Raw genomic sequence first — 66,268 nt, forward strand, 5'->3', positions numbered from 1 at the left:
CAATGTCTACTCACCCTGAAACAACACATGCATTTTCCATACATCAACCATGTCACGTGCTTCACTCCCTTTCATCACAACAGAAAGAAAAAAGAACAGAGAATCCAAAAGGACTTTTACAAAGGTGTGAAAAAAGGGAAAAGTCCCCACGTGGTTGTCCTCTCTGATTTCACGCTTTCTTTGCCTTTGAACAGCACGGGTAGTTTAACTTCCTCATTTCACCGCTTTTCCTCACTGCATGAATACCGGCGGGAAATTATTTTGTTCATGGATTTGGCTTCCTTGGAAAGAAGCCAAAAAGAAATAACATTCCCTTTTATCTCCACCTGCAAAAGTTGGACTGCCAGCCTTGACGTGGATTATTATTATTATTATACAGGATTTATATAGTGCCAACAGTTTGCTCTGCGCTTTACAATATAATGGGAGACAATACAGCAACAATACAGTTCAATACAAGAGGGTTAGGAGTGCACTGCTCCTTGGAGCTTACAATCTAAGAGGGAGGGGCTAGTGGTACAAAAGGTAGTAACTGTAAGGGGTGGACTGGTAGGAAGAGTAGAAGATTCCATTATTAGCTGAGGGCAGGATAGGCTTCCCTGAAGAGACAGGTTTTCAGAGATCGCCTAAAAGTGAGCAGAGTAGGAGGTAGTCTGATAAATTGGGGTAGAGAGTTCCAGAGAATGGGGGAAGCTCTAGAGAAGTCCTGGAGACAAGCATTGCAGGAGGATACAAGGGAGCTAGAGAGCAGGAAGTTGTGTGACCAGCGGAGAGGACGGTTTGGGTGATATTTGCAGACAAGATTGGTGATGTAATTTGGGGCTGAGTTATAAATGGCTTTATATGTTATTGGTAATGTTTTGAATTTTATCCATTGGGCAATGGGAAGCCAGTGGAGGGATTGGCAGAGAGGGGTGGCAGATACGGAATGGTTAGTAAGGTGGATGAGTCTGGCAGCAGCATTCATGATGGACTAAAGAGGGGATAGCCTACGATGAGGTAGGCTTATGAGGAGGGAGTTACAATAGTCAAGGCAAGAGATAACAAGGGAGTGAATAAGTTGCTTAGTAGTTTCCGAGGTTAAAAACGACCATATCTTGGAGATGTTGCGGAGGTGAAGTCTACATGATTTAGACAGCGATTGGATTTGGGGCTGAAAGGACAGATGGGAGTCTAGGAGTACACCTAGTACCCTGGCATGAGGGGAGGGACTGATGAATGTATTATTGGTCTTGATGGAGAAGTCATGGGAGGGGGCATGGGCTGGGGGGAATACTAAGAGCTCAGTTTTGGAAAGATTGAGTTTGAGGAAGTGGAGTGACATCCATGCTGATATGTCACTTAGCGAGAATGCGAGAGGAGACTGAAGGGGTGAGGTGAGGAGTAGAAAGGTAGATTTGTGTGTCATCAGCATAGAGATTGTACTTAAAGCCATGGGAGTTTATCAAGTGTCCAAGGGAGGAGATGTAGATGAAGAAGAGAAGGGGTCCAAGGACAGAACCTTGAGGGACCCCTACAGAAAGAGGGAGTGGAGAGGAGGCCCTTTTTGGCAGCTGAGGGAATTTGGAGGACTGCTTCTGAAATTGTAATTGAGTGTTTTGTTTTACTTTGCTACATTTTGAGCACTTTTTAATAGTGTCTCTCAGCATCTTATAGAACGAGTGCTGAAAAGCGGAAGAAAACCAGCAACCTCTTTTAAATGAAAGGCCAGATTTTCTAAAGCAATTTCATATCAAGCCCAATAGAGTTGTTGAAAGCAAGAACATGTGTCCCATTGCTCAGCACTTGGACAAGACAGGGAATGAAAATAAACCAGACAGAGGAATCTAAAGAGTTTTTTAAAAAAAAAAAGAGTAAAAGAAACAGCTGGATCTTTCTGGTCCTTCTCACTTTCACCCTTTTCTCTTGGTACATGAAAAGCTGAGGCTCTTTCGATTTGCCTGCATTTCATGGTTTTCTCTCACCGCATAATAACCACTGTGTGTGTTGTTTCTTTGTAAGAATGTGAAATGATTTGTTTCTATTCTATCTCCAGCACCAAAACTGGGTCCACCAGTCTTGATATAGTGTAGGCTATTGATTATTACAGTATATTACTGTACTGTATGAGGAGCCCAGTCTGCCTGCAGTCACCATGACAAGCAGGAGACCCGGGCTCCAAACTGTGAATCTTTTCCCCATGGCACCTGAGGTGGCTACAGATGGGGGTGCTGTGGGGTTTCTATGATAATTTTTGTCAGTGCTATAGCACCCCCAAGCACCCACCTGGTACCACCCCTGTTGACCCACTGTATGTAATCAGCTTTAGTAGGCTGCAATTTCAGAGAGAGAGATAGAGCAAGTTTTATCAAGAAATACAAATTAGTGTCTATTATTTTACAGAAAATAGCTAGAAATATTGTACAGTCAATTCACAGTATTTAGTCAGCTTATGGACCCAATTTCAGAAGAAGAGATGAGGCAGATTTTATCATGAAAAATTAGGGTCTATTTCACAAACAATAGTGAGAAATATTGTAAAGTTGATGCACTATATGTAAACAGCTTTAGTAGGTTGCAATTTCAGAAGGAGAGAAAAGGCGCATTTTAAAATGAAACACAAACTTCCAGTACATTATTTCATAGTCAAAAGCCATAAATATAGTACAGTTGATGTACTGTGTGTAGACTTCAATGGGATTCACGTTCAATTCGGGTTCATCACATTTCAAACAAGATTCATAGAAACCCTAGTAAATTGAACCTGGACAAAGTCATCTATCACTATTTATCAACAATATTGAAAAGGAAGGTTGTTTCTACAAGTGAGAAGTGCTTAATGTATATTCTACTCTTCATTTTAATTGCTACTAATGCAATATTAAATTGTATTTGGCCAGGAGATGAAATTCTGGTATTAGTTATGTCACATTACTCTGCTACTGAAGCCCGGATAGCTCAGTCGGTAGAGCATCAGACTTTTAATCTGAGGGTCCAGGGTTCAAGTCCCTGTTCGGGCGTAGGATTTTTTTTTTTTTATCTGATAAACAATGCAGCTGAATAAACAAACGCTGCCCCCCAGGTGCATGAATCATACAAAAATTAAACCAGCACACAAACAGTCCTTATCAAAATATTGATGCATGCACACTTGTACTTCTATTTATAACATATTCAACTCTCAACAAATGATATGACCCTGGAAATGCATGGGTTAAATAAAGCTTGTGCTCCAAAATGACTGTGGTGTCTTCTTCCTATTTGGTGTCTTTCATCCTATCTCCAAAAATTTGTTTGCTGTATAGAGCTCTTCGCCGAATGCATCAGACGGAATCCAGAGATCGGGGGAATCACCGCACCGGGACCAGACAGACGGGAAGTGAAGTGCTCGCTCTACATGGACGACGTGACAGTGTTCTGTGCCAACCAGCGCTCCATCGACCTGCTCGTCCAGACCTGCGAGGACTTCGGCCAAGCTTCGGGGGCAAAGGTCAACTGCGGGAAGTCGGAAGTCATGCTCTTCGGAAAGTGGTTCCTGCCTTCTTCTGCATCCATGCCCTTTGGCATCAAGACAGACTTCATGAAGATTTTGGGAGTTTGGTTTGGTGCCGAGGGCGCAGCCCTGAAGTCTTGGGAGGAGAGACTGGCCAAGATGCGCCAAAAGTTTGGACTCTGGAGCCTCAGAGACCTCACCATCGAAGGGAAGACACTGGTACTCCGCAGCGAGATTCTCCCTGTGTTGCAGTACCTCGCCCAGGCCTGGCCCCCCCGGGTCAACACCTGCAAGGCCATCACCAGGGCGGTGTTTCACTTCATCTGGGGCTCCAAGATGGACAGAGTGAAGCGGGCAGTCATGTTCAAGGAACCCCTCAAGGGCGGTAAGGGCGTGCCCGACATCGCCACCCAGCTGAGGGTGTTCTTTGCTTGCAACTGCGTCCGCAGAACTTTGCCAAGACGGACTACGGACTCTGGCGGGAACGCAATGTCTCGCTTCTTCCTGTTGCCTCTCTGGAGGTCCCTGGGGTGGGACACTTGGGATAGTTCCATCCCCTACAACTGGGACACTCCTTGGTTCTACTTGGATACCTTCAAGTTCATCAGGGAGCAAGGGCTGCAGGGAGTCAAGCCGGACTTGTGGAAGCCAAAGACGATCTACAAGCTCATCCGAGCCAGCGACATTTTGGAGTCGGTTCCAGGCCTGCCTTCAGACACCTGCAAGGTGGTCTGGAGGAATGTTTCTTCCAACATCCTCACCAACAGGCACAAAGACCTGGCATGGATGGCTATCCAGGGGGGACTGCCTCTCAGGACATTTATGCATGCCAGGAACCTGAGCAGATACAGACACTGCCCCTTCTGCATCATCCATGAGGAAACGTCTTACCACGTTTTCTGGGAGTGCTCATTTGCTCAGGCCCTGTTGGGGGCCCTGGAACCTGAACTCAAGGACTTTGTGCCACAGACAGCCATCACTCACTTTGGGGTGTTGAATGGACTATTCTGTGGAACTTTTTCTTTGGAGGACATTGACGGCGCCTGGCGGGTGCTGTGCTGTTTTAAGGACGCTTTATGGTGCGCCAGAAAGCGCCTCATCCACCAGCGGGAGAGGATGTCCATTGAGGACTGTCGCAGACTGATCCTCAGTCTGCTCAGAGACTATTCCTTGTTGGACTTTAAGGAGGAAGAGGACGTCTGAAGATTTCCCCCTTCCCCCTACTCCCCCTTGCGTGTCTTTGTCCCTTCAATAAAGCTTCGGGCCTGTGTTTCCCCCTTCCCTCCCCTTCCCCCCCCCACACACCCGATGCCTATTGTTGATAGTGTTTTTCAGTTATCGTTTTCGTGCATGACATAGTGACTAGGAAATGTATATCGTATTAGGATGCTACAGTTTTCGGGGTAAGCGGCGTCATGCATGACGTGGTGATCCGGGGGTTCATCCTCTGTGCACATCACGTCAGGCATCATACCGCTGAGCGAATGTATTTATTTGCCTGAATGTATTTATCGTATGTTTGGAACTGTATTGCTATGTGGTGCGCTGCGTCGCAGTACAGGGTGAGATGTACCCCGATTACACGTAACATGTTGTTTTTGATGCTTCTGCAATAAAAGTATCTTTTCAATCTCCAAAAATGATAAGCAAAAAGCAAAAAAAAGCACATAGTTTAGTATGCTCAATATCTTAAAAATGTAAACCAACAAATTATTGTGCTCACATACTTTCATAAATGCATCTTCCAGTGCTATATTTCCTCCTCTCTGCCACGTGCTGATTTCAGCCATTTGGCTCAAAACTTAAAAATGAGATTTGCCTATCATAGTCTTCAGTGGGATTTATTCCTAAATTCGGTTTACCCAAGCAGAAATTCCAAAATTTGGATGACCAGAAGAGGTGTGTTGTCATTACCTGCTTGTAGCTGTAGCAGTCTATGTGGAGCGATTGGCTAGCACCACTATTCTGTTGTTGATGTACTCTATGTAAGCAGCTTTAGCAGGCCACAGTTCACAAGGAAAACAGTAGGCCATTTTTTTCAAGAAATCCAAATTAGAATGTATTAATTTACAGAAAATAGCTAGACATGTTGCACACATGATGCACTGTATGTAATTTGTATGCAGTTTTAGTTGACTGCAATTTCAGAAGGAGAGACTGAGCAGCTGTTATCAAGAAATAAGAATTAGGGTTTATTATGGCACAGAAAATAGCTAAGTATATTGTACAGTTGATGCTCAGTATGTAGACAGCTTTAGTAGGTCCACATTTTATGGAGAGAGATTAGGCAGGTTTCATCATGAAAAAACAGAATATATCTCACAAACAATAGCCAGAAATATTGCACAGTTGATGCACTTTGTGTAGACTTCAACAGTATTCACCTGCAAGTTCAGGTTCATCAAATTGTGAACAAGATACAAGGAATCCCAGGCAAATCGAAGCTGAACAAATACACCCATCAGTATCTATCTACCACATTAGAAAATGAAAACTGATTCTACAGTTGGAAGGTAATTAAAGCGGAACTATACTCTGCTGTCATTGGCCAGGTGGGGATGATGTCATTGAGTTCTGTCAGATTCGGCATTTAAAATTTGTCAAGTGAGCTGCGCATTCGCAGGTCACTGTAATGGGGCGGGCAGGTAGGTAAGTAAGTCTACCAATTTTTATTTTTTAGTTAAGTTCCACTTTCCAATGCAAATTGACATTCATTTCATTTTAGTTACTACTGTTCCTATATTTAGTCATATTTAACCAAGAGGTGAAGTTTTGTTGCCAGTGATGTGATAAATTTCTTCTACTGAAGCCCGGATAGCTCAGTCGGTAGAGCATCAGCCTTTTAAAATGGTTGTAAACCCAAAAAATATAATTGTAGATAATCACATTATAATAATCTGCACAGCAGGACAATGGTGTCACCACGCTCCCTCTCCTTTGATTGACAGCCTACATAATACTTCTCATGCACTAGCACGAAAAGTGTCTTTATACTCATGCACAGATCTCTCTCTCTCTCTCTCTCCCCCTCCTCCTCCTGCTGCACCTGGATTGGCAGCTCTGTCCCTCACCATTGTGGAAGGGGAGGAAGTCAGGTGGTGCAGATCCAGGTGTCTGATTGGACAGGACTCGTCAGGGGGCGTGAGCAGCACTCCTGCAGCCACTATGTCGAGGATGAGCATGGGGAGGGGATGCCGATGACATCAATACTATGCCGCACAAGCTCCAGATTGCCGCCATGCCCACAGAAAGGAACAACGTCCAAGGGCTACATCTCAAAAATGGAGTGAGAGAAAAATTATACAAAGAGGCGATCAGACACAGAGCACTCAAAGGTATTTATTGATGACATTATTCAGCATTTGGCCAACATTGTGTTTACAACTGCTTTAATCTGAGGGTCCAGGGTTCAAGTTCATTTGGGCATCTGGTTTTTACCTTAGTCTTTCAGTTGAGATTTGAAAGCCATTCTAAAGGTTCCTTTTGTTTTTTGTAAAACAAACATGTCTATACTTACCTACTGTGTGCAGTAGTTGTGCCCAGAGCAGCCCTGATCCTCCTCTTCTGTGGTCCCCCGCTGGTGCTCCTGGCCCCTCCCTCCTGTCTGTCGGGTGCCCCCACAGCAAGTAGCTTGCTATGTTGGCACCCGCTGCTCCGTGTGTCCATTCACACATGGAGTCACAGCTTGGCCCTGCCCCTCTGTCTCCTCATTGGCTAACTAGCTGTGATTGACAGCAGTGGGAGCCTTGCTGTCTCTGCCAATGATAAGGCAGAGACCTGGGACAGCTGAGGCTGTCAGTCACATTGCTGGATTGCGATCAGGTAAGTATTGAGGAGGCTGAAGGGGAGCTGCTGCACACAGGTGTTTTACCTTCATGCATAGAATGCAGGAAGGTAAAAAACCTGGAGCCTTTACTACCACTTTAACAGCAAGATTTGCCTACCATAGTCTTCAGTGGGATCCACCTCTAAGTTTGGCTTACTCAAACAGAGATTCTACGCCTGAAATATAAAGGTAAGAAGAAGCACACTGCTGATTAATAGAAATCCTATTCTAGGGACATGCGGAACACAAAAAGAGATTTTAAGGGACATGCCACTCACATTGGGGACATTCTCAAATATGCTCTACGGCATCCTTGCCAGGGAATTTTTAGGACTGCAAAGGACCTGGGACACCCATGGATAAAAGTGCGCACCCTACACCCACCATGACAATCGGTGAGTGTGGTCATATTTTTTACCAGTGGGAGGAGCTTTAAGGGACATGATCAGAAAGCACCTGTGCCTCCTCATGAGTTACATAGCAAACATAAGAACATTATTAGTGCAGTTCATAAAGATACCAGCATATAAAAATAAGAGTACATTTATAGATGTACACAGTTTAGAAATAATGCAAATTTTATATGATAAGATTAGTAATAGTATATACATTCAATATACAAACACATAACATTAACACATGGGCCCAGCACATACTCTTGGTGGAATTACATTCAAAACACACTTTTCAGGGGGGGGGGGGCTGCATTTTCCATACAAGGTGTTTGTGAGCTTTTCCTCACTATTTTTCAGATGTATTTTTCTATCAAGTCAGTTTTAACTTTGATATTTGTAAGCTCTTCTTTCCATTCCAGATTTTGCATGGAAACAACATTTTTTGCTGGAAAAAAAGTCCTGATTTCACAAAACTTCAACTTTCTTGGTCTACCTGTCAGGGATCACCGCGGCACTGGTCCCGGCGCAGGCGCAGTGCGCCGCCTTGTGCAGGGACGAGGGCACTAGGTCTGGGCCGGCCGCGGCATCCGAACTCGCGCATGCGCACTAGAGGCCACGGGCGCACGCCTGGCACCAATGACAGCGCAGGGCGCGATATTTAAACAGCCCTGAACTGTCATTGAGTACCGTCTGGTCTTTTCTGCATTCCTGTTACCTGTGAACCTGTATCCTGATTGTTGCTGACCCGGATTGTCCTTGACCACGCTGTATTCTCCTGCTCTGACCCTTGGCTTGCCTGACCTCTCTCCTGGATGCCCCCTATTGGATCTGATCTTCTGTTGCTGACCTGGCGTGTGACCCGACTATTCTCTGCCCGCTGCTTTGTACCGCACCGTCCCCACGGCTACCGACCCGGCTTGTCTGACCTCGCACCTGCTCAGCCATCCATCCATCCATCCCATCGGGGTCACCCGACCTCCTCATATCAGGCTCTCCCCTGTGGGAGCCCCTGGCGAATACCCCTACCACTGGTGGGTGTACTCAGTAGTCACGACCTGGTCTCAGAGCGCTCCAAGTCCATCCCCACCATCAGGGGCCCTGGTGAACAAGTGCTCTGGGGCTTAGATTCCATACTCTGGGGGCACCTGACCAGTGGAGTGCTAGTGGTACTGCCAGGCGGTCCGTTACATTACCTGAATTTGGCTTGGTATCGAGAGATCCCCGAACTTTCTGCTTGAATGGTGCTGGCTGGCATATTCAATCCTTTGGATATCATTTATATCCCTTTCAATCTTTATAAAGTTCCATTACCTTGTCACGTGGGGTTTTTCACAGTTCTTTTTTGCTCCCCACGGCTCAGTATCTACCCTGCTCAGTGCATCCATAAGAGAACAAACAAACTCATTGGCTATTTATACACAGACACTAATTGCAATTTAAAAAGCCACAGATGTGGGAAAATAAAGGTTAGTTGCCATTTTAACCAGTGTGTATCCCCTTGTGTGTTTGTACAAAGGTCAAATGTTCCGGGATATGTAAACTTTTGATCATGGTCATTTGGGTGATTTCTATTACCATTATGATTTAGAAAAGGAGCCGAACAACTTTTGTGATAATAAACGGCTTCATATGATCACTATCTTTAATTAAAGACAGTCTTTTGGCAAGATCAGTCATATTTTCAATATCAATGCAAAAATTTCCCAATTTCTGGCAGGATATGCATTGTTTGAGCAAATCCGTATATATTTATTGATCTCTGTTGATATTTTCATTGTTAGCTGCCACTCTTTTGATGATTTAGATCATTATTTTTGAATAAATATAATCACCATGTTGCCTATTAATGATCCTCTTTCTATAATTTTTTAAGTTGTGCAGTTGCATTCTTGGTATAGCAATACCCATACACATAGATGCTAGGATTTCTGTTTGGTAGCATCACACCTTTTAAGTGTAGGGAGCAATGCCAGCAGGAGTCTCTGTGGTGCAATCGGTTAGCGCGTTCGGCTGTTAACCGAAAGGTTGGTGGTTCAAGCCCACCCAGGGACGCTTTTCTATTGTTAAATCTGGTAAGCAATTGTTAACACATTTTCATTTTATTACAAAGCAAAACTCCTACAAATGTTCTAAGATATAGAAAAATATATCCCAAGCACAGCAACATCTGCCTGGAGTTTGCATGTTCTCCCTGTGCCTGCATGGGTTTCCTCCGGGTACTCCGGTTTCCTTCCACCCTCCAAAGACATGCTTGTAGGTTAATTGGATCCTGTCTAAATTGGCCCTAGTATATGTATGTATGAATGTGAGTTAGGGACCCTAGATTGTATGCCCCTTGAGGGTTAGGGACTGATGTGAATGTACAATATATGTAAAGCGCTGCGTAATTGTCTGCGCTATATAAGTACCTGAAATAAATAAATATATTGCATAAAGCAGATAACATAAATGTTTGAGCAAACGGGGTACATTTAGCTCTGTGATATTTTAGTTCCAGCTTTTTAGATCTTTCAGCCAACTCTCACAAAGGGGTAAAGTCATCCTAGGAGCTTTAAAATGGGTACATATGAAATATTCATATGTAATATTTAATAATTACCTGGCTAAAAATATGTTTTAAATAATATTTAGTCCTGAACATAACGAATGAAGAAAAATACTGAGAAGTAAGTAATCAAGCATTAACTCTGGGTGACCCTAAAATTGAATGGTGACAATGAACTACTATGATGACCGGATATAAAAAAAAAGTTAAAAAAAGTTGAAAAGGTTGAATTTTTTATTTTTTTTTACATACTATCAACAGGTAGTATCCCTGATCACTGCCACACCAGTCATACAATGATGCTGTACTGTACTGGTGACAGTATGTAAAAAAAATAGTGAAAAAAACAAATGTTTTTTAACCTCTGCATTTTTCAAAAAAGTTTGACAAAAGATTACAACTTCAAAAAACTCACCATGCCTCTTACTAAATGCTTTGGACTGTCTACTTTCCAAAAAGGGGTCATTTAGGGGGTATAGGACTGCAAGACCATTCACAAAAGTGCAGTGTGCTTAGCACATGTGCTGTAGGAAACCAGACTTGAAATCCCAAGATGCCGACACTTGCACCCAAAGCCGAATGAAGAATCAGCTCGAGTGAGGACATCACTGGAAGGGGCAGGTAAGTGTTCTCATATTAGAAGTTAGCAGCTACAAGATTTGTAGCTGCTGACTTTTAATATTTGGGGGGAGGGTTTCGACTCGAACATTGGCTGTATGTGTGTTCGCTGAACACACAAACGTTAAGGGTGTTCGGTGGGCTGCTCGCCCGCCGCACCCCACTATGCATTGCGTCACTGTCAGTACATTGTGTTTGGCCAAAGCAATGCACCTGACCACACCACATGATGACATCACAGTTTTTAAGAACTGTCATTGCGGTGCAGCTGTCAGACAGTGAGAGCAGATCATTTTTTTTTCCTTTTTTCGGGTCTTCGGTAGCGGCAAGCATCGTTAATGACGTTGGATCCACTTTGGGGGACATGTTTTTAATTTTTGTTTTTTTTAAGAGACTTGTCAAAGACTATTTTACAAAAGACTCCTGTCATTTTTACACTACACTTTTTTGTGTGAATGGGTAGCGGTACCATGTACCTCATACTTATTCACATGAGGAGGGGCCGTGATCTGGAGGGGCTTCCAGATTCCGATAAGCCCCCCCACAGACCCCCACAAACACCGGCCAGGGTTGTGCGGAAGAGTTCTTTGTCTCCATCAACATGGGGACAAGGTGCTTTGGAGGAGGAGCCCCCCTGCACCAAAGCATCCCCCATGTTGAGGGCATGTAGCGTGGTATGGTTCAGGAAGGGAGGGACCCTCACTCGTCCCCCCTCTTTCCTGACCTGCCTGGCTGTATGCTCGGATAAGGGTCTGGTATGGATTTTGTGGGGACCCCTGCGCCATTTTTAAAAAAAATTTGGTGTTGGGGTTCCCCTCAAAATCCATACAAGATCCAAAGGGCTTGGTATGGATGGGAGGGGGGACCCCACACCACTTTTTAAAAAAATGTAATTGTTGGGCAATGTCGACGATTCTTTTGACATTCAGCTGTCAGTGGGGAACTGCATTAAAGAATGTTTTACTACTAAAATACCGCATGACATAGTAATATAACCCATGCGGTATTTTAGTAGCTGAATGGTATCTTACTGCATAAGATACTGCTCAGTAAATTGTCTCTGTTCGAATTTTTGGTGGGTTCGAATGTTCGACCGCGAACCAAATGGGACTGTTCAGCTTATCACTACTCATCAGTTCAGAGCACCTGCTGCCATTTTTTGGCACCCGTTCCTGTGTTTTTTTGTATAATTGAGTCGCTTACATTGTTTCCACGTCAAAGGTATAGCTTTTTGGCTACAATTCTTCCATGAAGACCACTTCTGGCCAGACATCCCCATACAGTAGATGGTTCTGTGCTGACGGCACTGGTGGGCATATTCTGATGTTGAAGGGAAATAAGCATGATGTGTTTCCTACGGCATTAGATTTCCCTGGTCGACCACTGCATCTACGGTTCTCAACGTTGCCTGTGTCTTTGTGCTTCTTTAAAAGAGCTTGAGCAGCACATTTTGAAACTCTAGCCTGCTTTGAAATCTTTTCCTGGGATAGACCTTGCTGATGCAGTATAACTACCTTGTGTCTTGTTGCTATGCTCAGTTTTGCCATGGGGTATGATCTGTGACATGAAACTGTCTCCACAACCTTACCTTAGTAGCAGAGTTTGCCTGTTCCTTACCCAGTATTAAGCTTCCTATACTGCTGTGTCTGTTTCAGTTAATGACTGTGTTTCAACCTACATATGAAACTGATGATCACTAGCACCTGCTTGGTATACCTGGATAATCATACACCTGACAATAATCCTACAAAATCCCTGGCTTTCTGCAAGTGTAAGAATTGATGCTGGATTCAAGCCAAAGGGTAGTCACATCAAATATTTATTTAATGTAGATTTTTCTTTGATGCACTCACTTTGCATTTTGTAAATTGATACATTTAAACAATGAAATATATATTTTTGAAGGCATTCTAACTTTACAGCATTTCTTCACACCTGCCTAGAACTTTTGCACAGTACTGTATCTTAATTGTTATTTTACATGCATAGCTGCTAGAATGCATAGCTGTTGTCTTTATCCCATAACATAATACTTGGTGTAAGAGAGTAGTTAACTAACTTGTATAGACATTGTCATGTGAGATGGGAAAACAGCATGTGTTTTCAAAAGCAAAAACCAAGTGAATGCAAGAAGCCTTTCACATGAAAAACTAAATAAGTAGGTGCAATGATATAAAAATACATATAAAGTGACCACACTGTATTGAAAGGTATTGATAACTAATGCTAAATAATCCCCCCAAAAAATATATAAGTGCCAAGTACTGTGAGTGCAAAACAGGTCATGCGTTTGCTGACTAGATCGTGCCAAAATAAAATATATGCACAGTAAACATAATACACAATAATATTACACACTCTAACTGAAAGTGGAAAGTGCTCAGTATGGGTATGAATATAGGTTAAAAGTAAAATCCACAATAAAGTGCAAAACAGGTCATGCGTTTGCTGACTAGACCTGTTTTTTTATGTCATACATCCTGTGGTATTGGAAATAGGTGGTAGCAGCTTGCATATATTTGGGGTTGCGTTTGTTCATACCAGTGGAGCGCAGGGGGATTATATATTTTTAAATGCAAGAAGCCTGCCCCCTTCCTAGCTCCTGCATAGCTGTGACACTACCTGTAAGTGTTGGGGCTTTGCTTGTTTGATTATTATTATTATACAGTATTTATAAAATGCCAACAGTTCGCTCAGCGCTGTACATTACAATGGGAGACAATACATGCGACAGTACAATGTGATACACGAGGGGTGTGAGGGCCCTGCTCTTTTGAGCTTACAATCTAGGAGGGATAGTGGTACAGGAGGAGATAGCTGTGGGGGATGGAGTGGTAGGAAGAGTGGAGGAGGTCTGAAAATTAGCAGGGGGTGGGGTAGGCTTCCCTGAAGAGGTGGGTTTTTCAGGGTGCGCCTAAAGGAGAGGAGAGTAGGTGATAGTCTGATGGGTTGGGGTAGGGAGTTCCAGAGGATGAGAGACACCCTGGAGAAATCCTGGAGGCGGGCATGGAAGGAGGAGACCAGGGAACTAGAGAAAAGGAGGTCCTGTGAGGAGCGGAGTGTGCGTGTTGGGTGGATACCAGGTCGGTGATGTAACTTGGGGCAGTATGGTGGACAGCCTTGTACGTCAGTGTTAGGAGTTTGAATTTGATCCGTTGTGCAATCAGAAGCCAGTGGAGGGATTGGCAGAGTGGGGTGGAGGAAACGGAGCAGTTGGTAAGGTGAATGAGTCTGGCCGCCGTGTTCAGGATCGACTGAAGTGGGGAGAGCCCAAGGCGAGGCAGGCCAGTGAGGAGGGAGTTGCAGTAATCGAGTCATGATATGATGAGGGAGTGGATGAGCTGTTTAGTGGTTTCTGGGGTTAGGAACGTGCGAATTTTGGCGATGTCGCGGAAGTGGAGTCTGCATGAGTTTGTTAAAGATTGGACTTGGGGCTGGAAGTATAGGTTGGAGTCCAGAATGACACCAAGTACTCTGGTCTGCGGGTCGGGCCTGATAGTGGCATTGTTGGACGTGATGGAGAAGTCAGTGGGGGGTGGTGTGCGGGCTGGGGGGAAGACTAGGAGCTCGGTTTTGGAGAGGTTCAGTTTAAGGAAGTGGAGCGACATCCAGTCTGATATGTCGCTCAGTAGGTTTGTGATTCGGGTGGAAACTAAGGGGGTGAGGCGAGGGGTCGAGAGATAGATGTGTGTGTCGTCGGCATAGAGGTGATAGTTGAAGCCGTGAGAGTGTATGAGTTGGCCAAGGGAGGAGGTGTAGATGGAGAAAAGAAGGGGCCCAAGGACAGAGCCTTGAGGTACCCCAACATAGAGGGGGAGTGAGGGGGAGGTGGTAGCATTGTAGGTAACGCTAAAAGAGCGTTGTGACAGGTAGGATGAGAGCCAGGAGAGAGCGGAGCCTCGGAGGCCGAGGGAGTGTAGTTTTTTGAGGAGGGGGTAGTCGTCTGTGTCAAAGGCTGCAGAGAGGTCAAGGAGTAGGAGCACTGAATAGTGGGCATTAGCCTTGGCGGTTAGAAGGTCATTGGAGAGTTTGAGTAAGGTGGTTTCAGTGGAATTTAGGGGACGGAAGCCGGACTTTAGGGGATCGAGGAGGTTGTTGTCGTTGAGGTGAGAGCTTAGGCGAGTGTAGACTAAGCGCTTGAGGAGTTTGGATGTGAATGGGAGCAGGGAGATGGGTCTGAGGTTGTTCGGGTCATTGGGGTCCAGAGAGGGCTTTTTAAGTATAGGAGTGATGTGTGCATGCTTCAGAGGGGAGGGGAATGTGCCGAAAGAGAGGGAGAGATTAAAGATGTGGGTGAGGGAGCGTAGGATGGAGGGGGAGGGAGGTCGTAGGAGTTGTGAGGGGATAGGGTCGAGGGGGCAGGTTGTGAGGCGCGCATCAGAGAAGACCTTGGAGACCTCCTCAGTGCTAGTAAGGTCGAAGGTGTGGAGTGTTAAGGGGGCTTCACTGTGAGGAATGTTGGGTGGGGTGGAGGTCAGACAGTGGTGGTGCCGTGGGATGTAGTATATTGTGTTTTATTATATATATATGTATTGTAGACATTGAAACACACTGTTCATTTTTGGATAAGCCAGTGATAAGACCACTTTACACACCAAAAGGACTCCTTACTGTGTTAATGTATGCAGGAGGTAATTACCTTCCCTTTGTTGTGTGGGGTTAACCTGTTTTGGGTAAATATATGGAGTGTCAGGGGAAGTTTAAGAACAGGTTAGTTGCAAATAGATTGGGAAAAGTCTTAAATATTCATGATGTGCTTGTTTATGGTGAAGAGAGAAGATTTGACATAAACAAGACAAGTAGTATCTATTTAACTTTTTAATTAAAAGCTATGCATACAGCTATTCTAGGTCTAGACACATAAGATCAAACATGCTAATAAAAGTGGCCAATCAGAGTGCTTGCCATTGTACTGAATGGGGAAAATGTGTATATTAACACGGGACACAGAACACAAGATGGAATACAAAGATAGCAGAGCACAAGTGAGGATACCTGGGCAGAAAACAAGGGAAAATAAAAAGATAGCAGAGCACAAGTCAGGATACGTGGGACAGAACACAGGTTGCATGGAAGCTACCTAGTTGTATATAATAGATTGGACATATGCTGAATGGTGTAGTATCTCTATGCTTGATATAAAGTATCTTAAAAGGGACTTTGAGAGCTGTTGTTCATTGTAATCTTTACAAATATTAAACTGAATTTCTGTCATCTGTAACAAATATCTTTATCCGAATAAATGCATCTCTCTGGAAAAGGACTATTGGTTGCTGCGGGAATAGTACATATATAAATATACACTGGTCATCCGGAGAAGGGCTGGATCTCCATGCTTGATATGAAGTATCATTATAATAAGACAACATGGGAGAGGGGTGATGAGGGGGTAGCTGTGTGGGAGGGGGCGGGTCTGGAGGGAGTGTGAGCTGCGGTGATGTCCTTGCGAATTGTGTCAATCTTGTTCTTGAAGTGATTGGCAATCTCAAGGGCAGTGAGTGAGGTGCTGGGTGGAAGTGGAGGCGGAGAGAGTAGAGAGTTAAAGGTGGAGAAGAGTCGGCGAGGATTGGAGGAGAGGGTCTTGATGAGGGTCAGGAAGTAGGCTTGTTTGGCGGCGTGGAGGGAGGAGGTGTAGGTGTGGAAGGCAGATTTATAGCGGGTAAAGGCTAGTTGGGATCTTGACTAGACTGGGAATCTCATTTCCTACCGACTGAGCTAGGCAGGAAACATGCCTTTTTTTCACTTTGTTTTCTATGCTATATGTTCACACACTTACAGAGCTTCCCAGGTCCAAAAGTAATATTTAACAGAATTATGACAGGTCCTGCACAACGGCCCCATATTCTTATGTGGGAATTAATTGCTCACCCCTGGGATAGAGAGAGGGATCAAAACAGCCATTCCCATACCGGGAGTCGAACCCGGGCCGCCTGGGTGAAAACCAGGAATCCTAACCGCTAGACCATATGGGAGAAGTAAGAGTAGGATGTTTGTGAACAGCTTTAGAAGTCAGAAGTAATGATGAGCCAAACATATTCAAGGGGTTTGTGAAAATGCAGCTCCAAACCTGCAAGGAACCTTCACCATGCTTCACTGTTGCCTGAACACACTCAATATTGTACCTCTCTCCAACCTACAGGAGTTCCGGGGGTACCCCTCTGATGACCCTGCATGGGTCAGTCTGCCACTGCTCACCAGGTCCCTTCTTCCGGGGGGCAGTGCCGCCCTAGGCAAACACCTTGTTTGCCTCGCGATAAATACACCGCTGTTTCTCCCAGGCATCCCGAGTTTGATTACTCTTATGGAAGCAATTTATTTTTTTCAAGCAGATGCTGATTGCAAAAAATGTTTCCACTGTGATTAGACTAAATTTGCAAGTCTGTTGTTAGACTTGCTATTGCTTGAACACAGTTAATTGTGTCCAATCATTCTGTGCATTATGACAAATTCTCTTACTGCACCCCCAAAACCACTATGGTCATAATATTTTGTCACATTATGTTATGATAAAGTGCAGCTGAGCCACAAAGAACACCATACAAGTAGCATGTGAAATTCTCTGCCAGGAAAATGTCTAGAAGAAACATTATTATTAATATTATTATTATTATTATACAGTATTTATATAGCACCAGAAAGGTTTGCTCAGCGCTGTACATTATAGTGGGGGACAAAACATTAGACAATACAGTAACAAAACAAAACACGAGGGGTTCAAGGGCCCTGCTCTTTCGAGCTTACAATCTAGGAGCTGCTTATTGCTAGAGATTCCACTCCAGAAACATAATGAGAACAAACAGCATTTTTCAGGGACATCCAATCACATTGGGCATATTCCTAAGCATGTTCTACATGCATTGTCTTGCCAGGGACAGTGGAATTTTTAGGTTTGTGAAAGACCTGAGGCATCTGTGGGCTTCCTAATGTGACTAAAAATGTGGAATCCTACCCCCCCACAGTGAAAGTCCCCACAAAATATGTCTTCAAGCAGAATTCTCGGGCAACAAAATTTTTTTACCATGCAGCGGGGCTGTGCCTGCACAGCATGGGCTAACTGCTCATTTTTTGTATAGGGGTGATAAAAGCAAAGTCATATTTCCTCTGATCGTCCGAGCTCAACTGGTCCCTCCCATTTCTGCCCCCCTGCATGCTAGCGGTCTTGTGAATGGACTGTTCCTGACATCAACATGCCCATAGACCAGCTCCCTATGTGAGGATGGCAGGGACAGTCCACCTCTGAATGTGGGGGAGCGCCGTTTTCGGGCGGTTCGAAGGACAGGGTAAGTATAGCCTTTCTGGGGCCCCTGGACAAAATGAGTAGGTAACCCTTGCAGTGCGGGCACAGCCCCTCTGCATCGGACAGAACATTTTTTACATGGAGTTCTGCTTTAATTACCAGGCCACAAGACAGAATCTAATAGACATATAGGAACCTGAGAACAATAATTTTTTTAAACAATCAAATCAAACAAACAAAAATTACATATTTGTTTGCTTTTTTACACCGAAGAGTTTTATTAGAATAGCTGAGGACTAATTATCAACCAGTAACTATAGAGACAATGAATTTTGGTCATGAGCAGGGATGGGCCAAATATACCGGTGATCAGTACAAGATGGATTTGTTGAAATCTACTCAAGTTTGGGTGCTGAATTCAAACAGTATTGAATTTAATAGGAACTGAATGTTAAAAACTATTGACAGTAATGTTCTAACTAATTAGGCAAGGGATTGGCAAAAAATGGTATGGGGGCCTTGGAGCATCCTGGGAACATGTACAAAAACAGTTTTAAAATATCATTGGCACTTAACAGCAAAAATCCATAGGTGTTCATCATGTGACCCTATAGTTTTAATCTGTGGGTCCAGGGTTCAAGTCCTTGTACAGGTGATTGCTTTATCTTTTGCTACACAACAGTTTACATTTTGGCAAATTTACAGCTGCCATCTTAGCCTCTAGTGATACTAAAGTCTTTTTTTTTAATAACAAACATATTAAACTTACCTGCTCTGTGCAGTGGTTTTGCACAGAGCAGCCCGGATCCTCCTCCTCTCAGGGCCCCTAGCAGCACTCCTGGTCCCTTCTCCCTGTCGGGTACCCCACAGCAAGCAGCTTGCTATTAGGGCACCTGAGCTGGTGAGCCATTCACACACAGAGCTGTGGCTTGCCCCTGCCTCCTCCCTCTCCTCATTGGCTAAGGCAGCAGCGGGAGCCAATCAGGAGTGAGAGTCTCAGGAGAATCGAGGCTCTTGTGAACATCGCTGGATCAGTATAGGGCTCAGGTAAGTATTGAGGGGGCTGCGACAAACAAAAGGTTGTTTACCTTCATGCATAGAATGCATGAAGATAAAAAACCTGGAGCCTTTAGAAACAAGGTATCAGCTATTTTATGGTTTAACAGTTCAGTTGAGAGCCAACATAAGCAAGTAACCATGGCAGTTGAATGTTACTGTCTTGGAAAACAATTAAATTGATAGATTTAATTTCACTTTATAGACTTGTGAATTAAGCCGGTTTGAAATTTTTTTGCATTCAGCAACAGCTTAAAGTTATGTTAGAGAAAAAAAATCAAAATGCTACTAACAGTTATCATTCAAGGCAAGGCTTGAATGCAAATATTTTGGGAAGCATTTGGATCGGTGTGTTTAAAGGAAATTTTTTTTGCAATCTGCTTAAATAAACAAAACTTTTCATTCCCATACCGGGAGTCGAACCCGGGCCGCCTGGGTGAAAACCAGGAATCCTAACCGCTAGACCATATGGGAGAATTGAAAGCTTATCTGCTGGAACTAAACTCTGTAAATCAAAACCCTATATGTTAGAGATGGTTTGCTTTAAATGGAAGGGGTCTGCTGTGCTGGGGGAGAGGTTGATGGGAAGGCTGGAGGAGTATTTAACCTCCCTGGAGGTATTCCCGAGTGTAGCTCGGGGTAAAGTTTCAGCACCAAAAGCGGTAACCCCGAGCTACACTCGGGAATACCCTGCAGCAGGGGCGGACTGACCATTCGAGCACTCGGGCACTGCCCGAGGGCCTGGGGTCAGTAGGGGGCCCCATGAGATGCCCCTGGTACCTTTCATTGGCTTTTTTCATAGGCTTTTTTGGGTATAGGTGAGGACACAGGGGCCCCATGATCCCCTATTGCCCGGGGGCCCCATTAGTTGTCAGTCCACCCCTGTCCTGCAGCGTTGCTCCAGGAGCCCTTCTGCACTTACCTTGTCCTTCGTTCCCACGATGTCCCCCCTGCAGCGTCCCCAGCAGGGGCGGACTGACCATTTGGAAACTCGGGCACTGTACGAGGACCCGGGGTCAGCAGGGGGCCCCATGAGATGCCCCCGGTACCTTTTTCATAGGCTTTTTTGAGCTTAGGCAAGGATACAGGGGCCCCATGATCCCCTATTGAGGGCCCGGGGTCAGTAGGGGGCCCCATGAGATGCCCCTGGTACCTTTTTAATAGGCTTTTTGAGTTTTGACAAGGACAGAGGGGCCTCATGATCCCCTATTGCCCGGGGGGCCCATGAGTTGTCAGTCCGCCCCTGGTCCCCGGCCATCTCCTCTGGCCGATGCCAGCATCTGTCTTCCGGGTTCTGTTCCCTGCGACGTCGGGACATACAGGAAACGGAACCAGTGGGAAATTTAAAAATGACAAAAAGTGACATTCACTAAATACACTAAAATCTGATAGTATAACATTACTGTATCAAACCATTTCACATACATTTTGTCCCGAGTGCTTTGTCCGGCGCCCTGTCTGCATTTTTACTGTTCTTTCTGCCTGGAAACTGAGAAACATCCATGGCGTCCAAAAAGCGTCCCTTTAGGTCAAAAGCGGTTTTAGATCAGCTAGAGAACAGCGATAGTAAACCAGAACTACTTGCAGAATTGAGTGATAATGATTTGTGGGGAAATTCATCATCAGACACTGAAAACGATTCTGCGACTTTGCTCAGTGATGTGCGAACTTGGTGCTCTATTTCAAATTTCAGTGTTTTTGATTTGATCACATTATTGAATTAAATTTATTATTATTATATTATTATTTTTTATGATTATTTATTAAATTATAATTTATGATTTCGTGTTTCAAATTTTATCATACCCGGGATGTTTACTAGACTCTTGTTCGGACAGATTTCAGTGAGTTATTCCTAAAAATTACAGGTCTACATTAAAAAATGACATATTTCCATGCAAAAAAAGTACCGCTTTGAGCACAGAAATACTGACATAATCAGACCGCTAGGGAGGTTAAACTAGGATCGAGGGGGGAGGGAGAATTATATTATAACGGGGCAGACAGATCAGACAGGGGTCAGTACTTATTGGTGTCTGGAATGGGGAAAGATGGGGGAAGACTATGGCAGATGATAAGAAGGTTCCCATGTTACAAACAACCAGTGGAATTGGTACCATTTGTATGAAAATAAAAAATATGCAAAATACGTGTGCAAAAGGTGTCAATGAATTAAAGTGTTTGTTCACCAATGCTAGAAGTCTGCCAAGCAAAATAGGTGAGTTGGAAGTTTGGTGCACGAAGAGAACTATGATTTAATTGTTATTGCTGAATCTTGGCTTCATTCTTCACATGACTGGGCCATTAATATTCCTGGCTATGTTCTCTTTCAGAGAGACGGGGGAAATAGGAAAGGTGGTGGTGTCTCTCTATGTGAGAAGTGATCTCAGAGCGAGTGTGAAAGAGGACCTAGTTGATGGAGAGTGTGATGAGGCTAAAGTATTATGGGTGGAACTTCACATGGGGGTGCGTACTACAAATTTATCATTGAAGTTGGTCATAGGCCACCCAGTGTTAATGAGGAGATGGAAACTCAGCTCCTTGCACAGATCAAAAAGGGCTGCAAGGGCTGGGACAGTGATAATAATGGGGGATTTTAACTACCCGGAAATTAACTGGAGTAATGGCACTGCAGGAACAGTTAAAGGGCAAAATTTTTAAATCTGCCCTTTCCCCGTCCTGCTCGCCCTCTTTCTGCCACAGCCCCAATGTTTGCCTGGTATGTTAACTTTCCCTGTGGATTACTGGCTCCTTGTCGGTGTCACTTCCTGTGGCAGGTATCCATCTTTGCAGGAAAAATCAGCCCAAGCACTTGAGTCCAGACATTGCATCGCTCCACTCAGGTCAGCCAAGCAGCCTCTACCACTATTTCCCTAGCTGGGGATCGGGTCTTCTGGCACTGCTGGGAATCTGTTGGAGGACACTCAGAATTGAACACAAACACACAGAGACACATGTACACACACACATACACACACACATACACACACATACAAACACATGTATACACACACAGGCATGTACAGACACACATACACACAGATACATGTACATACACAGAAATACACACGCACAGACACATGTACATACACACGCATAGACACATGTACATACACATAGACACATGTACACACATGTATGTACATACACACAAACACACACATGTATATGTACACACACACAGACACATGTGCATACACACAGAGACATGTACAATTGTACATGCATACACAGACACACACATGTACACGTACACACACACACCCCATAAAAAGTTGCAGTACTTCCTTGTTCACTCACAGAGCCGGGTACTGCACTCTAGGGGGAGGCAGAGAGCACAGCACACACTCCTTCCTTTGCTTTCACTGCGCTCAGCTATTAAGCAGTCTGACGGCTCCCAGTGCCACTGACAGATCCGGCCTGAGCTCCGAGCCTGCTCAGCAAGACGGCCCTGGAGGACACACTTGCCCCCACCATAATTTCCACTCGCCATTGCCGAGCAGGTGAGTGAAAATTTCAAGCCCTGCCCTATATCACTTATAAATATATTAAAAAGTAAGGGTCCCAACACTGAACCTTGGGGTACACCACTGGCAACCCTAGACCATTCAGAGTATAAATCATTAACCAATACTCTCTGAATACAATCTTTTAAACAAAATCATGTAGTAAACAGACACAGAAATCATACCAGTTGCTTGACATCATTTTTCTAGGATCTCCATATATATGGTCCTCTTGTCACCAGGCTTAGCAGCTGATCTCCAGTAACCTTTTAGAATCTGTTGAACAGAGAACTAATATTTGGTATAAAAAGTCAAGTTGTGTAATTTAAGAAAAAAGGAAACACCTTTGAATGGTTTTGTGGTATAGGCATCAGAAACTCACCACAACCGCAAACAAACACTGGAACTTCCTTAGACCAACTAAAATAATCAGTGCCAAAACTTCTTAAGAAAAACAGCTATCTGTCCATGTGGCTGTATAGCAGATCACATTTAAAGCGTTTCTAAACCCAGGGCGCTGCATTCACTATATCTGGTCTCCCACAGTACACAGAACATGGAAATGCAATTATTTTATTCAATTTAAGCTGCTAAATAACTTTTCTAATTAGCAGTATATAGCAGTCTTGTGACTTCTATCAATGTCCAGCAGAGCATTAGTTAAAGCTTGTAGGAAGAGTTTTATTTCTGCTCTAGTAGGATGCGGGACCCCTGACCTCTGTCTGGACGGTGCTGATTGGCCCTGTGCTGATCACATGCACTCTCTCAAGAAAAAAAACCACTCTAGCAATACACACCAAACTGAGCATGTGCAGAGTGACTCCACACGATATGTCTTATCAGGAGATAAGAGGGGGACACTGGAAGATGGGGAGGACCAAAGCAGTCAGGATCAAACAGTGTTTTTTACACAATGTGGAGGACAGTTCCACAGTGAGTATAACAAGCACACTTTACTGCAGATACAGACTGATTTTACTGTTGTGGATTTAGTAACACTTTACCATTTGCCACCCAGCCATTGCACACAAACTGTTGGTTTGCTAATTCCTAAGAGTGGAAGATTGTTTTAAAATGGCCTCCCCTTTGCATCACTCATGCACACCCTTTAGAGCATGCAGCGGCAGCCTCTGTGATCACTGTGTCCAGTTTACCTTTGACAATGGCACAAACACATCTGTTTGAATACATGTTTTTATGTTATACAGTATTTTTCTTTAGAGATCCATTTATGTTAATTCAGCTGTTTTTCTTTTTTATCTATTGCATACCTCCCAACTTTTTGAGATGGGAATGAGGAACACCTGTCTGGCATAGGACATCCCTCGCCATGCCCCCTTAAAGGAGAATTATAAAAAAAATAAAAATTAGTTAAACCCACAAACGCTTTTTTTAACCACAATATAACTTTATACTGTCTTTTAAAGTTTACAAATGCAACAATTTAGAAATTGGATGAAAGGTTTAGTACTGGGAAACACTTTTTGAAAGATAAATAGTACATGTTATATACCAGGGCTTGAAATTTCCACTTGCCTGCTCGCCAATGGCGAGTGGAAATTATGGTGGGGGCGAGTGTGTCCCCCAGGGCCGTCTTGCTGAGCAGGCTCAGAGCTCAGGCTGGATCTGTCATTGGCACTGGGAGCTGTCAAACTGCTCAATAGCTGAGCGCAGTGAAAGCAGAGCAAGGAGTGTGTTCTGTGCTCTCTGCCTCTCCCTAGAGTGCAGTACCCGGCTCTGTGAGTGAACAACGAAGTACTGCAACTTTTTATGGGTGTGTGTGTATGTACATGTGTGTGTGTTTGTGTGTGTCTGTGTTGTGTATGCATGTACATTTCTGTGTATGTACATTTATCTGTGTGTATGCGTGTCTCTTTATGCCTGTGTGTGTATACATGTGTCTGTATGTCTGTGTATGTACATGTATCTGTGTGTATGCGTGTCTGTGTGTATGCGTGTCTGTGTGTACATGTGTCTCTGTGCATGTGTGTACATGTTTCTGTGTGTGTATGTATGTACATGTCTGTGTGTGTGTACAGGTGTCTCTGTTTGTGTTTGTTGGTGGTGATTAACTCTAAGGCCTGGCTAGTACCTCGGTTTATTAATTTAATGCGTTCTGCGGGACTTTTTGTATTGCGAAAAATCCGTAAACCGAAACGTGGTTTCCCATAGGAATGCATTGAAAACCAATTACTCCGTTCCTGAGGTCAGAAAACAGTCCAAAAAACGTTTTATCTGTTTAAAACTCTTTATAAAGTGCACTTTAAAGGCATAAATACTGTACAGGGACATGATTAAAAAAAAATTGTAAATGCACTGAAAACCAATTAATCTGTTCATGTTACGAAAAAAAATCATACATTTTCAATGGATTTTCATTCATAAACCGAAAATTACATTAACCGAGGCGTTTGTAAAGCGAGGTACGCCGGTATATAGATCAAACCAAACTGAGGGAGGGATGAGGGATAGAGGGACTTTGTTCCAGATCAAGGACAGTCCCTCAAAATCAAGGACAGTTGGGAGGTATGCTATTTTATAGGTTGACCTCAGTAGGCTTCCTATTTCCCAATTTGTTAGGAATTTCAAAAGCTTGGAATTTTTCAGTCCTGACCTTACTTGCCTGGTGTTTTTTTTCCTGCTGTCACCAATTGGCAGCCTATAGTTGCTCAAGCCAAAATCTAGCACTGGTTTTAAGGACAAAAGCTGAGGGATAATCTTTGTGAACTAACTTTTAAATACGGAATACCAGAAACATTTATAACAAAACACAGATATTAAAAAAAAAATCATCACATCAAGGAGACAAAATCTTTAGTGAACCTGTAAAAAAATAAAATAAATTAGCAAATAATTTAGCAAATATGGTTTTGAAATGACTGTATGTATTGTGCTTTCATAAACTGAGACGTGTTAAAGTGACCAAAATGAAAGCACAAAACATATATTTGAAAGCATGCATTAACCCTTCAGATAATCACAGGTTTTTGCATGTGCAGAGGCGTAAAAATTTCCTTTAGGATCTAATCACACCTATCAATTGCGATGCATTGCAGTAATGCATGGAAATACATATATTAGTGTGTTGCCAATAATTTTCAATGATACCTCCAATGCACATGTGCTGCAGTGCACCACAATGCATGGTTTTGTACAACCATGTGTTGTGCATCACGACATTGGAAACAATAGTGCTTATCCGTTTTGGTGCATTGGCAGCTCATACAAATAAATTGGCTCCCTTAATACAATACATGTTAATGAATAAAGGAAAACACCACAAAAGACCACCTAGATATGAATGGGTCCCCAAAACATTTTCACAAAAGCTTCAGCTTGTGTAAGAGCGGCATTTGCAAAGCTTTGACCAAACTTTGAACAGTTCTGTTAAAGTCTTTATTACACCATAAAGGCTTGTTTACATTTGCTTCAAAATGTGGTATAGGACACACTTTTTTAAAGCACTCTGAATGCCAATGAATGCATCCATACTAAATAAAATGTTACGCTTACAGTCCTGTTTACTCATTGCGTTTGCTTTGCTTCACAAATTATACCCCATTTCACTTTCTTGGTGGTTCAAAGTGTCTCCAAAGCCTCCATTACAGTCCATGACAAAGCTCCCTAACAGCACCTGTAGCTTTTGAGAGGCTCTTATTTATCTTTAGCTTCACTTTGGTTTGGAGGTATTGCAGTTATGAGATATCCCAGAATGTACTGGAAAACCAACAAGCCAACCTGGAAAGATTTAATCAGCAGTCACTTCCGGTTAATGTGTATATATTCTGGGAGTGTCTGGTGCAGACTATAGTGGAAGGTGAGCGGGGAGAGGTCTGATCGGCAGAGGATCAGCAGAGCTGGGAGACTGGAGCAGGAGAAGCTAGCAATGTCACACGTGTTGCCCAGCGTGGGAGAAATATAGTGGGAGGTGAGCTGGAACTAGAGAGAGAGGAGGATCAGCAAACCAGAGGATCAGCAGAGCTGGGGGTTACTACTGAGTGGGGGATCAGTATAGCTGGGGTTTACTATTAAGCGGGGATCAGCAGAGCTGGGGTTTATTATTAAGCGGGGATCAGCAGAGCTGGGGTTTACTATTGAGCGGGGGATCAGCAGAGCTGGGGTTACTATTAGGCGGGGGATCAGCAGAGCTGGGGTTTACTATTAAGCGGGGATCAGCAGAGCTGGGGTTTACTATTGAGCCGGGGATCAGCAGAGCTGGGGTTACTATTAAGCGGGGATCAGCAGAGCTGGGGTTTACTATTAAGCGGGGATCAGCAGAGCTGGGGTTTACTATTAAGCGGGGATCAGCAGAGCTGGGGTTTACTATTAAGCGGGGATCAGCAGAGCTGGGGTTTTTCTATTGAGCGGGGGATCAGCAGAGCTGGAGTTACTATTAAGCGGGGGATCAGCAGAGCTGGGGTTTACTATTAAGCGGGGATCAGCAGAGCTGGGGTTTACTATTAAGCGGGGATCAGCAGAGCTGGGGTTTTTCTATTGAGCGGGGGATCAGCAGAGCTGGAGTTACTATTAAGCGGGGGATCAGCAGAGTTGGGGGTCTGCTGAATAAGGGTATTAATAAGCTGGGGATCTGCTGAGTGGAGGTAGTACTGAGCTGGGGTTCTACTGGGCAAACAAATAAAAACAAATAGAAAATCAACACAAAGCAGGGCATTTGACAAGCTTCATTAAAGGTTCAAAAAAGCTTAGTTGAAGCATCACAGAAGCATCAAAAACACATCAAAAAGCATGTGGAAGTAGTAGGCGCTTTAATGTGTTTAAGTTGAAGCAATTGTAAATGAACCCTTAAAGTGGTTGTAAAGGCTGAAGGGTTTCAAACTTTGTGCATTCTATGCATGAGGGTAAAAAACCTTCAGTGTGCAGCAGCCCCTCCAGCCTCCCTACTACTTACCTGAGTCTATCACGATCCAGCAATGTGCACAAGAGCCCTGGCTCTCTGGGAACTCTATCTTCTCAATGGCTGAGACAGCAGAAGGAGCCAGTGAGCCAATGAGGAGTGACGGGGTAGGGCCAAGCCACAGATCTGTGAATAGACACATAGCGCAGTGGTTTAGGAGCAAGCCTTCTCGATTGCCCCCATAGCAAGCTACTTGCTGTGGGGGCACTTGGCAAGAGAAAAGAACCAAGAGTACTGGCGGAGGACCCAAGAAGAGAAGGATCAGGGCTACTCTGTGCAAAATCACTGCACAGAGCAGGTAAGTATGTTTTTTCATTTATATTATCTTCAGTATCACTTTAAGGTCCATTTTGGGAAGGTTAAAGCAGAACTTTGCCCAGGAAAAAAAATACATTGGTTAATTGGTGCCAGCATCAATTAACATGCATGCACATTCGCAGGAGTTACCTCATCTTGGCTGAAGATGTTAAATCCACAAGAAATCCAAGTGTTAGAGATTCTGAATATAGCCCTACAGAACAGACAAAGCACAGTCCACATGTGTTTATCTGCTGCTTCTCTGACAACAGGAAAAAGGAATGTTTTTTTCCAGAGAACAGAAAGTTTAACCATAGATACGGCCACAAACGTATAAACACTGCCCTCTACTGGCTATAGAATATTTCTCGGCTGAATACTTATACTGATGTACAGTAGTTGTTGCACAAAAATACATGAACAATGTATAATAGTATTCTCTATGTGCTGCTTGTGCTGAGCGATCAGTCTCCTGTATTCAGTAAGCAACAGTGCAACTACTTGGCACGGGACGAGGAAGCTAACAGCAATCACTGTAGTAGTGCTGCTTACTACAGTAATTTCCAGCTTGCTTGTGAATCCCACATGTATGGCACATACATACTTACATTGATCCAAGCTGGACCAATGTAACTATGCCAAAAATTGTTTTACCTGAATTCAGGTTTAAAATGAACACACACTAACATGAGATATACAGTATTCTGCTAGTAAATAAACCCCTTGATTTGGATGGAGTTGCAACCGACCTCAGGGACAACTGCATTTCTGGTTCCTCAGAATAGTTTTTCTGTTTCCCATGAAGTTTTCTGTTCCTGTTCCAAGTAAGCATTCAACAAACATGTTTTTATCACATTCACTTCCCCTGGGTCAGCATTTTTTTTTTACATGAAACAAGTACAGTAAAAGTCAGCATTTTAGCTCATGGAGTCTGATGACAAAGTACTGCAGGACAAGATGAGTTATCCAGGTAACAAATTCTTTTCTTTTTTCCCCGTTTTGTAGCTCTTCAGGTATACAAGCATAGTCCCCAAATGTCCCACTTTATTGAGACCAAATTCCTCTGTCCCTCATGTAGCCTCAGTTGTCCTTCTTTTTCGTCTAATGTGTATATCTCTATATAAAATGTAGTATTTTAATGTTATGCTGCTCTTAACTTTCTATCTAACCTCTATATTATTACATTCATTATTTTGAATAGCCAAAATGAATTAAAAACAGGTCAAAAAGCATGTGTAGTTTAGCCAATCATTTTCTGCATATTAGATCTTTTTTGTTCTGTGCAACTGGGGCCACGGTGGGGACGTGTTCTTTGCCTACATACTTTGTGTTAAAAGGTGTTCCTCTTTATCATTTTAGAAGGTTGGGAGGTATGTACTAAGGAAGATGACCATGGCAAAAACAACTAAATGGCAAAAACATCTAAATGGCATAAACATCTAAACCCATGGGACATTTTGTACATCTCAACCTAACTGCTAAACTGTAAAAAGCATTTTTTCGAGTGGCATTTAGCAAGCCTTGTATATACTACCAGACAGACATTTACTAAGCATCTGCAGAGCTCAGCTCATTAGCCTCCCTGAGTTTGCTAGATAACCAATACATGTTACTAAATGTATATGGCATGCCTGTTACTGTATGTAAACTCAAAATCTATTTTCAGTATGTCATGCATCAGGTCTTACTATATACAGTGTTTTTAAGCAAATCACTTTGTGAATAAGTTGCCTGGAGCAGCATTGTCAACCTGCCATTGGAGATGATTGGGCATACTCCAAACTCATCTCTAACGTGAACATCAAAAACCCATTTTTTTTACTCCATTGAGCTTCAGGCTGGGTCATTCCCCATCATGGAAGCTGCAGGGCAGGGAATGTCCTGACCCACAGCTCATTGGAGTAAAAAACAAAAATTAGGAATTCAGAGTTAGAGATAGAGTCAAGTTTGGATGGCGCCCAAGATCATCTCTGCCTGCCATGTACACTCCTTCGGTTGGCCATTGGGCTGCCTACCAGGTCTATCATATTCTCAGACCAATATCAGCTGATGGCTGGCATACCGCCAGGCCCAAGATGATCTCTGCCTGCCATGTACACTCCTTCGGTTGGCCATTGGGCTGCCTACCAGGTCTATCATATTCTCAGACCAATATCAGCTGATGGCTGGCATACCGCCAGGCCCAAGATGATCTCTGCCTGCCATGTACACTCCTTCGGTTGGCCATTGGGCTGCCTACCAGGTCTATCATATTCTCAGACCAATATCAGCTGATGGCTGGCATACCGCCAGGCCCAAGATGATCTCTGCCTGCCATGTACACTCCTTCGGTTGGCCATTGGGCTGCCTACCAGGTCTATCATATTCTCAGACCAATATGAGCTGATGGTTGGCATACTGCCAGGCCCAAGATGATCTCTGCTTGCCATGTACACTCCTTCGGTTGGCCTTTGGGCTGCCTACCAGGTCTATCATATTCTCAGACCAATATCAGCTGATGGCTGGCATACCGCCAGGCAGAACATATTACTGATAATTGAGAGGAAGTGGCTTAGCATTATCAGTCTACAACAGGAAATGCTGTTACTCTCCATGTAGGAAATGCTGCAACATTATATTAACAAATATGTGCTGTATAAACCTAAAGTGATTGTAAAGTCTGAATTTTTTGAAAAACAAACAAACCTCCTTTTTTTGGGTCCCCCGCTGGCTCTCCTGGCTCCTCCTCTTCGGAGTGTGCCCCCATAGTAAACTGCTTGCTTTGGGGGCTCATCTGCAGGCTCCCTTGCAAGGCACACTTTCTGCATCCATAGACACAGGCAGCGTAGCTCGGTCCCGCCCCCTGCTCCCTTGTCACAGGATATGACTGACAGCAGCAGGAGCCATTGGCTCCCGCTGCTGCTTGTCAGTCCCTGTGTGAAGAAAGAGAGAGGAGAGAAGACTGCAGCCAAGCACAGTGCTGGATTGAGTGAGGACTCAAGTAACTATAAGGAGGGTGAGAGGGCATAACTGATCCCTAAACATGTTTTACCTTAATGCAGGGAACGGTTATATAAGCTATTACCCTGCTCAGGACTTCTCAGTCACAGAATAATGGTTTATTTAATAAGAGCACAATAAGGACATTTTTACATCTCTCCCAGCAACTGTGGGCTATGTGACAATGAGGAAGAATATAAAAATAAAAGCATTGCGGGAATCAATGATAAAGTTTCATGAAAGGAAAATGAATCACCAAAATCTCTGATCCTTTACCAATCCTATTTTGTCATTATGACATTAAACCATGCCAATGATGCCCAGAATAGATCTATTGTACTGTATCTTATGGCCAGACTGCAATCCCAGATATTACCATTAGGGGGATAACAAAGTTCAAATTACAGCTCTGTAAGCTAGAAAATACCAGAAGATGCAGTAGTGGGGAACACTCTGTTTTATGTCTAGATCACAAGCAAATAGTTACAAGGTTTTTGTAGAAATCCATTTTAATGAAATTATTTGCAATATCCTGTCCCTGTTTGGCTTTTTATATATTTTTGAAGTGCATAATGCTTCAGTAGTGCAGACGGATCACAACCTAAAAGTTGGTAGCAAGCAATATCATTGGGAGCAGAGTATCACATCTAACTTTCAGGTCAACGGTTAGGGACTTAAATATACAGAATATGTGAAGTAATAGCACACAGATCTAATAAGTGAACAATTGTTTAAGAGATTTGAACAAATTTGTTCAACTTAGTGATTTGCTTTGCAGAATGGTTATATATTATCCACCAGACATGGAGTGCATTTATAAAGGGGCAATTTGGACCCCACAGTAGTGCACTGTGATAGCCAAAAGATAGCAATATGGGGCAAGAAGCCCTCACTCCAGAGTTGGTCATAGACTCCTGGCTAATAGCGGCCTGCATATCAATGTCTTAGGGGTTAGAAGGACTACTTAGCCAGTTCACAAAGAGAGGATCTGTTTGCACTGAAAAAAACAGCTAAGGCCCACTTTAAAGTAGACCCGAACTCGAAAAGCGAAGACTTTTTTTGTAATATGAAGCATCTGCAAACATCATTTGCACTTAAGCAGTACTCTGAAAATTCTAACTGTTGCCTAAACTCCTCATGAAAATAAGCAGCACACTTCCTGGTAAGTGAGTGTGCCTAGGCACTTTTATATCTACAGCCTTATGGCTGTATATCTGCAGTGAAAGATCCTGGGTGCTTCTAGTCTCATGGGATGTAGAGTAATATTTTATGATGTCACTAATGTGCTGCTCCTTAATCTCTTTGCTGGAGTATCACGTACCTGGTGATGGAGGCCAATGGAGAGAGGGCTTCCCTTGTGCCTGAGTTCCAGACTCCCCTGTGAGTGGGACAGCTGGAGTCAGGCCCAAAGTGGCACAGGTCACCTGTAGGAGTGCTAGTTGGTGGTCCACCCAGGAGCACAGCTGATGCACGGAGATGAGGTCTTCAGACAGGAGGTATGCAAACCCTTCCGGGAATAGAGGATTACTGAATAGCAGGTTCAAGCCAAAGTCAGGTACCAGGTGGGAATCAGAGCAAACGTAGTCAGATGGGATAGCCGAGGTCATACACAGAGGAGAGAGAGAGAGTATCCGTTAGCCAAGCCGAGGTCAGATCAGGGGTTAAGCAGAGTAGACAGGTCCAAGAGCAAGCCAAGTCGGTATCAGGAAATCACAGGTCACAATAACACAGGAAACAGGAACAAGGTATGGGGAGCTAGAGATCATCCAGCAACTTGAGGAAGTGATGAGCCTCCTTATAAAGGCCGTCTGGCACCAAACTGAGGCTGATGCGTGCTTCTGCGGCCATGCAGGGTACTGGCAGAAATGCCAGATCTTCCAGAACTTCTGCCGTGGACAGGACCCTGACATGGAGGCTGTGCATGAGGAAGCAAAACCCTGCCTTTACCAAGATCGCTGCCTCCACACAGACACAGAGCAAAACAAAGCATAGTAAATCAGCAATGGGAATAAGATCAACTGTAGGTAGACCACTGGCAATAGTGGTGACAAGTTCTTTAACCTCCGCCTTCTTTTTGGGCACAGAATCTACTGTTCAGGTCGTCTTTGAGGGCATCAACTCCCAGTGACATCTTTTCTTATATGAACTGGTATTCTTGTGCACAGGAACCTTTATGATGACCCTTGGATGCAGAAATAACTCTTTACTAGAGGTGTAAAATTTCCGTAAATTTTGAAGCCATGGGAAAAAAAAAAATTTTTTTCTGGGGAAAAAAGGAAAAATGTAGAAAACATTCAGTGTGGTGTAGTTTTTTTTTTTTTTAAATTCAAAGTCATTTTGTTACACTGGGAATGTGAAATGCAGTTTCTATAAAAGTATTATTCTTGAAATAAAAGTACAGTTTATTCAGTAAATAAACTAAACTTGCTTTTTTAAATTTTATATTTTTTTTTTATTACAAATGGAATAACAAGTACTATAAATGTTAAGAACATTTTAATTATTCATGAGTACAGGAAACTACCACCCTTTCCTGTCAATATGCATTTTCAGTTTTTGACAATGCTGACCCAAAAGCACATATTGCTTCTCCAAGAGCTTGACCAATTTTCCCCTGATTTTCAGGTGTCGTTTTCTCTATAAATTAAGGTAATGTGTATTTTTGGGAGGTGGTGGTTTGCAGCACTTCCTTACCTGAAGATGCTGCTGATGAAGAAATACTTTGTGATGATCCAGAAGCAGCATAAAGATTGTTTCTGGAATGAGGGAAAAGCTACTTGCATTTTCATTATGGTCCTCATCATTTCATTCCATAAAGTATTTTAGGGAACCTTTGGCATACCAGGATGTGTTTTGTCATCCTTGTAGCATTTGGAAAAGAATATTTCTTCTCACAATATTTGCAAATTGCAGCTTTGCTGCCAGTAGGAATTGCACTATAGAAACTTTTCCAAACTCTAAATTTTGGCCTCACCATTTTAATGAGAGGAGGAAAAGAAAAAACGATTTACTAACCAGACTATAGGTAAACATCTTGGTGTAATGGTGAAGAACATTAATAGGAATAATTTAAGGATTATAAAGATAAATTTATTAATCAGACAAATTTACCCTATTACCTGTCAATTAAGGCATGAGAGGAGGACAGCAACTATCTTCTACTGTATCCCAACAATCTCCCATCTGTACAAGGTACAAGATGAAGCCCACAAGAAAACTAAACTGGAGCCTTTCCCCTGCAGTGCCCCTAGTGGCAGAAATGTATCTCTTGTTTCGGAACAGCACTGAAAAGTACAGTGCTACTTGAATTGTATTCCAGGATTTGCTTGAGAGAAATTGCAATAATTTAAGACTTTACATAAAGCCTCAGAAATCTTTTGTTAGGGTCTTAATGTTATATAGTTTGAATACCATGTCATAGATACATAACTTATAATTGTCAAAAGGACAAATTCCACACCTCTTTTTTCCCAGTTCTTCCGGCTTTGAAAAAATGACAAAAAAAACTGGTTTTCCCAATTTTTCGGGTTTTTTTTCCAAGCCTTCTCATCTCTACTCTTTATTGAAAGGTCCAGATGTTGTAGTAGCCAAGGCTTCATACAGCATTGCAAAACTACATACTGTACATCCATATTGCTTTGACTGCTCTGAGGAAATAATAGCTACAATAAGTCTCTCGAATACGTGTTTAAAGTGTTTCACCCAATAGGTTAGAGATCCCTATGACTAAGCCCTATTGGGTAAAAAGCATTAGCATGGGGACTGTCATTTTCATGCTTGTGGATGTTTCATACATGGATGTCAGTGAATTATCCGGTGTATGGTGGCCTTTCTTTCTGCAGTTTGTCTGTGACTGAGGACAGCTTGGCTAGCCTCCAGCACCTGGTGCTCAAGTGGAGGTGGGGAAGAGCTGCCTGGAGCAGAGAACCTCTTGTTCATTACTGATTCCTAATTTCACTTTCTAACCAGCATTATAAAAATTAAACTGTAATCTGACTGGTTGCTACAAACAAGACTAAATTTTAACAAAAAAAATGTATGGCTAATCTAATTTGTTTTGACTCTTTACAGATAAATGTGGATTCTTCACACAAAAATCTAATCTGATCACATATGGACTGATAGCGCTATCCTATGTGATGGTCATCGCACTCTTCATAATAGTCCTGTCACAGAGTAAGTGGTATCTCTAAGGATAGCTTCATATTTAGCAGTATTTGGCAGAGCCAGACGTCAATGAACATGTGGAGAACTGTGCTGGGGTTCATGCAAACAAAACCAAAATAAAATATTGCTGTTATACATGACATGGTTGCTATGCTTGCGGTTGATCCCTGAGATGGGAGCTAAGAAACACTGACCAATCATTCATACAGCAAGCAGGTGGTGCTGTAGGCTACCTTTTACCTGCTTAATGGGCTGATTTCAGTTGCTCTGTTAAAAAGAGTATGTTGTATATTGAGCTCAATAACTCAAACTCAAATGCACACATATGATCTAATAGGAGCACTGACCCCCCCTCTGTTCAGGGCAGGAGAGTTTAGAGGGGCTGAACAGAGACAAACACAAAATTATGTGCCATGGGTGTTCTCTGTATTAAAGTGGTATAAAGCCCAAAAATAACAATATGGTATATTGCAGCTTAGCAATTCTTAGATGTGGTGCCTGTATAACTTTCTTTTATTTTTAGGCTTTTTACCTCATTTATTTTTACCTAGTGATCCAATCGTAAGTCTAAAATTGATCATCTTCCTTTCCAAGACCAACCTGTCCAGCAAAAGTGGCAGTTAGGGTTGAGACAAACAATTTATTCCACAAGAAAAAGACTGTTGATGTAATTGCTTAAAAAGTGCTAGATGGTGCTTAGCTTTAATTTGTTTGTCAATCCATCTAAATGTGCTGGTGCATCTAACACTATCTTCTCTCCAGACTGACAATGCTGCTGTCCAAAGACATCTCTGCTACTCCTCCATCGAGAGTGGAGACACCCTAAAGCAAGAAGTATGTTACTGGCCAGGTCAACAGGAAAAAAATGCTTAAAAAACTAATGCAGAAGTCATGTTTAAGAATAGATAGGCTGTGGTATATTACATTTTTGTTTTTGAGGTTAATACTACTTTAAACTTTCATTTTAAAACATTGACTGTATACAAAAAGTAAAGTTAAAGAAAATAAATAAACTTTTATATATATATATATATATATATATATATAATTGGTATAAATTTAAAAACGTATAAAGCAAATAATATTTTAAAAACCCCAATACACCTCTGTACACCAACGGCTATATTTTTGGATACCAGGAAAACAGGAGCAAGCATGTTAAATTTTCCTGCTTTTGCTGTTTGCTTAGTATCTATCCTACCACGATACAGCCAAAGACCAAGTAGTAAGACAAGAACCCTGCTTTATCATAGAAAGATGTAGTCTCACCTAAAGTTTCATTGTGTGTCTTTTCTGTCTGGCAATCTACCCATTTTTTATTTCTTTTCTTTTAGAGAGTCCATCTCAAATGGCTACCATGGCTAGCAAGACTGACCTCCAGAGCTTGGACTCAACTGGTAAGTTTTTTCATGCTTTAGTATAATTGAAAAAAAAAACTATTATCCCTAAAAAAACAGTCCTTGGACTCCAGCCAAGTGACCTTACCCAGTCTGCTGCAGGCTGGAGAAAGCATTTCTTCAGCCAGCACTCCCCAGTGATAAGACTTTAGCATTGCAAACTTTGTTGCAAATCATAATATAAGGAAAAGATGGCTATGAGATAATACTGACCCTGGGTTGTTTACTGAATCCACATATGTTAGGGTGAGTTGGAAATTTTTATTTAACCACCCACAATGTACTGCAGACAGGTGGCTTGTACAGGCATAATGACAGCGAGAGTCTGTAAGCAGGTCCTAGTCAATGATTCATGGCCAGCACCTGTGTCCAATCACAGCCAAGTGCCCTGAGTTGACAATCAACACAGGGCTCTGTACAGAGGGATCAATCTTTCTGTTTCTTCTCCCTGCAAATCAGGGATAAGAAACAAAGAGATATGTAGTAAAAAGCAGCACACATTACACACATTAACATTTGTTAGGCACACATCTAACCCCTTGATTAACCACTTCTCAGCCAGTATCATTTGTACAGTGACAGTATTATCACTGATGATTGTATTAGTGTCTGTGATTTACTGCCTGGCACCCCACCTGGATGTTTCCGTCTGAGAACTACTTCCTCGCCTCTGGGACACAGGACCAAGGTATTATAGCTGGGCATTGTACCCAAGAACACTAGCTTAGGTGCAACAAGGAACTCAATGTTATTGAAAATTCCCACAGAATTTATATCACACAAAATCAGATAAGAGCTTGATTATGATCCTAAACAATGCAACCTGTAAACAGTAAAATCATCAGTAAATCTAACAATGCATCTAATGAACAGCTAACATTTAACAGTGATCTAATTAACAGTAAGCTAATCAACAGCCAGGCACCCAGACCAGCCAGGAGCCCACCCCAGACAGCTCGGCAACAAGCCCACACCCCTGGATATACAAAGTGCATTACACATGCTGACTTTCTGGTGTTTGCCTTTCACTTGTATAATCTGTCTACTAGAAAAGTCGTCATAATACAAAACGAATGCAGTTTTCCAACAGTCTGAAAGGTGGAATTATTTATCTTCATAGATTTCTTGAGGGAGATTGGTGATAAATATTTCTTTCCGAAGTGAAGGAGCTTCCCCAACCCAATCTGCAGGAGGGCCACTATATTTTCAATAACCATTAACCTGTACCAGATCAATACTACGTCTTTCCATCCACTCCAAAAGTGAAGCTTTGTTGTCTTTATTCAGAGAATTAATCCAAGCCTCACTCTCAGTGTTCATCACGTTATTATCCATCAACACAGACTGATCCGCTCTCTCCATGGGATCAGAGGCTGAACTGAGTTCTTTTCCATGCTTTTACCTGGAGAAGCAGACAAAATTATCAGTCTCCTCCATGGGCCATAATCAGTGGGTAGAAGGCTAGCACCTAATCCCCTCCAAAAGCCCCTGTCCTAGTTGGGTCTGTCACAATGTCACTGGAGATGGCTGTGCCAGTTAGTCAGTTCCCACCCAATGTCAGTTAGTGTCACACTATAAGTCGCTGATCACCGCCATTACTAGCATAAAAAATAAATAACTAAAAATTCCAGTGTGTATACCATTGTTTTGTAGACGCCATAACTTTGACGCAAACTCATCGATATATACTTATTGGGATTTCTTTACCACTGTACAAAAAAAGAAACCCGCTCCACTCTCGATGCTGGCTCCCTGACAGCTGCGCCGGGATGACAGTTCCTAAATACTATGATGACATCACAAGGGGGCTGTGATTAGCCAAAGCATTTGTCAGGTGCATTGCTTTAGCTAATTACAATGGACTGTCAGTGCATTATGGGGAGCGGTGAGCAAACAGCCCGCCTAACGCCCTTACTGTTTGTGTGTTCGCCAAACACATGAATGGCCAACGTTCGAGTCGAACATCACTAATATAGCAAGAGATAGATCAGTCCAGATGAATTCCACCATGGAACACATGCATTCATTCATAGTCTGTAAATGATATTAAAACATTGTTAATATATCATGACAATGATGGTTTACTCTCTTGCAGTTGGTAACCTGTCACTAAAGATGAAGCAAATAGAACGGGATACAAAAAGTAAGATATTTAAAATATACACATTTTAAAATAGAACAATTCTTTGTGTTTTGAATAGAATATGGAAGGGGTGGCTTTCATTTAGGAAATCTCACTGGGCAAGAAGTGGGGGGTCATTTTTCCAACTTGAACACAGCAGTTGGAAAAGTTAGAACCTCTGTTAGTTGTTTACTGCTGTTTTCATCTATTCTGAGGAAATTCCCATTTTCTTTCTATTCCACGATGGCGCTAACTAGGGAAGTTAGTGTTGGGAGGAGAATTCTCCCACAGCAAGTAATAGAAACCTGACTGAGATAGGAGCCCTTCCTCACTCAAACAAAAACTAAAATTAAAAAAATTTAAAAAAATGGTTTTGACCATAAAGATCTTCACTTTATTCAGTTGCCCAACACAACTATATAGTCTACAGCAAGGGTCTCCTAATGTTCTAAACAAAGGGCCAGTTTATTGTCCTTCAGACTTTAGGGGGATCAGACTGTGGAAGCGGGAATGGAAGTTTTCCTGGCATCAGTGTTATTAGAGGAGGAATAGTGCCCCATTGTTTGTATCATTGGGAAGAATAGTGCCCCATTATTGGTGTCAGTGGGAGAAATGGTGCCCCATTGTTGGTGTCAGTTGGCAGAATGATGTCTCGTACCTGTGTGAGGAATAGTGCCCTAAGGGCTGGATAAAAGCAAGCAAAGGGCCACATCCCGGGTTCCCGCATGTGGGAGTGACATCATCGCAGCTCCAGCCATTCATACTGCCAGAGCTTGCAAACCCAGAAGGAAGACTGGGTGAAGATGAAGGCACAGGGAGCTGTGAGAGAGGTGCATACAAGTACATTATGACCTAAACCTGCAGGGGGACCATTATTTTGTTTTTTTTTCAGGCAGTTTACTACTACTTTAAAAATTGCACATAAGGGAGCCTAAGGGTCTATTCACACCAATGCATCACAATAATGCCTGCTACATGTGTTAAGGCACTGGTCTGATTGTTCAATCCACTTTTTTTAAAGGAACCTGTTGAAAAATTGCCAGTAGAACGGCAATTGCATCTATTTAGAAGTAGGCATTGTTTGGTCTTTCCACTTGTGGCAGTGCCTGCTGTCAGAACACAACAGTCTGCTGTTATCATGTGTGGAGGAATCTGTTAAGTTGGGTGTACACTTTGAGTTTTTTTGTTCAACCTGTAGGATGAGTGAAACAAACTCACAGATTCCCACATCCACACAAGCTATATGGGTGCAGGGATCTTCCCTGCTACACTATTGTATTCTAACAATTGGGACCCCCCCCCCTGCGTCAGAATACATTGATCAGGGCTGCAGCTATTGGCTGCAGCAGCTGATCAAATGCTGGTTTTCCAGCAGGACAATTCGACAGAAGCCTGTCTAGTGATTGTCTGTTGTTGAACAGAGAGATGTTCGCACAGATTAAAATTCATCTGGTTCCTGCTGATCCGGCCGAATTTTGAAGTGTATATCCAGCTGAACACTTGCTAATTCTATAATTTTCTGATCGGTCCTGCATCACTGATAAAGCATTTCTGACACTATCTACAGATATATATACATACAAATATCCTGACATCATCAATAAACATAAGTATAAAGGAAATGTAGAGATGCTATCACTATTCCTCTTCCTTGATAGGAATTATTTTATTGAATTCTATTGCAAAATGTGTGAATCTTGGATGAAAGTTGTGTAACTCGTGTCTGAAAAAAATTAAATAGGCCCAATTTTTGTGTTTTTTTTTCAGAGGCAACCACTTGTGAGACTGGCTGGCAACCATTCAAAGGCAGTTGCTACTTTTTTACAAACCTCAGATCCAACTGGATGAAGGCCAGGAGTTCCTGTGTGATAAAAGGCGCTGACTTAGCTGTAATTACTAGTGAGGAAGAACAGGTGAGCTCTTTATTTTCCAACTGAACTTTAAGGCCTCATTTACACTTGTGTTTGGGGGTGATAAAAATGTGCCACCGCCCCCAACCACTCCCCCTTGCCCCATTACAAAGGTAGTGGAGGGTGATGTACATGTGCCTCGGCTGCAATGCTCATCACTGTAACATTCAGCAGGTGGTACTGAACACAACCCATTCCAATTAGGGAGTTAAAACTGGTGGTGGTGGGGGGGGAAATACAATGCCTCCAAACATGGATCACTCTTTAGAGAGTATTGCTAGTGTAAATGAACACTAATACCCTACACATTATGGCCATCTTTTGATGAACTCCCACTCTCTTAAATCACAGGTGAGTAGGCAGGTGGGGGCGCACGCGCCCCAAACCCGGTGACAGGTAGCAGTGTACCAGTATGTTGCGGTGCCTGTAGCTGCTGCCCCTCCGCAGTAAAGCTACTGTGGCAGGTCAGCAAGTAGATAAAGGGTAGAGCACCATAAAAGTGTTGGAAGAGATTTCTTTAATCTATTTTGGCTACGCTTCCACAGAGGACCTGTACTTTTGTTGATGCCAAATGCACTTGCTTTGATTGGGGCCCTTTGACCGGGAAATACTTTTGGTTGTGCTTTAATTATGGATATGCGGTTTTGTCCATTTGGCGCACCTCTGCACCTCTGATTGAGGGACCCCTCCCTCTTGAATCCAATGTTCATGGTTCTTACTGGCTTCCTACGAACTTATTGATGCCATCATTGGAATCATATGTTATATCTCCCTGAGGAAGTGGGCTATTGTCCCACAAAATTTGTCGGAGAAATAATGGAAATACCAATTTGGAGCTAATACGTCAACTATTGTTCTTATGTTACCTAAGGTCATACCCTGTAATGTTATGTGTTGAACTTGTTTGTTATAAGCATTACATGCTTTTTATGATGAGCATTGTGGTTGCTAAAATATCACTACCACAACTGTGGTTTTAACTCTGTCAATAAAGTTGTACTTTTTACATTTTTGGAGTATATATTCATTTTGTGGTATGGTGCCTCTTAAAGCCCCATTAGTTTTTCCAGTTAGGGTTTTCATGTTTTTCAGTGTCCTGTTAATAAGGGGTGTGGCACCACTAAAACCTACCAACAAAGGGTGAGACCTTATTATGGGCCTCTCTCTCCCCCTCCCTCCATTACTACTATTTCTTTAATTCACCTGAATGAAGTGAAAGGAGGATGGAACACGCTAACCCCCACATTTTTTAACTTGATATATCATATCTGAACAATTTTATTCTAGCAATATTCTTCATATCTTTTTCTTTAGAACTTTATCAGTCGTCAAACTGGGGACCAACCTTACTGGATTGGTCTGAATGACATAGAAGAAGAAGGGAAGTGGACGTGGGTGGATGGAACAGACTATGCATCCTCATACAAGTAAGATGTCTATATATATTTTCTTCTGTTGACATGTCCACAGTAAGCTCCCTCAGACACAATGTAGCAATGATGTCATCACAGATGTAGAAGACAAATTCCAGCTACAAAAACTAGGTTATTAAATGAAAGTACAGATCCTAAAGCAGAACTAAACCCATCAAATTCAACTGTTTCCAAAAGTAGATGCATTCAAAGCACACCATCAATAATAATAATAATGTCATATGGGACAGAAAGCGGGTTTTCCATCTGAAGTACAACCCGATGCAAAAACTGATAAAACATTTGGGGGTTAAGGGACACCTACAATATACAGAGAAAAGAACAAAAAGAAAAGTGGGCATAGAGAGGGGGGAGGGGAGGGGAAAGGGGAACCCATGGGCTCGGGACTATCGTATCAGGATCATAAGTGGACCAAACTTGTCCAGGTGTAATGAGGGAAAAGCGTATTTGATCCAAGGTTCTCAAACTTTGAGGAACTTGGGATGGGAGTCCATCAGGTCACTAGACATTTGTTCATTAATCATAAGTACTGTCAGTTGGTCTTTGTCTCTCTGGAATGGGACTGCAGGTTTCTTGCAGGCTTGGGCTATCGTTCTCTTGGCAGATAGGTAAAGATATGAAGCCAGTTTCTCTTTATGGGAATAGGCCAGTGTAATAGGGCCAATTTAGGATCCTTACGGATAGGCAAATGAAACAAAGTATTCAACAGACTGAAAACTCCAGACCAAAAGCCTATTAGTCACAGGCACTTCCCCAAAATATGGAACATTGCTCCATGATGGCCACAACCCCTGAAGCAGTGGTCCCTTTAGGTGGAATTAGTATGAGCAATCTGAGCAGGGACCCAGTACCATCATATGAGGACTTTGTAAGCTGCCTCCAGTGTGGCAGTATTGATAGAGCATTTCTCTACAGAGGACCAGGCCTTACTCCAATCAGCAAGGTCAATGGTTGTGTTTATATCTCAAACCCAATGAGCCATATGGGTCAGAGATTTATGAGATGCTCGGTTATTCAGGGATGCACAGAGGGAAGAGATAAGGCCCGGAGATCCTGGGGTATATTGACAGATGGGTTCAAATGTTGATTTTCAGTACGGATAAGAGGAAGTGCAAAGAAGGGATGAAATCAAAGATAACGAAAGTGCTCAGACTGTGGTGCCTCACATATTTCCCAGAGGGTGGCCCAGGTTGGAAACAATCAAGTGGATAGAAAGTGGTGTACCTAAGAAAAGTCATGGGAGACCCAAAAGGAGAAAGCTTGTTCTAGACCCAGAGGGAATAAGGGATTGGTAATGAGAGGCAAAAGAGGTAAGAAAGGGAACAATAAGTCCCATGTCCTTAAACCATAGGTTATTAGTGGCCTCAAAGTGGTGGGACGCAGAGTATGAGAGAGCCAAAGAAAACTCTGCATAGAGATTGGGGTGCATTTGGGAAGTTCCAAGAGCATCCACATTGGGACATCCAAGATGACATAGAGTATAGAGAATGGTACAATTTGTGCAGCCAAGTAATATTTAGAAATGATGGGGACTCCCGACCCACCTTGCAAGCTGTGCATAAAGAGAGTGGTTCACGGAACTCTGGGATGTTTATGGGCCCAAATAAAGCATAGGATTCATTCTGAAGAAGACTAAAGAAGTAAAGGGGGACCCGGACAGGCTAAGTTTTAAAGTAGTAGAGGGTCTTAGACAAAGTGGTTATTTTGACTGAATTAATACATCCTATCCAGGATAAATGAGGAAATTGCCTGGATTGCATGAGGGAGGTTAGTGAGTGTAGTGAAGGATAATAGTGGCAAATAAAGAAAGAGTAGTCAGAGGTCAAATTAATGCCTAAATAGTTGATGGAAGAGGATGCCCAATGAAAGGGAAAATGTTGTTGCAGGCAGGTTACCAGATTGAGGTTCAAGGTGACATTAAGGGCAGTCGTCTTATCCAGGTTAATGTGCAGTCCGGATATATCTGAAAATAATCCTTTTAACTTTTTACTAATCCTTTGAATGGGAATTGAGAAAAACTGACCCAATTCCTACTTATAACAGAGATGGGATATCACTTTCTGTTCTCTGATATAAATTTACTATGCTGGTCCACACCAGGGCCTGCATTTTACATCCCATTGTTAAAATGCAGGACAAGGTATAAATCCTATGGTGTCCACAGAGTTGTCTCTGCTTTGCCAGGTCATGTAAAAACTCTTATTCATTTTCATAACAATGATGCGCTTTATAGGTGTGTGTTTTTTAAACAATATAATGGCTGTGGTAGAGTCTTACAACTACTTTATAAATGCTCCCCTTAAAGTAAGAAAATTTCTTATAAAATAAAATATGTATACTGACTTGTCCAATCAGTAATTTAATTTCTATTCTCTTATAGGGCCTGGATGCCCAATCAGCCCAGTGATAGTGATAAAAATGAAGACTGTGCTCACTTGTTGTCGAAAGGGAAATGGAATGATAATAAATGCTCCCACGCCGAACTTATGGCTCTCTGTGAGAAAAAACTAGGTGCCTAATCTGAGGCCAGCTTTGCATCAAGCCTGCAGACACACATTGACTCAATCATATCCAGAAGATTTTACAAAAAAATGTATTAGCTTTGTCTTTGTAGATTGCAGTCATGAGCGTATCTACTCTGTTTCAGAAGTGATGTCAATGAGTTTCAGCCTGTGACATTCTACTTTTTATAATATTCAGGGGCCCCAATAGATCTGCCTGAGCCATGAAAGGCTTTCGGTAAACACATGTAATCTCTCTCTCAAGAATAAAGTTGGCCATAAATGGATAGAATTTCTAATGCAAATTCTTAAGAAAATTCATACGAAAAAGCATCAGACCATTCCTTTGTCATTTGAAAGGTTGGCTTGGAATGAATGGACTGAACAAAAACCACAATCACTGTTAGAAATGTGTTCACTCAAGAAAATTTTCCAATCCTGCTTCTTCAAAGTTTCTCATCACTATGGTCGAAAACAAACGTTGATTTAACCTACTAATGGTTAGAAAAACAAATTAACTTTCTTAAGCCAGCTATAGATGAATCAAATCTTGGCCTGTTCAGCAGGGACTAGCCAAGATTTAATCCATCTATGGACAGGTTGGTTGTACTGAAGTTGATCCATCAATCACAAGAGATTACTGCCTGTGGCTATAGCCACTGGTGGTGGGCAGAACACAATAGCTCCATGGGAAGCATTCCCATATCAACATTGACTGTGGTGATGGGGGAATCAAGAAAGTTTCTTTCTTTCCACCTGTGATGGAAGGAAAGAAAGTCATATCACCTATGGCCTGCTTTAGAATCTTCTTTTCCTAAGATTGTTTGTTCAAAATTCAAACCATCTGTGGCCAGCTTTAGACTTTTCAGCAAAAGGTGCAGCAGTCCAAGAGAAGATTCTCCATAGTCCATAGTTTTGACTCTAAATAAAATGTACAACACTGCCTAGGAAATTCCTGCTACAATAAAGATATGCCAGTGACTTTTATCATTGTCTATGTCTGTTTCATTTTCAAATGTAATTCTTCTTTAAATCTTACATATATGCTATGCCAGAAAGATGCCCAAGTCTCCACCACTTTTAAAGAAAAGGTGGTTAAATTAAAAGAACAAAACCTTGATATGCAATTGGCTATTTATGCAAAGTTGCAATTTGCACATGAATATACCCATCTCTTCCCAACCCACCTGATGACGTCTTCGTCAGTTAATAGCTCAGACACCAATGACTGTATTGCTGAATGGAATCAAGGAGTATGCCTAATTCACAGTGACCTATTTAAAAAAACAAGAAAGGGCAACATTGTTAGTTGCCTGGCTAACTCAGTTGATGGAGCAGAAACCTCTTAATCTCAGGGTTGTGCGTTTGAGCCCCATATTGGGTTTCTACTTCCTTCCCCCCCCCCCATGCCTTAGGTTGCCAATCTAAGGGGCCACATATTTGCATACCCAATGTAAATAAAACATGCCGAGAGCGCACGCCCTGCATGCTCCCCGCACCTCACGGAAAGGTCCCAATCGCTACTTGTGATGTGGAGCTTTCCGATCCTGTGACCACCATGACAGCCAATCATGGCGCTCACATGACCCAAACCCCACCTGCTACCCAGCATCACAAACCCCTTAAAGGGTTGGGTGGCGCTGGCGCCAAGGGGTTAAAGCATTGTATAACACGGCCCCTCTCCAAAAACAATAGTGGGAATGGTTAATGGAATACATTCTGACTGGGATCTAACTTTAGAAGAATATGTCTTTTTTTATTTGTAGTACCATATATGGCACCTAATACGTTCACCCGGGGTTACTATAATATCTAGTCACTGTCATCCAAATTGCAATAGATGTCTTGGTTATGTACATGTACAGTGTATGTATGTATGTACATGTACATTGTATGTATGTGTGTGTGTATGTACATGTACAGTGTATGTATGTATGTACATGTACATTGTATGTGTGTATGTACAAGTACAGTGTATGTATGTACATGTACATTGTATGTATGTGTGTGTGTATGTACATGTACAGTGTATGTATGTATGTACATGTATATTGTGTGTATGTACATGTACAGTGTATGTATGTATGTATGTATGTAAATGTACAGTGTGTGTACGTATGTATGTGTGTATGTATGTAAATGTACAGTATATGTATGTACATACACAGAGTATGTATGTGTGTATGTACCTGTACAGTGTATGTATGTACGTGTACAGTGTATGCATGTACATATACAGTGTATTTGTGTATGTATGTACATGTACAGTGTATGTATGTATGTATGTACATGTACAGTGTATGCATGTATGTACATGTACAGTGTATGTATGTACATGTACAGTATATGTGTGTATGTATGTACATGTACAGTATATGTGTGTATGTACATGTACAGTGTATGTGTGTACATGTACAGTGTATGTATGTGTGTATGTATGTACAGTGTATGTATGTAAATGTACAGTGTATGTATGTGTGTATGTATGTATGTACATGAACAGTGTATGCATGTAAATGTACAATGTATGTATGTGTGTATGTATGTACATGTACAGTGTATGTATGTACATGTACAGTGTATGTATGTGTGCATGTATGTACATTTACAGTGTATGTATGTGTGTATGTATGTACATGTAGTGTATGTATGTATGTATGTATGTACAGTTTATGTATGCACATGTACAGTGTATGTATGTGTGTGTGTACATGTACAGTGTATATATATGTCCAGTGTATGTATGTACATGTCCAGTGTATGTGTGTATGTAAATTTACAGTGTATGTGTGTATGTATGTATGTACATGTACAGTGTATGTATGTATAGTGTATGTATGTACATGTACAGTGTATGTGTGTATAGTGTATGTATGTATGTATGTATGTACATGCACAGTGTATGTATGTATAGTGTATGTATGTACATGTACAGTGTATGTGTGTATGTATGTACATTTACAGTGTATGTATGTACATGCACAGTGTATGTATGTATAGTGTATGTATGTACATGTACAGTGTATGTGTGTATGTACATGTACAGTGTAGGTATGTACACATACAGTGGTTATAGCATTGACCTCACACATGTAATGTCCCCAGTTTTGAAATAGGAGCAGATGTTTTATGTGTTTCACTATATCATAATGACACACCTGACAAATCGAGAGCTAAATGAAGGTCTAATTCAAATGTCTTTTGGATCAATTGAATTATGTAATTAAACCAATAAAACCTATATTTCACTATTGACCATTTTCACACATAGCTGTCAAATGACACAAAGGAGAACAGTATTAAACACTAAGGTAAGCACAATTAATTTGTTAAATTCATGCATATTAGTAAATGATTAGCTAAAAAAACTAGTAAAATCTACTTTGGGAAAGAAAGCCATGTGCCATGTTGAATGTTGGAATACTGTTTCAAGGAGAAATTAGATTTTCAAAACATGTGATGAAGTAATTGTATTTATTTTATAAACATAAAGCAAAGTAGAAATCTTTCATACAGTGTCACAAATTAGTGAGCGCTGCAGAAATGTTAAAGTTAAAATGTTTGCTGTTGCTACAGCACTAGGGGCATCACTTGCAGATAAGTGTTTTCCATGTCCTTCCGGCTGCTGCTTACTAGAGAAATCTTCATTTTAAGCATATGTAACCATTCCTCTTGTAAAAAAAAAACATTCAGTTTAAAACAGAAATCAAAGGCAAAACATTTGTGCATAGATACAATATATATATAAACACTTTTTTTTCTCAGCTGCTCAGCTCAAACCCTCTGTTCTCAGCTGTATAAGAGGGGGGAGGAGAAACAGCAGAACGCTGATCTCCCCAAAGCTAGGGGAAGAGAAACAGCAGAACACTGATCTTCCCAGAGCTGGGGGAAGAGAAACAGCAGGACACTGATCTTCTCAGAGCTCTTGGAGGAGAAAGAGCAGAACACTGATCTTCTCAGAGCTGGGGGAGGAGAAACAACAGCACACTGATCTCAGAGCTGGGGGGAGGAGAAACAGCAGCACACTGATCTTCCCAGAGCTGAGGGAGGAAAAACATCAGCTCACTGATCTTCCCAGTGAATGGCTGTGCAGAGGGGGAGTGTCAGGACAAGTCTGATCATTGTAAGGTAGCAGGCTGATTTCTCAGCAGAGCTAGAGAACTGACCACAGTGTGTCCTCCTGTGGTGTGTGGTCAGTTTTTAATAGGAAAGCAGAGGGACTTGCAGAAACACCACAAATTTTACACAAAAGAATCAATATATAGAAAACAGGATACTTTTTCATACAAATACATGGTACAGCAGACACATACCAGGAATATAAAATGTTCAGTTTGCATACTCTTTATTTATGCTGGATACTTCCAGAATATTGGTATGAATTTATTTTTAACATTGCAGCAGTAAGTGAACACAGGAAAGCTTGGCTATAACAAACTATACACAGCTTCCCTGGTGGTCTAGTGGTTAGGATTCGGCGCTCTCACCGCCGCGGCCCGGGTTCGATTCCCGGTCAGGGAATGTGTGCTTTAGCTCACCTACTGATTCAACCTCTCCGTTTTTATCTTACCTCAATATTACATGTGGTTTCGTTGGTCCTTCCCCAGGCTGTTCACAGTTACTCAACAAGTTATTATATTAATACAGTCAGTTTTGATATAATCCGTATGAACAACATAACAAAAATAGGCTAAACAGTACAAAAATGGAAGAAAAAACATGTTATTACTTCATCCTTCTCTAATATACATAGTGCCTTTTGCCTTTTTACCTTCTAACAAATTGCCTGAAGTTGCCTCTATATTGCTCTGGTACACAAGAGCTCTTCATGGCCACACTGATCACATGATATAGGGGCTTTATACCAGCTTTACCGTGCCAACATGCCACTCTGCTCTGATTTGCTTCTTCCCATTTGACTCAATGAGGTTAGAGGGGTCTATGTACCCTCCTGAACTATACCAGCCCACATGCCCTCAATTTGGTGCTGGTGCCTTGCCAGCATTGACCCCCCACTGGTAAAGTCCCTTGTCCCCATGTTGATGAGGAAAGGACCTCTTCTCTAAAACACTGGCCCAGAGATTGTAGGGGTCTGTAGGTGGGGGCCTATCAGAATCTAGAAGCTCACTTTAACAAGGGGGACCCTTGACACTGCCCCCCCATGTGAATGAGTAAGGGGTACATAGTACCCCTTACTCATTCACAAAAAATCTAATGTACATCCATTGGCAATGATGTCATCCAGTGATGCAGGTCCATGTAAATGACCATGAATCACCAACCTGGACTTGACAGATCCCACTAATTCCCCCATACCAAATGACATATCTGAGTCCCCACCAACAGAGGGCAGGGGGTCACCGGGGTGATGTCATTGACCAAATATAGACATATACATATTTATTAATATTTAAGATGTCACATAGGTGTCCCTGCCCCTTTGTTACTTTAGGTGTGGGGACCTAGATATTTCATTTGGTGAAAAGGAAACAATGGGATCAGAGGTGCATCTTGGTAAAATAATGAACACTAAAAGATTTACTGAATGCACTGTTTTAGTAGCGTTTCATGATGAATTGAAAACATTTTTGAAAAATACATTTACAGATAAAATTAATAATTTACACTTAGGGGATTGAGCCCATTGTCCTGCTAAATAGAAAGGGTTTTAGTAAATACTTGGTGAGTTTACTATTATTTCTACTGTTGCCAGGCTCATTCACCTTACCAACCGTTCAGTGTCTGCTGCCCCTCTCTGCCAATCCCTCCACTGACTTCCACTCAGTGTCCTCCACCCCTCTCTGCCAATCCCTCCACTGGCTTCCACTCAGTGTCCTCCACCCCTCTCTGCCAATCCCTCCACTGGCCTCCACTCAGTGTCCTCCACCCCTCTCTGCCAATCCCTCCACTGGCCTCCACTCAGTGTCCTCCACCCCTCCCTGCCAATCCCTCCACTGACTTCCACTTGCAGAACAAATAAAATACTAACAACAACTTACAAAGTCACCCACAACTCTGCCCCCAGCTACATCGCCAACCTTGTCTCAAAATATCAACCAAACCGCTCTCTTCGATCCTCCCAATATCTGCATTCACATATTCATATCTCTATTTGTATCTGTAGCATGTTTTTATCAGTATTCATATATCTGCATTTAATTCTGTGTATACATTTCTGCTGTGACACGTTGGCCCCACCTTCTATGAGTTGTGTGTTCCGCCCATTTGGGAAGGCTCACACATAGATTTGGACTATTTATTGAGGAGGGGTTTCTCAGTCTGGTTAGCTCTGATGAAGAAGGGACCCCCCTTCGAAACGTGCCAGCTTCATACTGAGAGTCTCCCCTCCTGATGGGATTCATAAATGTCTCCCAATCCAGGGACTCGTTTTTGGGATTTTATTTGCCTGTTATAGTGCTACTCTTGAGAGTATATTTCCTATATCAATAAATCTACTAATTGCTTACTGAGGTAATGCGCAAGGTTGGTGCACTCTGTGTTTTTGTTCTTTACTACAGTTTATTTCTACTGCTGCCAGACTCATCCACCTTACCAACTGTTCAGTGTCTACTACCCCTCCCTGCCAATCCCTCCACTGGCTTCCACTCACCGAACGAATAAAATTCAAAATACTAACAACTTACAAAGCCATCTACAACTCTGCCAGTGGTGTATCTAGGTTTTGTGCTGTAGGCAACCCAAAAATTGGCCCCCCACCCCTCCGCAGAAAGAGCCTGACATTGACCAAGAACACCCCTGTCCTCAACCTGGGCCTTCCATTACCACTGTCCCCCACACACCAGCCACCATCCCCCATGGCGAGAGAGAGAAAGACACTCACCTTAATAGCTCCGGACATCCCCAGGAGCGAGATTCAGGCTGTGCATACACCATCATGAAACCCACAGCATCTCTCAGAACCCACCAAGTCCCCATGCTGCGTGTGTCCCTTCTTCTGTCCCTGTTCTTCCAAGTGGCAGTACTGCCCCCCTGAAAAATGCCATCCTAGGCAAATGCCTTGTTTGTCTTGTGGTAAATATACCCCTGAAATCTGCCCTCAGCTACATCACCAACCTGATCTCAAAATAGCAACCAAACCGCTCTCTTCGATCCTCCCAAGACCTTCTGCTCTCTGGTTCCCCTGTCACCTCCTCCCATGCTCGCCTCCAGGACTTCTCCTGAGCTTCTCCCATCCTATTGAACCCCAATCTGTCTGGTTATCTCATAATCTATCCACCTTTAGACGATCCCTGAAAACCTCTGTCTTTAAAGAAGCCTATCCTGCTTCTACCTAGTAAACTGTCTTTTATTTTCTCCATCAGCTCATCCCCCACTGCTATTACCTTTTGTATCACTCAACCCTTCCTCCTAGATTGTAAGCTCTAACGAGCCGGGCCCTCTGTTTCCTGTTGTACCAAATTGTATTGTAACTGTAATGTCTGCCTTCATTTTGTAAAGTGCTGCGCAAACTGTTGCCGCTATATAAATCCTGTATAATAATTTCAAATGTAATTAACATGACTGAAGCTTCACTCAGAGGCCCAAGGGGAATGAGGAAAAAAAACATGTGAATGGGCCTGACAAACAATGGAACTCAAAAATTCCTGTTCAAAAAAAAAAGATGGCAAATTGAGCTAAAAAATACAGGGCAGAGTTCTGGAGTTGAAGTAACCTAGATGAAAGGCCCAAGTCTTTCAAGTCAAAAATAGTTGGCAGGTTGTTAGGTTTTCCAAACTGCAAATCGAGTAACAGATTTCCACTAAGCACCTCCCACTACAGTAAATGAAGCTATTACTGTGCATTCACGTCACTATACTTTAACCTCTTTAGTGCCCTTCTAATTCAATATTAACTTTTATGGTGCAACCTCCATTCAATCTGCATTAAAGTGAAACTTCATTCCCTGCTTTCAAGTTGCCCGGCTAGCTCAGTCGGTAGAGCATGAGACTCTTAATCTCAGGGTCGTGGGTTCGAGCCCCACGTTGGGCGCAATCTTTTGCTTATATTTTAGGTTTTTTCACAACAACCAACTCTCCCCAAGAATTCTAAAAACTGCTTAGCAGAAGATTTGTTTGACTGTACGACATCTATAGAAATCGGCCTTTTTATGTGCAGTACTATATATGACTCCTAATACGTTCATCTGGGGTTAGCATAGCGTGTATTCACTGTTGTCATAACTGCAATTAGTTTGCTTTGGTTTCCGTGTGCGCTGGTTATAGTATCAACCTCACACATATCCCTAGTCCTGAAATAGGAAAGATCTTTTATTGCTTCATCATTTCATAATGAATCACCTGACAAAGATATAGGTCAATGATGGTTTGCTTCAGATGTCTTTCAGATCAGATGTATTGTGCTATTAAACCAATAAAACCTATTTGACTAGAAACTGCTTCCATATATAAGATCACGCTCACATCGGAGCAGAAAGAATGGATGCACTTTTGTGTATTTTTTTTTGGGGGGGGGGGGGAGGTGACAGTGTAGGACAGTCCATTCACCTTAACCTCTTCCCGCCCAGCCTATGGCCGAATGGTGGCTGGCAAAAACACTCACCTTTCCGGGTGGACGCCGTATGGCGTCCTTTTGGGCATGCGCAGTTTGCGTGCCTGCAGAGCCGCAGACATGGCTGATGACAGATCTGAGTACCGGCCCCGTTGCCGGTACCATGTGACCTGCTGTGACCAATCACAGCAGGTCACATGACAGTTGTATACAATGGATGGCTTCATTCATGCCATCCATTGTATACTAGTGTGTCTAGCTGTGAATGGTCACAGCTAGAGATGAGCGAAGAAATGAAAAATTCGATTCGACTGATTCGGCGAATTCGTGGACAATATTCGATTCGAGTCGAATAAATTCGCTGTGAATTTAACTTAAAAAAGGGTGTTTCTAGGCTTCAGAGAGACTTAATATTAGTGCAGAACACTGTACCTTTAATTTAAATGCCCTTGGAGTCTGCTGGGGAAGAGAAATAATACTGTCAGTCAGTATGACATGCAGATGAGTGCCGTCGATCTTAGAATCACCGCACACTTCACTCATTTGGGCAGTCACGGGGCCAAAACCAGAGTGTGGAGCCACAGTGTGGCGGTGGAGGCAGCAGCAATGGGAGGCCATACAGCACCCTATGACAAAAATGGAAACCACCAGCAGTGTGAGGAGACCTGAAAGTGGCACATGGCAGAGTGTGGCGATAGAGACAGCAGCAATGGGAGGCCGTACAGGGACCCATGACACACTCTGGACCTGGCAGCAGCATGAGGAGGCGGTACAGGGGCCCATGACAGATTACGGGCCTGGCAGCAGCATGAGGAGTCGGTACAGGGGCCCATGGCAGATTACGGGCCTGGCAGCAGCAATGGGAGGCCGTACAGGGACCCATGACACACTCTGGACCTGGCAGCAGCATGGGGAGGCGGTACAGGGGCCCATGACAGATTACGGGCCTGGCAGCAGCATGAGGAGTCGGTACGGGGGCCCATGACACACTCTGGACCTGGCAGCAGCATGAGGAGGCGGTACAGGGGCGCATGACAGATTACGAGCCTGGCAGCAGCAACTTGGACAGGAGGACGTTCAGCTTCTGCACCGTCGGGTGCGTGCTCGCAAACTGTTGTCTCTTGGAAACGGATTCCAAGAAAGACTGCTGACGGAATCCGTGAAGATGAGTAGCAGGAGAAGGAGCATCTGAACGAGCGGAATATGCCAACAAGCGACAACAGGGGCCCATGACAGATTACGGGCCTGGCAGCAGCATGAGGAGTCGGTACGGGGGCCCATGGCAGATTACGGGCCTGGCAGCAGCTATGGGAGGCCCGTAATCTGCCAGCACCCTATGACAAAAAATGGAACCCACCAGCAGTGTGAGGAGACCTGAAAGTGGCACATGGCAGCAGAGTGTGGCGATGGAGACAGCAGCAATGGGAGGCCGTACAGGGACCCATGAGAGACTCTGGACCTGGCAGCAGCATGAGGAGGCGGTATAGGGGCCCATGGCAGATTAGGGGCCTGGCAGCAGCTATGGGAGGCCCGTAATCTGCCAGCACCCTATGACAAAAAATGGAACACACCAGCAGTGTGAGGAGACCTGAAAGTGGCACATGGCAGAGTGTGGCGATGGAGGCAGCAGCAATGGGAGGCCGTACAGGGACCCATGAGAGACTCTGGACTTGGCAGCAGCATGAGGAGGCGGTATAGGGGCCCATGGCAGATTAGGGGCCTGGCAGCAGCTATGGGAGGCCCGTAATCTGCCAGCACCCTATGACAAAAAATGGAACACACCAGCAGTGTGAGGAGACCTGAAAGTGGCACATGTTTGGGGCATGATTCATGGCGGATTTAGTCAGTTGTGTCAGGAACTGGTGGTTTGAAATCCAGACTAATCCACGCCTGATTCATTTTCACAAACGTGAGTCTCTCCACACTTTGGGTGGACAGTCGTGTCCTCCGCGGAGTTGCAATACCTCCTGCCGCACTAAACACGCGCTCCGATGCCACGCTACTGGCCGGGCATGACAGCCTTTCAAGGGCAAATTCAGCTAGTTGGGGCCAAAGGTCAAGTTTCGTTGCCCAGTAGTCAAGGGGATTGTCTACCTCGGTTGGCAGGGTGCTGTCCAAGTAGGCCTAAGCCTGTTGTTTGAGGTCCTGCTCCAGGTCCACCTGATGCTGCTGCTGCTGCTGCGGCTGGTTAGTAGTTTCCTCACTGCGCTGGTGAAGAAAGCTACTCATCATCGACTGCAGACTGAGGCAGCCGCTGCTGGTGGAGCTGCCACTGCTCCTACCACCCCACCCCTCCCCTGCTGCCATGGCAGCGGAACACGAGCGCACAGGGCCCACAGTGTCTGAGGATGGACGTTGGCGCAGACAGGCAGAGACCAGCTGACTACATAGGTGTTTTTTATAGTACGTTATTTTGGCCTCCCTCTCAGCAGGTGTGAAAAAGGCCACCATTTTTGAACGGTAGCGAGGGTCCAACAAGGTGGACAGCCAAAAGTCATCCCTCTGTCTGATGGTTATTATTCGGCTGTCGCTACGCAAGCAACCGAGCATGCTATGGGCCATTTGTGCCAAGGAATGCGAGGGACTCCCTGCCTCCATCTCCACAGCATACTGCCACGGTGCGTCTAGGTCCTCTGTCTCCTCTTCCTCCTCCTCTACCAGATGCTCCTGCTCCTCCACTCCTGTCCGCTGAGTGGAAAAACCACCCATTTCACTCAATAATTCCTGAGCACCAATGTCCTCCTCTACCTCCTCCTCTTCTTCCAGTCCTGCCCCCACAGGGGCCATGTGGCGTTGAGATCTGTGCGCCACGTCTACCGCACCCTGACCAGCCATTGTTAACAGCATTTGTTCCAGGACGTGCAACAGAGGAATGACGTCGTTCATCCCATAGTCCTGCCGACTCACGAATAGCGTGGCCTCCTCAAAGGGCCTGAGCAAGCGCAGGTGTCACGCATGAGCTGCCAATGGCTGACATCTAAGTTACACAGGGAGTACCTTTATCTGCTTTTAACATCAGGAAATCTGTGATGGCCTTTTGCTGTTCGTAAAGGCGGTCTAACATATGTAGGGTTGAATTCCACGTTGTTGCAACGTCACAGCATGAGGAGTCGGTATAGGGGCCCATGGCAGATTAGGGGCCTGGCAGCAGTTATGGGAGGCCCATAATCTGCCAGCACCCTATGACAAAAAATGGAACACACCAGCAGTGTGAGGAGACCTGAAAGTGGCACATGGCAGAGTGTGGCGATGGAGACAGCAGCAATGGGAGGCCGTACAGGGACCCATGAGAGACTCTGGACCTGGCAGCAGCATGAGGAGGCGGTATATAGGGGCCTACGGCAGATTAGGGGCCTGGCAGCAGCTATAGGAGGCCCGTAATCTGCCAGCACCCTATGTCAAAAAATTCAACACACCAGCAGTGTGTGAGGAGACCTGAAAGTGGCACATGGCAGAGTGTGGCGATGGAGACAGCAGCAATGGGAGGCCGTACAGGGACCCATGACAGACTCTGGACTTGGCAGCAGCATGAGGAGGCGGTATATAGGGGCTTATGGCAGATTAGGGGCCTGGCAGCAGCTATAGGAGGCCCGTAATCTGCCAGCACCCTATGTCAAAAAATTCAACACACCAGCAGTGTGAGGAGACCTGAAAGTGGCACATGGCAGCAGAGTGTGGCGATGGAGACAGCAGCAATGGGAGGCCGTACAGGGACCCATGACAGACTCTGAACTTGGCAGCAGCATGAGGAGGCGGTATATAGGGGCCCATGGCAGATTAGGGGCCTGGCAGCAGCTATGTGAGGCCCGTAATCTGCCTGCACCCTATGTCAAAAAATTTAACACACCAGCAGTGTGAAGAGACCTGAAAGTGGCACATGGCAGCAGACTGTGGCGATGGAGACAGCAGCAATGGGAGGCCGTACAGGGACCATGACAGACTCTGGACTTGGCAGCAGCATGAGGAGGCGGTATATAGGGGCCCATGGCAGATTAGGGGCCTGGCAGCAGCTATGTGAGGCCCGTAATCTGCCTGCACCCTATGTCAAAAAATTTAACACACCAGCAGTGTGAAGAGACCTGAAAGTGGCACATGGCAGCAGACTGTGGCGATGGAGACAGCAGCAATGGGAGGCCGTACAGGGACCATGACAGACTCTGGACTTGGCAGCAGCATGAGGAGGCGGTATATAGGGGCCCATGGCAGATTAGGGGCCTGGCAGCAGCTATGTGAGGCCCGTAATCTGCCTGCACCCTATGTCAAAAAATTTAACACACCAGCAGTGTGAAGAGACCTGAAAGTGGCACATGGCAGCAGAGTGTGGCGATGGAGACAGCAGCAATGGGAGGCCGTACAGGGACCATGACAGACTCTGGACTTGGCAGCAGCATGAGGAGGCGGTATATAGGGGCCCATGGCAGATTAGGGGCCTGGCAGCAGCTATGTGAGGCCCGTAATCTGCCTGCACCCTATGTCAAAAAATTAAACACACCAGCAGTGTGAAGAGACCTGAAAGTGGCACATGGCAGCAGAGTGTGGCGATGGAGACAGCAGCAATGGGAGGCCGTACAGGGACCATGACAGACTCTGGACTTGGCAGCAGCATGAGGAGGCGGTATATAGGGGCCCATGGCAGATTAGGGGCCTGGCAGCAGCTATGTGAGGCCCGTAATCTGCCTGCACCCTATGTCAAAAAATTTAACACACCAGCAGTGTGAAGAGACCTGAAAGTGGCACATGGCAGCAGAGTGTGGCGATGGAGACAGCAGCAATGGGAGGCCGTACAGGGACCCATGAGAGACTCTAGACTTGGCAGCAGCATGAGGAGGCGGTATATAGGGGCCCATGGCAGATTAGGGGCCTGGCAGCAGCTATGTGAGGCCCGTAATCTGCCTGCACCCTATGTCAAAAAATTTAACACACCAGCAGTGTGAAGAGACCTGAAAGTGGCACATGGCAGCAGAGTGTGGCGATGGAGACAGCAGCAATGGGAGGCCGTACAGGGACCCATGAGAGACTCTAGACTTGGCAGCAGCATGAGGAGGCGGTATATAGGGGCCCATGGCAGATTAGGGGCCTGGCAGCAGCTATGTGAGGCCCGTAATCTGCCTGCACCCTATGTCAAAAAATTTAACACACCAGCAGTGTGAAGAGACCTGAAAGTGGCACATGGCAGCAGAGTGTGGCGATGGAGACAGCAGCAATGGGAGGCCGTACAGGGACCATGACAGACTCTGGACTTGGCAGCAGCATGAGGAGGCGGTATATAGGGGCCCATGGCAGATTAGGGGCCTGGCAGCAGCTATGTGAGGCCCGTAATCTGCCTGCACCCTATGTCAAAAAATTTAACACACCAGCAGTGTGAAGAGACCTGAAAGTGGCACATGGCAGCAGAGTGTGGCGATGGAGACAGCAGCAATGGGAGGCCGTACAGGGACCATGACAGACTCTGGACTTGGCAGCAGCATGAGGAGGCGGTATATAGGGGCCCATGGCAGATTAGGGGCCTGGCAGCAGCTATGTGAGGCCCGTAATCTGCCTGCACCCTATGTCAAAAAATTTAACACACCAGCAGTGTGAAGAGACCTGAAAGTGGCACATGGCAGCAGAGTGTGGCGATGGAGACAGCAGCAATGGGAGGCCTTACAGGGACCCATGAGAGACTCTAGACTTGGCAGCAGCATGAGGAGGCGGTATATAGGGGCCCATGGCAGATTAGGGGCCTGGCAGCAGCTATGTGAGGCCCGTAATCTGCCTGCACCCTATGTCAAAAAATTTAACACACCAGCAGTGTGTGAGGAGACCTGAAAGTGGCACATGGCAGAGTGTGGCGATGGAGACAGCAGCAATGGGAGGCCGTACAGGGACCCATGAGAGACTCTGGCACTGGCAGCAGCATGAGGAGGCGGTATATAGGGGCCTATGGCAGATTAGGGGCCTGGCAGCAGCTATGGGAGGCCCGTAATCTGCCAGCACCCTATGTCAAAAACCTGAACACACCAGCAGTGTGAGGAGACCTGAAAGTGGCACATGGCAGAGTGTGGCGATGGAGACAGCAGCAATGGGAGGCCGTACAGGGACCCATGACAGACTCTGGACCTGGCAGCAGCATGAGGAGGCGGTATATAGGGGCCTATGGCAGATTAGGGGCCCGTAATCTGCCAGCACCCTATGTCAAAAAACTGAACACACCAGTAGTGTGTGAGGAGACCTGAAAGTGGCACATGGCAGAGTGTGGCGATGGAGACAGCAGCAATGGGAGGCCGTACAGGGACCCATGAGAGACTCTGGACCTGGCAGCAGCATGAGGAGGCGGTATATAGGGGCCTATGGCAGATTAGGGGCCTGGCAGCAGCTATGGGAGGCCCGTAATCTGCCAGCACCCTATGTCAAAAAACTGAACACACCAGCAGTGTGTGAGGAGACCTGAAAGTGGCACATGGCAGAGTGTGGCGATGGAGACAGCAGCAATGGGAGGCCGTACAGGGACCCATGAGAGACTCTGGCACTGGCAGCAGCATGAGGAGGCGGTATATAGGGGCCTATGGCAGATTAGGGGCCTGGCAGCAGCTATGGGAGGCCCGTAATCTGCCAGCACCCTATGTCAAAAAATTCAACACACCAGCAGTGTGAGGAGACCTGAAAGTGGCACATGGCAGAGTGTGGCGATGGAGACAGCAGCAATGGGAGGCCGTACAGGGACCCATGACAGACTCTGGACCTGGCAGCAGCATGAGGAGGCGGTATATAGGGGCCTATGGCAGATTAGGGGCCCGTAATCTGCCAGCACCCTATGTCAAAAAACTGAACACACCAGTAGTGTGTGAGGAGACCTGAAAGTGGCACATGGCAGAGTGTGGCGATGGAGACAGCAGCAATGGGAGGCCGTACAGGGACCCATGAGAGACTCTGGACCTGGCAGCAGCATGAGGAGGCGGTATATAGGGGCCTATGGCAGATTAGGGGCCTGGCAGCAGCTATGGGAGGCCCGTAATCTGCCAGCACCCTATGTCAAAAAACTGAACACACCAGCAGTGTGTGAGGAGACCTGAAAGTGGCACATGGCAGAGTGTGGCGATGGAGACAGCAGCAATGGGAGGCCGTACAGGGACCCATGAGAGACTCTGGACCTGGCAGCAGCATGAGGAGGCGGTATATAGGGGCCTATGGCAGATTAGGGGCCTGGCAGCAGCTATAGGAGGCCCATAATCTGCCAGCACCCTATGTCAAAAAATTCAACACACCAGCAGTGTGAGGAGACCTGAAAGTGGCACATGGCATGAGACACTGTGGACCTGGCAGCAGCATGAGGAGGCGGTATATAGGGGCCCATGGCAGATTAGGGGCCTGGCAGCAGCTATGGGAGGCCCGTAATCTGCCAGCACCCTATGTCAAAAAACTGAACACACCAGCAGTGTGTGAGGAGACCTGAAAGTGGCACATGGCAGAGTGTGGCGATGGAGACAGCAGCAATGGGAGGTCTCCCATTGTCCCAACATGGCCCAAATAGTCCCAACATGGGCCCCCTGGCCACGCTTGACTTTCTGGCCACATAGTCGACATACGGCTACGTTTACTTCCTCGGGCGGCTTGACGAAATATTGCCACACCGCCGAGTAGGAAACTTTGCCCCCGATACTCCTCACTGGCTGACTGCTGCTTCCTCCGTGCACACCGGCACCACTACTGGCCGTGGTGGTAGGCTGCAGTGGAGCTGGTGCTCTACTCCGTGGCCGTTTGGCTCCACTGACACTGCTTCCACTGACACTGCTGCGACCCTGCTGCTGTCTCCTGGGCAACCCACCGACTGTTTCGCTCACTGCCAAGCTGCCACCCTCTTCTCCTGATGATGCGGAAGAAATTGCCTGATGACGACGAGGCTGCCAAGTGCGATCAACCTCCTCATCATCAAGTAGGGTCTCCGCCTCACTACTAGCCCCCTCGGCTGCGTCTGGGTCAGGAGACAGACCTGTCTCCAGACCGGCTACCGGGCCACTCTCCTCGCCACTACTTCTTCGCCTAGCTGCTGAAAAGGCGGATGTCTCCCCCCGTTCCTGACCGCCCTCTGTTAGCTCTTCCTCACTGTACAGTGGGGCTGAGCCCACAGCATGCGATACTTCGCTTGGTGAGGGAACACCAAAGGACAGGGGCAGGTAGAGGACACGTGATTTCAGTGGGCTAGGTCCCGGGCCATGCCAACTAACGTTTGTGTCTGACGTACCCACCGACCGTTGGCTGTAGGTGTCAGAGGTGACCTGGAAAGAGGAAGACGACCGAGCCAACCAATCGATAACGGCAGGGTTGTCGGTGGAGACACGACCGCTGGATGACACCGGGAGCACTGGCCTCTGGCTGCGAATAGTGCTGCCTCGACCCCTTCCTCTGCTGCCACGTCTGCTCGCTCCTAAAACATTGCCTCCTCTGCCACTCCTCTGCATGTTGTCTGACATACTATTTAATTCAACGATTATGTGTCCCTGAGTAACAATTCTGTGTCCCTGAGTAACAATTCTGTGTCTGTGCGAGTAACAATTCTGTGGCCCTAAGTAACAGTTCTGTGGCCCTCAGTAACAATTCTGTGTCTGTCCCTGAGTAACAATTCTGTGGCCCTAACTAAAGTTTCTGTGGCCCTAAGTAACAATTCTCTGGCACTCAGTAACAATTCTGTCTGTCCCTGAGTAACAATTCTGTGGCCCTAATAACGTTTCTGTGGCCCTAAGTAACAATTATCTGGCACTCAGTAACAATTCTGTCTGTCCCTGAGTAACAATTCTCTGGCACTCAGTAACAATTCTGTCTGTCCCTGAGTAACAATTCTCTGGCACTCAGTAACAATTCTGTCTGTCCCTGAGTATGAATTCTGTGGCCCTGAGTAACAATTCTGTGTCTGCGCGAGTAACAATTCTGTGTCTGTGCAAGTAACAATTTTGTGTCTGTGCGAGTAACAATTCTCTGGCACTCAGTAACAATTCTGTCTGTCCCTGAGTAACAATTCTCTGGCACTCAGTAACAATTCTGTCTGTCCCTGAGTAACAATTCTCTGGCACTCAGTAACAATTCTGTCTGTCCCTGAGTAACAATTCTCTGGCACTCAGTAACAATTCTGTCTGTCCCTGAGTAACAATTCTCTGGCGCTCAGTAACAATTCTGTCTGTCCCTGAGTATGAATTCTGTGGCCCTGAGTAACAATTCTGTGTCTGTGCGAGTAACAATTCTGTGTCTGTGCAAGTAACAATTTTGTGTCTGTGCGAGTAACAATTCTCTGGCACTCAGTAACAATTCTGTCTGTCCCTGAGTAACAATTCTCTGGCACTCAGTAACAATTCTGTCTGTCCCTGAGTAACAATTCTCTGGCACTCAGTAACAATTCTGTCTGTCCCTGAGTAACAATTCTCTGGCACTCAGTAACAATTCTGTCTGTCCCTGAGTATGAATTCTGTGGCCCTGAGTAACAATTCTGTGTCTGCGCGAGTAACAATTCTGTGTCTGTGCAAGTAACAATTTTGTGTCTGTGCGAGTAACAATTCTCTGGCACTCAGTAACAATTCTGTCTGTCCCTGAGTAACAATTCTCTGGCACTCAGTAACAATTCTGTCTGTCCCTGAGTAACAATTCTCTGGCACTCAGTAACAATTCTGTCTGTCCCTGAGTATGAATTCTGTGGCCCTGAGTAACAATTCTGTGTCTGCGCGAGTAACAATTCTGTGTCTGTGCAAGTAACAATTTTGTGTCTGTGCGAGTAACAATTCTCTGGCACTCAGTAACAATTCTGTCTGTCCCTGAGTAACAATTCTCTGGCACTCAGTAACAATTCTGTCTGTCCCTGAGTAACAATTCTCTGGCACTCAGTAACAATTCTGTCTGTCCCTGAGTAACAATTCTCTGGCACTCAGTAACAATTCTGTCTGTCCCTGAGTAACAATTCTCTGGCACTCAGTAACAATTCTGTCTGTCCCTGAGTAACAATTCTCTGGCACTCAGTAACAATTCTGTCTGTCCCTGAGTAACAATTCTCTGGCACTCAGTAACAATTCTGTCTGTCCCTGAGTATGAATTCTGTGGCCCTGAGTAACAATTCTGTGTCTGTGCGAGTAACAATTCTGTGTCTGTGCAAGTAACAATTTTGTGTCTGTGCGAGTAACAATTCTCTGGCACTCAGTAACAATTCTGTCTGTCCCTGAGTAACAATTCTCTGGCACTCAGTAACAATTCTGTCTGTCCCTGAGTAACAATTCTCTGGCACTCAGTAACAATTCTGTCTGTCCCTGAGTATGAATTCTGTGGCCCTGAGTAACAATTCTGTGTCTGTGCGAGTAACAATTCTGTGTCTGTGCAAGTAACAATTTTGTGTCTGTGCGAGTAACAATTCTCTGGCACTCAGTAACAATTCTGTCTGTCCCTGAGTAACAATTCTCTGGCACTCAGTAACAATTCTGTCTGTCCCTGAGTAACAATTCTCTGGCACTCAGTAACAATTCTGTCTGTCCCTGAGTAACAATTCTCTGGCACTCAGTAACAATTCTGTCTGTCCCTGAGTAACAATTCTCTGGCGCTCAGTAACAATTCTGTCTGTCCCTGAGTATGAATTCTGTGGCCCTGAGTAACAATTCTGTGTCTGTGCGAGTAACAATTCTGTGTCTGTGCAAGTAACAATTTTGTGTCTGTGCGAGTAACAATTCTCTGGCACTCAGTAACAATTCTGTCTGTCCCTGAGTAACAATTCTCTGGCACTCAGTAACAATTCTGTCTGTCCCTGAGTAACAATTCTCTGGCACTCAGTAACAATTCTGTCTGTCCCTGAGTATGAATTCTGTGGCCCTGAGTAACAATTCTGTGTCTGCGCGAGTAACAATTCTGTGTCTGTGCAAGTAACAATTTTGTGTCTGTGCGAGTAACAATTCTCTGGCACTCAGTAACAATTCTGTCTGTCCCTGAGTAACAATTCTCTGGCACTCAGTAACAATTCTGTCTGTCCCTGAGTAACAATTCTCTGGCACTCAGTAACAATTCTGTCTGTCCCTGAGTAACAATTCTCTGGCACTCAGTAACAATTCTGTCTGTCCCTGAGTAACAATTCTCTGGCACTCAGTAACAATTCTGTCTGTCCCTGAGTAACAATTCTCTGGCACTCAGTAACAATTCTGTCTGTCCCTGAGTAACAATTCTCTGGCACTCAGTAACAATTCTGTCTGTCCCTGAGTAACAATTCTCTGGCACTCAGTAACAATTCTGTCTGTCCCTGAGTAACAATTCTGTCTGTCCCTGAGAATGAATTCTGTGGCCCTGAGTAAGAATTCTCTGGCACTCAGTAACAATTCTGTCTGTCCCTGAGTAACAATTCTCTGGCACTCAGTAACAATTCTGTCTGTCCCTGAGTAAAAATTCTGTGGCCCTAATAACGTTTCTGTGGCCCTAAGTAACAATTCTCTGGCACTGAGTAACAATTCTGTCTGTCCCTGAGTATGAATTCTGTGGCCCTAACTAGCGTTTCTTTGTCCCTAAATAACGATTCTGTGGCCCTCATTAACAAGTCTGTGTCCCTGAGTAATGGTTCTCTGTCCCTAAGTAACTTCTCTCTGTCCCCAATTCTCGTTTCTGTGGCCCTAACTCTGTCCCTGTCCCTAGTACAGAGCGGTCTGCCTCTGTTCAATGACTGCAGGCAAATGAAGATTTCCAAAATGGCCGCTATATATACCTCGACCATTACACAGTGCTGGCTGGCTGGCTGCTGATTGGCTGATGCGATCACATGTCGTTGAGGAATGCATTATGGGGCAGCGCGCCTTGTCTGCGCGCCTTCCCCGACATCCCCGCTCCGTCGCCGCACATGTCAGCCGCCATTTTCGGAAAAATTTCGATTCGCGCGTCCGAATTAGGCTGTTTTTCGGATTCGGCACGAATCGAAATTTTTCCGATATTCGACTCGAATTCCACTTCGGATACTTCGATTCGCTCATCTCTAGTCACAGCGATCACATGCACAAGCTGGGCCAATCACAGCCCAGCTGTGTCATGTGATTAGCCGTAACCAAATCACAGCTAAGCACAAAAAAAAAAAACCCTGAATGAATCGATGTCATTCAGGTAAATGCTTGCTTATAGCAAAGTAATTCTTTGCTATAAGCAAATTGTGTAAAAAAAAAATACTGATCACTTCCCCAAAGTAGTATAATGTTACTATGGTAACATTGTACTACTTTGTTCATAGTGAAATATGAAAAAAAATCTTAAAAAAAAGAAACAAATTTATTTAAAAATTAAAAATAATAAAAAAATGTAAAACATTTTTTTTTTAAATTATAATTTTTTTTCATACTGTCACCAGTCAGTGTTCCTGATCACCGCCATGCCAGTTATATGATGACGCTGTACTGCACTGGTGACAGTATGTAAAAAAAAAAATAGTGAAAATAATTGTTTTAATTTTTAATTTTGCGAAAAATTATGACAAAAAAAGTACAACTTCAAAAAACTCGCCATGCCTCTTATGAAGTACGTCGGACTGTCTACTCTGCAAAAAGGGGTCATTTGGGGGATATCTGTACTATTCTGATATTCTTGGACCTCAAGAAATTAGATTGGCTGTCAGTACTTCAGGATTGATCAATATTCAGATCTATACCATAGTTTGTGAACTCTAAAACTTTCCTACAAACTAAAAAATACATCCTAATTTGGGTTATTTTCACCAAAGACATGTAGCAGAATACATCTCGGCCTAAATTTATGAAGAACAATTATTTATTTGCAAACTTTTATAACAGAAGCAAAGAAAAACTTTTTTTTTCAAAATTTTCGGTCTTTTTTTGTTAATTTAGCAAAAAATAAAACCCCAGTGGTGATTAAATACCACCAAAAGAAAGCTCTAGTTGTGTGAAGAAAATGATAAAATTTTAGTTTGGGTACAATGTTGTATGACCGCGCAATTGTCATTCAAAGTGTAAGAGCGCTGAGACCTGAAAATTGGCCTGGGCAGGAAGGGGGTGAAAGTGTCCGGTATGAGAGGCTAATAGACTGCCCTGTGCTCCGAAAATGTACTAATGTAGCTCCAGTACCTCTTTTGGAGCTGACTTTGGTGCATTTGTGAACAGTGTGTTTTTGTGGCTTTTGTTGCTTGGGGAAAAAAAGCCATTTTTAGCACATTTGGGTTCCATTAAGAATGAATGGCACCCAAATGTGCGTTCTGTGTTTTTGCACGTTTTTGTCACGTTCTGGAAAAGCTCACAGATGCACTCATTTCTGTGTGCATTACTCCTACACTCAGATGTGAACACGACATAACTGTTAAGTGATACAAAGGAAGCTGAAAACATCCCAAAAGAAAAAGAGCTAAAAATATATATAAAAACTATTTATAGACATTAGATCACCAGCTGGAAAAAAT

At 44.0% G+C, this 66,268-nt stretch overlaps 1 protein-coding gene and 5 non-coding genes across 7 annotated transcripts; 4 read left to right on the forward strand and 2 right to left on the reverse strand.

Annotated features, from left to right (window-relative positions):
- Positions 1–2,926: 2,926 nt before the first annotated feature.
- Positions 2,927–2,999, forward strand: TRNAK-UUU (transfer RNA lysine (anticodon UUU)). Its single transcript has one exon. It is a non-coding gene; the product is annotated as a tRNA-Lys (tRNA).
- Positions 3,000–16,756: 13,757 nt separating this feature from the next.
- Positions 16,757–16,828, reverse strand: TRNAE-UUC (transfer RNA glutamic acid (anticodon UUC)). The gene has a single exon. It is a non-coding gene; the product is annotated as a tRNA-Glu (tRNA).
- A 2,723-nt stretch (positions 16,829–19,551) lies between these two features.
- Positions 19,552–19,623, reverse strand: TRNAE-UUC (transfer RNA glutamic acid (anticodon UUC)). The gene has a single exon. It is a non-coding gene; the product is annotated as a tRNA-Glu (tRNA).
- Positions 19,624–22,549: 2,926 nt separating this feature from the next.
- LOC149448657 (hepatic lectin-like) lies at positions 22,550–45,363 on the forward strand. 2 transcript variants are annotated; one of them, XM_089651741.1, is made up of 7 exons: positions 22,550–22,652; positions 34,918–35,022; positions 36,348–36,410; positions 38,506–38,553; positions 40,300–40,445; positions 41,757–41,869; positions 44,256–45,363. In XM_089651741.1, the coding sequence occupies exons 2-7, from the start codon at positions 34,986–34,988 to the stop codon at positions 44,392–44,394; spliced, it is 546 nt and encodes a 181-aa protein (XP_089507867.1). In that variant the 5' UTR covers positions 22,550–22,652; positions 34,918–34,985; the 3' UTR covers positions 44,395–45,363. The 2 variants fall into 2 exon arrangements, with proteins under 2 accessions (XP_089507867.1, XP_089507866.1); XM_089651740.1 differs by lacking the exon at positions 22,550–22,652 and adding an exon at positions 28,737–28,837.
- A 3,462-nt stretch (positions 45,364–48,825) lies between these two features.
- On the forward strand, positions 48,826–48,897 carry TRNAE-CUC (transfer RNA glutamic acid (anticodon CUC)). Its single transcript has one exon. It is a non-coding gene; the product is annotated as a tRNA-Glu (tRNA).
- A 3,395-nt stretch (positions 48,898–52,292) lies between these two features.
- On the forward strand, positions 52,293–52,365 carry TRNAK-CUU (transfer RNA lysine (anticodon CUU)). Its single transcript has one exon. It is a non-coding gene; the product is annotated as a tRNA-Lys (tRNA).
- The last annotated feature ends 13,903 nt before the right edge of the window (positions 52,366–66,268 follow it).

Source organism: Staurois parvus, unplaced genomic scaffold (genome assembly GCF_062004578.1).
Source record: "Staurois parvus isolate SC_StPar_1 unplaced genomic scaffold, SC_StPar_1.0 ptg000662l, whole genome shotgun sequence".
In the NCBI taxonomy this organism is placed as follows: Eukaryota; Metazoa; Chordata; class Amphibia; order Anura; family Ranidae; genus Staurois; species Staurois parvus.

Coding starts and splice junctions, on each gene's coding strand:
- LOC149448657 (XM_089651740.1), top strand. CDS start 28,792: ATGGAGTCTGATGACAAAGTACTGCAGGACAAGATGAGTTATCCAG. Junction 38,554..40,299: donor AATAGAACGGGATACAAAAA/GTAAGATATTTA, acceptor TTTTTTTTTCAG/AGGCAACCACTTGTGAGACT. Junction 41,870..44,255: donor GACTATGCATCCTCATACAA/GTAAGATGTCTA, acceptor ATTCTCTTATAG/GGCCTGGATGCCCAATCAGC.